At 30.0% G+C, this 72,089-nt stretch overlaps 2 long non-coding RNA genes across 6 annotated transcripts; one reads left to right on the top strand and one right to left on the bottom strand.

Annotated features, from left to right (window-relative positions):
* Positions 1-17,813: 17,813 nt before the first annotated feature.
* On the bottom strand, positions 17,814-19,719 carry LOC147816028 (uncharacterized). The gene is made up of 2 exons (XR_015431594.1): positions 18,967-19,719; positions 17,814-17,958 (listed from the first exon to the last, which is right to left on the bottom strand). It is a non-coding gene; the product is annotated as an uncharacterized LOC147816028 (long non-coding RNA).
* A 1,628-nt stretch (positions 19,720-21,347) lies between these two features.
* On the top strand, positions 21,348-71,699 carry LOC147816027 (uncharacterized). 5 transcript variants are annotated; one of them, XR_015431591.1, is made up of 13 exons: positions 21,352-21,644; positions 36,026-36,102; positions 40,961-41,146; positions 43,948-44,077; positions 45,415-45,477; positions 48,875-48,924; positions 49,062-49,203; positions 50,128-50,190; positions 51,815-51,915; positions 56,221-56,276; positions 60,125-60,184; positions 63,317-63,376; positions 71,293-71,699. It is a non-coding gene; the product is annotated as an uncharacterized LOC147816027 (long non-coding RNA). The 5 variants fall into 5 exon arrangements; XR_015431590.1 differs by lacking the exon at positions 63,317-63,376 and having other exon boundaries at positions 21,348-21,644; XR_015431593.1 differs by lacking the exon at positions 36,026-36,102 and having other exon boundaries at positions 21,350-21,644.
* The last annotated feature ends 390 nt before the right edge of the window (positions 71,700-72,089 follow it).

Raw genomic sequence — 72,089 nt, 5'->3', positions numbered from 1 at the left:
AACAAAAATGAACAATGAAAGAACAGAGATAAAGCTGTGAGCAGTAGTTGCAGAAATTTGAATATTTTATGTTTAACTAGGAGGCTCCATTTTTCAAAAAGTTATTATATTTCATTCTAATAGATTAAAATTATGAGAAAAACCATTCTAAAATCAAACCTATTATATCTTATTTTCCCTTAAAATATGATGTTATAATAATATATATAATATATTTTTTTAATAATAATTTCTTAAAATTTAATAACATCCTTTTTAAGCTAAGAATAATATTTTTATAAAAATTTCGAAGCAAAATCATAATTAAAATGCTTATAATTCAAAAAAAAAAAGTGGAAAGGAAAAAAAGTGGCTACCAATAAATCTACCTCTAGTGGACAGTGGCCACCCGATAAATTCCTCAATCTTTTTATTTTTCTTCTTTTTATAGTAATTTAAAAAAATTTCTTATCCAGGATTACGTGGATTAGACTTGAATATTGTTACTTTTCAGAAATCTTTAAATATGCTTGTTACAAAGCTTTTAAAAGTTAAAAACCTAGAATGACTTTGAAACATAACTTCATTTTCTCTTTTGTACGATTAAATTTCTTCATTTCTCTCCTTTTCCTTATTTAGATTTTTATTTTGAAAATTATTACAAAAATATTTTGAGAGATGAACTATTAATCTATAAAAACTAGATTTTTTTTAGAAAAAAGCGCTGTTTTCTCAATAGTTTTACAGTCAGTTTTATTGCTTTGCATATTAACTAACACTTAGGTACTAATTTAGGTACTAATTAAAAATATTTCAACCCACAGAACTCCTGTGATCTTTCAGCGGAACGCCATTTGAGAACCGCAGCTCAAAAACTTTTCGACCCATTTTGTTCAATTTTTGCATTTTGCCATTTAAAATTACACTTTTTAGAAATAATGTAAACATTTTTATAACAATTTAAAGTTTATTTTTACTAATATTAAATAAAATATTAATAAATAAGAAATACTTGTGAAAAATCATTTGCAGTTTATAACTATGTTTGGTTAAAAGAATTTTAGTTCTTTGTTTAAAAATATTTCGATTCGTTTAAAAAGTTCTAAAAAGCTCTTTATTCGTCAAAAGAAATTATTATGACGATAAACTCATTTTAGTCATAAAATGTAGACAGGAATCAAATTAGGATGAAGTAAGGTGTTCTGAATAAAATATAAGCGCTCTAGTCAATCGGAAAGTTGAACTTTTCATCATAACTTTCTATCCTTTAAGGCAGGGAAACAAGTTAACTAAAAGGTAGTAACAAAGATATTCTGTAAAAAATAAACCTTCAAAGAAAATTAATATTTTTGATCAAAAAGAAATTTACATAGATTAGAAAAGAAATTCAGATAGATATTGTTTTATTCTAAACAACGGTTTAAAAATTAGAGATATAAAAAACTGTTTCGAAAATCATAAACCTATACAAAATCATTTGTTTTAATGAAATAAAGTATATAAACTATATGATTGAAATTGGTTTTTAAAAATGTTTTGAAATTGAGTTTAAAATGTCTTGTTTCTAGGTCTGATCTTTGTCAGCATTTTTTGAAATAGCAAAGAATTTTCAACACATTTTAATATTCTATAGGAAACTCTAACTGTCGAAATTGTAAGTAACATTAAATTCAAATTTCATTAATCGGGGATTTTAAATTGGCGACTTTAGATTGGAACATTCCAAAAATGAAATTCTATTAAGATTATAGCAACCCTGGAAAACCAAAACGAAATTGAAATATTTTTTAACAAATAGATTAGTATTCTCTCTCTCCGTGGATAATTCTCTTTCACTTCGATGAATGATAGTAGAAAAATGTTAAATCTGCATTTATTACATAATTTTTTTTTAATCTGTCTTATATTTTCAAAAATTTGAGAAATTTGAAAGCAATGGTAAGAATTTAACAAAATAAGTTTCAATTTTCTTTGCTATATATAATTTTTTGTATCCTACTTCTTTTTCTTTCATTTATTTTATAGTTTTGCTTATATTTGTGATTTAATTGCTTTTACTTATTAGTTTTTTCTTTAACAATAGTATTTTTTAATTTATAAAAAAATTTGATGGAAGTTGAATAGTTATAGTTTATTATTGGTTTTTGAATGGTTATTATTGAATAATTATCACGTATTAAATGTTGTAAATTTATTTAATCTTTATAAGGTTATTTTAGGAAGAATAATTTATATTAAAATATTTAAATTTGTATAAATTATGAACTTGTAACTGCAGAACAAAGAATTATGTTCTCTTTTATATGAATTCAGTTAAAAATGGTATGAATTGGTGACGAATGCATAATTACCATCAATTAGTTACAAAAGTGCAAATAGTGTATATGCAGCTAGCACTGTTATTATATGAACACAAAATGTAATATATGTTGTGATTTTAATAGTTTTAAATCTGTCTAACTTCCCAATTTTAGGTTTTCTGAAAAATTTCATAGTTTTTAAAATAGCTCATTTCAATATTAGTCAATATATTTTAAAATAGATTAAAACATAATGAAATAAAATCTGGACCCGTTTACGGGTTTACAACTGTCATTCAATTCCGTATCGTTGAAATAAAGAACCCAACCCTGAATATAAGGGAATTTTTGGATCACTCATTGGAGCAGACTAACATTTTAGGAGGACCTTTTGATGGAACTAACCAGGATTTGCATTACAGCGGGAGGGAAGACACGAAAAGTGGCAAGGAGTTCTAAAATATGATCCATTTACCACTGATGATACTTTACGTCAATATCGTGATCGATGAGACAAGTGATTGTATAACGTGGGAGTTGAACATTGATAGTCCTAAACTCAGAATTGGGTCATCTGTTCAACCCCAGTTATAAAATAAAATTAAAGCAGAGTTAGGAAAATGAGAAAGTTGATGCAGGTAGTTTTATTAGTTGTTTTGATTGTTATGAAATGTTATCTCTAGTTTGAAAGTCTATCAATAGTTTTAAATGCAATTCTAATTGGTTGATAAAAATAGAAAAACTTTTGAGGGTTCCGTGGAAATGTTGAGGGGTTTCGAAATTTTTTTTTTTTTTAACCAGCATTAACTTTTAAAATCTTTATATTTAGATCCGATCAATAATCTATTATTTGTTTTGTAATAATTTGATTGATATTAGAAAATAATTGAAAGTTAAATGCCGAAGGAAAAAAATACCAAATATTTAAATAAAATATATAATTTTTCCAATAACAATATATTGAACTTAATTATGAAAAGATCATGCATTTATGAAAAAATGATGATTTTCCACGTCGTTGTACAATTCACAATATACAACTGACAAGGAATGTTGTGAATGCCCCTGCGATTATCAAAACTAATAGAATCCTTAAGAGATTTAATTTTTTTAAAACATAACTTAAAATTACTTAAAGACCAAAATGGAAAAGGATATTGGCAATTTAATAAATAAACTAGACGCGCTTTAAAATTCAGACGTAAAGAACCAGGGGTCTGTTTAGAAGAAATTTGGGTCCGTTTACGGACCCTTCACAAGATATCTTTTCATAAAAACGGACCCTTCACAAAATATTTTAACTTAAAAACGGACCCTTCACACATTTATTTATCTTCATTATTGTTTTGTTAATTGAATAAACCCTTTCTAGGAAGGGGGGGATGGGGGAGAAAGACGGATGTAAACGAACTAAATTTTGTCTTCGGCAGACGATTCTTCCATTATTCGTATGAAATGAATATTCTGCGTTCAGCAGTATAGGCTAAATACCAAATATTTGTATGTTGCATCTCTAATTTAGAAGCAGCACTTGTTGTTTATTTATTAAAATTTAATTTTTTAATTATAATTTTACAGTGTTGAGCATAATCTTGTATGTCTTTACAATTTAAAAACTCCTTGAAGATTTTTTTTTGTTGCAATAACGGACCCTGGTTGAAAGAATGTGACTTAACGTTTATTTTATATTCACAAGTTAGGAGCAATTTTTTCACAATTTAACAAAAACGGACCTTTCACAAAATGTCTGGACAGACCCCTGAGAACACTGTAGATATGTCTGTTATCAAGAATTCGAAATTCTTGGGCATACAGTGCCAAAATTATTTTCACTCCAATCTCGTCAGCTCATCTTGATACCCTGGAATCTTGTTTTAGTCACATGAATGTTAATGTTGACGACATTTGTTCCTCACGACCTCTCCCTATCTTGGAATTTTGTTCCTCTCAGCCACTGTGGTTTTTCTTGTCTTATTTTCTCTCTCTTGGCTACTCTAGTTTTTCTAGTTCTGTTTCGCATCTTTATTTTTCCATTTTTTGTTAACATATTTTACGTTTTATAGTTTAAAACTGACTTTTGTTTATTCTCATTCACGCCTGGCAAGTCTTGAAAATGGATGCCTGCTTTTGTGCGCTTGAAACATGTTGACTGTTATTTTCAACTTGTAAATTTTGGTAGAGAATGAAGTTTATAGTCAAGCAATATGGATCATGGGATTATTTATTAAAGATGTGGCTTATTTTACTAATTTTCAATTTTTGTATATGTCACGGGCAATGTAAATAATTGGTGTCCAACAATGTTAGGATTCTTATTTAAATTTTCGTTTGGTGTAGCATATTCGTGCCTGACCTCTTGGCTCATTAAAATATATTCTCAATCCAGACATTAATGCTGCTTATAATCAGTGTTGAGCGGTTTAAAAAAAAAAAAACTAGCTTTGTAAAAGGTGTTGGCCGGTTTTAAAAAATTGTTTTTATTTTAATTAATCTTTTATTTCTGTTAAGAAACAATGTTATATTTAAAGCTCCATTATCTTGAAATAATTGGCATAAAAGGCATTTTATTTATTTATTATTCTCACTTGCAATTTTTTATTATTAAATAACTAGTACTAAAGCTTACTTAGTTTCGGACTGTATAATTAGTGCAGCTCATGTCATATTCAATCGTTAAATTTTGAAATAATATTTAATTGAAAAAGTATCGTTACAAATTTGTAAATATGTATAATTTTGTAAATATTCTTTTGTTATGAGGCTGAACGTTTCAAACGGACCTTAATAAAAAGATCAATTCGAAAATTTGAAAGAATGAAGCGTGATGTCTCAGTTTGGTTTCATTTAAGCCGTCTTGGAAGTAATCTTAGTGACCATTTTGACGTCAAAATTGTTGTTCTGGAAACGTGAGTTAAGTTATAGATTTTATTTTATATCCACCGTTGAACAGCCTTACGGCTACTAATGTTAAAATACGTAGCTTTGTAATTTTGAACCCAATCCAGAAGACAAGGGAACTCCTGGATCAAGTATTAGGAGAAATTTGCCTTCGTGAAGGGCTTTTGATGGAACTAGCACGCATTTGCCTTACATGGAGAGAAAGACCACGAGAACCTCTCACGGTTAGCCTGATGGCAAGGGGACTCTGACCCGTGGTCCGTCAACCACTGACGATATTTCACGTCAGCACTGTGGTCGGTGCAAGCCGAATGCGGAATTCGTATCGACCAGCCATCGCCGGGATCGAACCCCGGTTCACCTCAATGGAAGGCGAACGCTTCATCCCCTTAACCATCTGACGGGATTATGTAAGAATCATATGGAATTGTGTAGAATGCTCCGCGGATTCGTCGCCAAACTTATAAAAATAGGATCATACCTCGCATAGTCGAGTACTATAGAGAGCAAACTCTTTATTGTGCATACTAACGAAGCATTGTACATATGACAATATTCGCACTGAATATAGAGTTGAAGTAACATAATAAATGAAATCATTATAGATTGGTAAATAAATCTTTGAATAAGCATTGAATTTTACACATGATTCAATTTATATTGAATACTAAGTTGAAATATCATCAATTATATTCGCAATTAACTTTTTGACTGAGCATTGTTAATATACGTATACTAGGAGGCTCCGCCCCCTGCTCGCTAACGCTCGCCAACCCCCGAGAATTGCTACGCAATCCTATGTGGTTCACGCCGTGAACCATGGCTCGCTGCGTTCTCTCGCCAATGAACACAATGTTCTAGCACAAAGACATAGTATATTATCATCAAAGACATAGTATATTATCATCAAAGACATAGTATATTATCATCAAAGACGTAGTATTTTATCATCAAAGACATAGTATTGTACTTAAGTAGAAGAATTCTATCAATGTTCTTATTGGCTTTTAAAAAAGTAGATTAGCTATTTAGATTGTACATGGTGAAAAAATCAAAACATTAGCTAAATGAGAAACATATTAGCGAAATAAATTATCAAATATTGCAGTTACTCACCTAAATTCAACTAAATGTGTATAATAAATTAGTTAATGCTAGAAATTCTGAAAGTTTTAGAAAAAAAATTTATTATTTAAAAATATAAACTTTAAACCCTAACTTTTCCTTGTGAGATAATAACCCTCAAAAAGTCTTTCATTTTCAAGAACACAAAAATTTGTTTTATCGCCAAATGAAATATTTTTTGGTGATCAGCATTATTGAAATAAATTTCTATATTAATTACATTTGTGATAAAGTACTTGTGGGGAGAGCAGTTAACGTCCATGTCAACCGTCATCTATGAAAAGGTACCCCAACATAGTCGAGTTAACATGTCTTATATACTAGTGAATTGTAGTTGTAATTTTGTAGTGGTAGATACGCTACATACTTAACATTTTAGAACAAAATAAGGATGTTTTACATACAATAAATTAAAATGCATGGCTATTAGCATTACCCGAGAAATACCACGTGGAATTCGCCATGCTGCATTTCTAATCGGGGAGTTTTGATTTTGGCAGTTCCCCTTGACTACTGCCAATTATTGCACTTGATCTCTGCAATCTGTCTTCCATAACATTCCTCAACACTTTCTTGGGCTCTTCGAACACGTTTCATTACGTTTAAAAGCCCTAGCAGCTTCACTAATATTCTGCATTTTAAAGCGTGAAAATTCAATGCATAAATAAACGCGAAATATAAAAAAATTCAATGCATTCAATACAAACACTTAAACGTTTTTTAGACGTTTAGGTAGCTCCCAGTAGAAAAAATATCAATTCAACAGCGGCTTTTTAAAGCATTCTCACTTCAATAAATTAATTCCTAATTGAGTTTAAATTAAATATTATCATGTTTTTAGGACATGAATCTGAATTGAACAACCTGATAATGCTCACTCTGGTTATTGTTTCCGTTTTTAAAAACGCTATATGTTGAGCCACCTCATGTGACATTTGCCATGTGACATTTTTAGCAGCAATCATTGGTCGATTTTCTAACGTTGCCATTCAGGGAGTTGTAATGAGGCTTTTTTTTGGTGCCGTGTAAGAGAAATATATATATAGATGATAAAGCTTTAAATTTATTTATGACTACTTTCGTTCAGAAAGTATTAATTTTTCTATTCTTTTTTTCCTATTTATTTTTTATGTATACTCTGAATCAGCCTTGATTACTTTAATTCGGTAACGTGTCCACCTATTAATTTCCTAAGGACTCAACACAAGTACCTTGATTACTCGATGAATGGGTAAAGGGCCAAACCACTATATACTGTTTGTGACTGCAATCGTGTTCGGATCTGCGAGTCTCCAGCTAGTTAGTTCACCGTTGAACCGTCGACGGGGGGGGGGGGGAGGGCTTTGAAACCTGCGTTTTACTGAAATTAAGTGCTCTATATAGTTAGAGTTTCTGGAGGCTTTGACAATTAAAAATTTTGAAGTTTTAAGGATTGGGTTTTCAATCTCCAATCCAACCAAACCCCTGTACTCGGTACAGTGTATTACTTTAAATAGTTTATGCTTCTTTACATTAAATTTGTATGGAGTCATAGGATGAAAAAAAAAATGTTTATTTTATACACACATGAAATGATTAAAGCTAATGAAGCTGAAGCTGGACCTTTTTATTTTTAAATCTAAACATAGGTTTTTAATCTAAGCATAGGGTCAAGGGGGAATCGCACTTTTACCAGCATTATTAGATATTAATTTGAGCCTTGAGTGGAGCTGTATAATCTATAAACATATATTTATAAAAATGAGTTAATGTTAATTTTTTTTATAATGTAATATTTTAATATAAAAGTTGTTTTTTTTTTAATTATGTATTAAAAATATAAACAGTTATGAAAATATTTTCTGAAATGTTTCTTGAAGGTTCAGTTATTTTAAATTTGGGATCTTTATCTTTAAATAAATCAAAAGAAAAACAGATTAAAAAAAAAATCCGTTTTTTTTATACCTATCTTAGCTTATATTAACCATTATTCAGCTATTCAAAGTTGAACAGTTTTTTTTATTGGTAATGCTTGTTTCGTTCATTGGTATTAGTCTTATTATTCTTTATATATTCTTTAAATTGATTTGTAATATTTGATCCTGTTTCTTTCAGACTGCAACGTGACTGGTTGGATTCATTTGGAAAACTGAACCCGGAAATGGATGCTGAACCCGGCTGAGCTGAACCCGGAAATGGATAAGTACAATTTTTTAACTTTTTTCTTTTTTGTTAAACGTTCGGCTATTATGTAATGTAAAAATATTTAAAATATTCACGAAAATTTCATTTTCCCCAAAAATATTTTTTAGTAATCATTACTGTTAATTGATGATAAACTATATTGAATCTTCGTAGAGGAGTTTTTGATGGAGCTAACCCGCATTTACGTTACATGGAGAGGAAGACCACGAGAACCTCCCATGGTTAGCCTGACGGCAAGGAGACTCTAACCTATGATCTGTCTACAGCTGAGGATATTTCACGTCAGCACTGAGGTCGGTGAAAACCGGATGCGGAATTCGTATCGATTGGGATTCGAACCCGGTTGCCGAATTAGAAGGTGAATGCTCTATCCCCTGAGCCATCACGGCACATGGATGAATGTTAGTGACAATCAGAAATTTTTACCCCTTACAATAGGTCCTTTCACTCCCTCCGCCGCATGTTTCTTTTGGATTCCTAATTTTCATCCGCTGACAAAACTGTTACGGCAATTTTTTCCTATATTTACATTATTTCGAGGATCATAGATTGAGCCGGTGAAACAAAGTAGTGGGAAATATGTAGCTTCTCAAGTTTTGCAGCGAATTAAATTTCGTTCAAGGTTTACAAGCCTATACTTCAATTGGGATAAATTAAATTGTAAGGGATGTGAAGTTATTTGTTATTGTAGGTAAGTATTATCATTGTTTGTATGAATATTTTGTTATTTATTGTTCATTAGCGGTTACAAATAAATCACTTTTCGGTTTTTCGGGGATAACTATTTATATCCTGAACATATTTACCCAAGTAATTAACTTACCATTAAGTAACGGGCAAGAGTCTACCGTACTTTTAAAGATTCGCTATTTATAATTTTGCACGTTTTCAAACAAATGCAGCTAGTAGGGCTCGTATTATTATTCATTTTTTTGTTTTGTATTTTCATGTTTTACTAGTTCTTTGAAATTAAGAAAGGTACACAAAACGCTCCTACTTTCAATAGAAAAGTACAAATTCAAGAAAAAGTACTCAACAAACTGTTGGCTGTTACCAAGGACTGTCTCGTCTTCAACTTCCTCAACTGTTTAAATTTTCCGCAACAGCTCTTTTAAAATCTCAAAGCTCTGTTTATCGGCAAATTATATTTACACAAAAGGAATCCTGGTTGACCTCTTGCTAGCCAGCTAGTCGTCAGAACTCCCGCTCTTCTGCTATTACAATTGCTGTGAGTATTGCCAGCTCCAAAATTCTAAATCCACCAATAAGAATCATAGGAGACGATTAGTCAAAGGAGGTTTATGTATGAAAGATCACTAGTAAATAAGTCAAATAGAATTGCAAAATTAAAGGAAACTCGAATAAAATTGGCATAAAACCGCAATGTGATCTACAAGGAAAAATTTGACTCAAAAAGTTCCAACTAGAGAGTTTTAAAAATATTTGCTTTGTTTTGTAACCGGAGTTGAAAAATCGACCCATTTTTAGTTTTACGACTATGCATCTTCAACATCGTTGACTGTTAATTTTGAACCAAAAACAAAAGGCGAGGACATGGATAAAACAAGTGTAGGGACAAATTAGCCTTCATAAATCTTTGATGGCACTAAACTACATTTGCATCACATGGTGAAGAAAACAACGAATGCCTCCTACGGTGAACCAGAAGACAAGAAGACTCTAAACCTTGATCCGTCTACAACTAAAGATCTACATCAGCACAGTGAGCTGGAAGCGGAATTCGAACTGACTAACCACCACTAGGATTCGAACCAGGGTCACCTCTTAGAAATTTGAATGATCTATACCCTGATCTCGGTTACTTCAGATTGAAATCAATAACACCTCTATGCCAGGTGATACAAATACCCAGGGTAGAAATCCCTATTTGAAAAGAGAATAATGAGCTAAAACGCAGCTCAAAGGATTCATAAGTAGATTCAGGCTTAATATGCACGCTATGGAGTGCATCTGGTGCTATGGAGTGCTATCATGGTTTAGTGCCCCTCCAGAAAAATGCCAGGCTACATGAAGTCAAGAAAACCCTCAAACTTATTGCGAAATTACGATTAATTGTTTAGTAGCATCCCTTATACAACCTTGATCTCTCTCCAATTGACTCTTATGTATCTCCTTCCCTGTGCACTGGGCGTTGTAGGATGATGATGTCCCACCTCGTTGGAGGTAGGGAGGCCCAGTAACACTTTCAAAGTATCAGGCAGTACAAAACTCTCTTCTGTTATTCTTTAAGCTCTAGCGTTTCCTCATATTTTTTAAATATTTTTTTTCTAATATGTAACTTATACGTTATTTGTTCTTTCCTTTCTCACCATTTTTTAATCTTCATTTTTAATGTTTTTCTTCCTTTTTACTAATAACCACCTCGTTGCCTGCAATGCTGTTGTCTGGGGAAGACACTGGAATGTGCACTGGGCGTTGTAGGATGATGATGTCCCACCTCGTTGGAGGTAGGGAGGCCCAGTAACACTTTCAAAGTATCAGGCAGTACAAAACTCTCTTCTGTTATTCTTTAAGCTCTAGCGTTTCCTCATATTTTTTAAATATTTTTTTTCTAATATGTAACTTATACGTTATTTGTTCTTTCCTTTCTCACCATTTTTTAATCTTCATTTTTAATGTTTTTCTTCCTTTTTACTAATAACCACCTCGTTGCCTGCAATGCTGTTGTCTGGGGAAGACACTGGAATGTGCACTGGGCGTTGTAGGATGATGATGTCCCACCTCGTTGGAGGTAGGGAGGCCCAGTAACACTTTCAAAGTATCAGGCAGGACAAAACTCTCTTCTGTTATTATTTAAGCTCTAACGTTTCCTCATATTTTTTAAATATTTTTTTTCTAATATGTAACTGATACGTTATTTGTTCTTTCCTTTCTCACCATTTTTTAATCTTCATTTTTAGTGTTTTTTTCCTTCCTTTTTACTAATAACCACCTCGTTGCCTGCAATGCTGTTGTCTGGGGAAGACACTGGAATGTGCACTGGGCGTTGTAGGATGATGATGTCCCACCTCGTTGGAGGTAGGGAGGCCCAGTAACACTTTCAAAGTATCAGGCAGTACAAAACTCTCTTCTGTTATTCTTTAAGCTCTAGCGTTTCCTCATATTTTTTAAATATTTTTTTTCTAATATGTAACTTATACGTTATTTGTTCTTTCCTTTCTCACCATTTTTTAATCTTCATTTTTAATGTTTTTCTTCCTTTTTACTAATAACCACCTCGTTGCCTGCAATGCTGTTGTCTGGGGAAGACACTGGAATGTGCACTGGGCGTTGTAGGATGATGATGTCCCACCTCGTTGGAGGTAGGGAGGCCCAGTAACACTTTCAAAGTATCAGGCAGTACAAAACTCTCTTCTGTTATTATTTAAGCTCTAGCGTTTCCTCATATTTTTTAAATATTTTTTTTCTAATATGTAACTTATACGTTATTTGTTCTTTCCTTTCTCACCTTTTTTTAATCTTTATTTTTAATGTTTTTCTTCCTTTTTACTAATAACCACCTCGTTGCCTGCAATGCTGTTGTCTGGGGAAGACACTGGAATGTGCACTGGCCGTTGTAGGATGATGATGTCCCACCTCGTTGGAGGTAGGGAGGCCCAGTTACACTTTCAAAGTATCAGGCAGTACAAAACTTTCTTCTGTTATTATTTAAGCTCTAACGTTTCCTCATATTTTTTAAATATTTTTTTTTCTAATATGTAACTGATACGTTATTTGTTCTTTCCTTTCTCACCTTTTTTTAATCTTTATTTTTAATGTTTTATTCCTTCCTTTTTACTAATAACCACCTCGTTGCCTGCAATGCTGTTGTCTGGGGAAGACACTGGAATGTGCACTGGGCGTTGTAGGATGATGATGTCCCACCTCGTTGGAGGTAGGGAGGCCCAGTAACACTTTCAAAGTATCAGGCAGTACAAAACTCTCTTCTGTTATTATTTAAGCTCTAGCGTTTCCTCATATTTTTTAAATATTTTTTTTCTAATATGTAACTTATACGTTATTTGTTCTTTCCTTTCTCACCTTTTTTTAATCTTTATTTTTAATGTTTTTCTTCCTTCCTTTTTACTAATAACCACCTCGTTGCCTGCAATGCTGTTGTCTGGGGAAGACACTGGAATGTGCACTGGGCGTTGTAGGATGATGATGTCCCACCTCGTTGGAGGTAGGGAGGCCCAGTAACACTTTCAAAGTATCAGGCAGTACAAAACTCTCTTCTGTTATTATTTAAGCTCTAACGTTTCCTCATATTTTTTAAATATTTTTTTTCTAATATGTAACTGATACGTTATTTGTTCTTTCCTTTCTCACATTTTTTTAATCTTTATTTTTAATGTTTTTCTTCCTTCCTTTTTACTAATAACCACCTCGTTGCCTGCAATGCTGTTGTCTGGGGAAGACACTGGAATGTGCACTGGGCGTTGTAGGATGATGATGTCCCACCTGTTGGAGGTAGGGAGGCCCAGTAACACTTTCAAAGTATCAGGCAGTACAAAACTCTCTTCTGTTATTATTTAAGCTGTAACGTTTCCTCATATTTTTTAAATTTTTTTTTTCTAGTATGTAACTGATACGTTATTTGTTCTTTCCTTTCTCACCTTTTTTTAATCTTCATTTTTAATGTTTTTTTCCTTCCTTTTTACTAATAACCACCTCGTTGCCTGCAATGCTGTTGTCTGGGGAAGACACTGGAATGTGCACTGGGCGTTGTAGGATGATGATGTCCCACCTCGTTGGAGGTAGGGAGGCCCAGTAACACTTTCAAAGTATCAGGCAGTACAAAACTCTCTTCTGTTATTATTTAAGCTCTAACGTTTCCTCATATTTTTTAAATATTTTTTTTCTAATATGTCACTGATACGTTAGTTGTTCTTTCCTTTCTCACCTTTTTTTAATCTTTATTTTTAATGTTTTTCTTCCTTCCTTTTTACTAATAACCACCTCGTTGCCTGCAATGCTGTTGTCTGGGGAAGACACTGGAATGTGCACTGGGCGTTGTAGGATGATGATGTCCCACCTCGTTGGAGGTAGGGAGGCCCAGTAACACTTTCAAAGTATCAGGCAGTACAAAACTCTCTTCTGTTATTATTTAAGCTCTAACGTTTCCTCATATTTTTTAAATATTTTTTTTCTAATATGTAACTGATACGTTATTTGTTCTTTCCTTTCTCACCATTTTTTAATCTTCATTTTTAATGTTTTTTTCCTTCCTTTTTACTAATAACCACCTCGATGCCTGCAATGCTGTTGTCTGGGGAAGACACTGGAATGTGCACTGGGCGTTGTAGGATGATGATGTCCCACCTCGTTGGAGGTAGGGAGGCCCAGTAACACTTTCAAAGTATCAGGCAGTACAAAACTCTCTTCTGTTATTATTTAAGCTCTAGCGTTTCCTCATATTTTTTAAATATTTTTTTTCTAATATGTAACTGATACGTTATTTGTTCTTTCCTTTCTCACATTTTTTTAATCTTTATTTTTAATGTTTTTCTTCCTTCCTTTTTACTAATAACCACCTCGTTGCCTGCAATGCTGTTGTCTGGGGAAGACACTGGAATGTGCACTGGGCGTTGTAGGATGATGATGTCCCACCTGTTGGAGGTAGGGAGGCCCAGTAACACTTTCAAAGTATCAGGCAGTACAAAACTCTCTTCTGTTATTATTTAAGCTGTAACGTTTCCTCATATTTTTTAAATTTTTTTTTTCTAGTATGTAACTGATACGTTATTTGTTCTTTCCTTTCTCACCTTTTTTTAATCTTCATTTTTAATGTTTTTTTTCCTTCCTTTTTACTAATAACCACCTCGTTGCCTGCAATGCTGTTGTCTGGGGAAGACACTGGAATGTGCACTGGGCGTTGTAGGATGATGATGTCCCACCTCGTTGGAGGTAGGGAGGCCCAGTAACACTTTCAAAGTATCAGGCAGTACAAAACTCTCTTCTGTTATTATTTAAGCTCTAGCGTTTCCTCATATTTTTTAAATATTTTTTTCTAATATGTAACTTATACGTTATTTGTTCTTTCCTTTCTCACCTTTTTTTAATCTTTATTTTTAATGTTTTTCTTCCTTTTTACTAATAACCACCTCGTTGCCTGCAATGCTGTTGTCTGGGGAAGACACTGGAATGTGCACTGGGCGTTGTAGGATGATGATGTCCCACCTCGTTGGAGGTAGGGAGGCCCAGTTACACTTTCAAAGTATCAGGCAGTACAAAACTTTCTTCTGTTATTATTTAAGCTCTAACTTTTCCTCATATTTTTTAAATATTTTTTTTTCTAATATGTAACTGATACGTTATTTGTTCTTTCCTTTCTCACCTTTTTTTAATCTTTATTTTTAATGTTTTATTCCTTCCTTTTTACTAATAACCACCTCGTTGCCTGCAATGCTGTTGTCTGGGGAAGACACTGGAATGTGCACTGGGCGTTGTAGGATGATGATGTCCCACCTCGTTGGAGGTAGGGAGGCCCAGTAACACTTTCAAAGTATCAGGCAGTACAAAACTCTCTTCTGTTATTATTTAAGCTCTAACGTTTCCTCATATTTTTTAAATATTTTTTTTCTAATATGTAACTGATACGTTATTTGTTCTTTCCTTTCTCACCTTTTTTTAATCTTTATTTTTAATGTTTTTCTTCCTTCCTTTTTACTAATAACCACCTCGTTGCCTGCAATGCTGTTGTCTGGGGAAGACACTGGAATGTGCACTGGGCGTTGTAGGATGATGATGTCCCACCTCGTTGGAGGTAGGGAGGCCCAGTAACACTTTCAAAGTATCAGGCAGTACAAAACTCTCTTCTGTTATTATTTAAGCTCTAGCGTTTCCTCATATTTTTTAAATATTTTTTTTCTAATATGTAACTTATACGTTATTTGTTCTTTCCTTTCTCACCTTTTTTTAATCTTTATTTTTAATGTTTTTCTTCCTTCCTTTTTACTAATAACCACCTCGTTGCCTGCAATGCTGTTGTCTGGGGAAGACACTGGAATGTGCACTGGGCGTTGTAGGATGATGATGTCCCACCTCGTTGGAGGTAGGGAGGCCCAGTAACACTTTCAAAGTATCAGGCAGTACAAAACTCTCTTCTGTTATTATTTAAGCTCTAACGTTTCCTCATATTTTTTAAATATTTTTTTTCTAATATGTAACTGATACGTTATTTGTTCTTTCCTTTCTCACATTTTTTTAATCTTTATTTTTAATGTTTTTCTTCCTTCCTTTTTACTAATAACCACCTCGTTGCCTGCAATGCTGTTGTCTGGGGAAGACACTGGAATGTGCACTGGGCGTTGTAGGATGATGATGTCCCACCTGTTGGAGGTAGGGAGGCCCAGTAACACTTTCAAAGTATCAGGCAGTACAAAACTCTCTTCTGTTATTATTTAAGCTGTAACGTTTCCTCATATTTTTTAAATTTTTTTTTTCTAGTATGTAACTGATACGTTATTTGTTCTTTCCTTTCTCACCTTTTTTTAATCTTCATTTTTAATGTTTTTTTTCCTTCCTTTTTACTAATAACCACCTCGTTGCCTGCAATGCTGTTGTCTGGGGAAGACACTGGAATGTGCACTGGGCGTTGTAGGATGATGATGTCCCACCTCGTTGGAGGTAGGGAGGCCCAGTAACACTTTCAAAGTATCAGGCAGTACAAAACTCTCTTCTGTTATTCTTTAACCCCTTGGCGACGGGTGATTCAGAAAAGCATTCGTACAAAATCAGAATCAAGTTGCAATTAAATAGAAAACGGTAACTTAAATGTAGTTGTTACTAATTTTACAGACTTACTTTGCTTTTATTTTAATTATTGTTAGTTTAATTATATATATAATCAATGATAATTCAAAGTATAACTAAATAGTTTTATTTTGAACAAAGTAATGGTGAATTAAATAAATCAAAAAATTATAACTCCGCCCACAAATAAACTGCTAAAGAAATACTTTGATTACCAGTTTTATCTTCTTACCCTGATTGATACGGTTTTTTGCTGTCACGTATTTGCGACAGTCGGCGCGAAAGGGTTAAGCTCTAGCGTTTCCTCATATTTTTTAAATATTTTTTTTCTAATATGTAACTTATACGTTATTTGTTCTTTCCTTTCTCACCATTTTTTAATCTTCATTTTTAATGTTTTTCTTCCTTTTTACTAATAACCACCTCGTTGCCTGCAATGCTGTTGTCTGGGGAAGACACTGGAATGTGCACTGGGCGTTGTAGGATGATGATGTCCCACCTCGTTGGAGGTAGGGAGGCCCAGTAACACTTTCAAAGTATCAGGCAGTACAAAACTCTCTTCTGTTATTATTTAAGCTCTAGCGTTTCCTCATATTTTTTAAATATTTTTTTCTAATATGTAACTTATACGTTATTTGTTCTTTCCTTTCTCACCTTTTTTTAATCTTTATTTTTAATGTTTTTCTTCCTTTTTACTAATAACCACCTCGTTGCCTGCAATGCTGTTGTCTGGGGAAGACACTGGAATGTGCACTGGGCGTTGTAGGATGATGATGTCCCACCTCGTTGGAGGTAGGGAGGCCCAGTAACACTTTCAAAGTATCAGGCAGTACAAAACTCTCTTCTGTTATTATTTAAGCTCTAACGTTTCCTCATATTTTTTAAATATTTTTTTTCTAATATGTTACTTATACGTTATTTGTTCTTTCCTTTCTCACCTTTTTTTAATCTTTATTTTTAATGTTTTTCTTCCTTTTTACTAATAACCACCTCGTTGCCTGCAATGCTGTTGTCTGGGGAAGACACTGGAATGTGCACTGGGCGTTGTACCTTTCACTCATAAAATATTTTTAACATCAAAACTATTAGATCTATCAAATCAATTCTATTTTTTAAATTGAGTCTAAAAAATACATAATAAATAATGTCAGACTTGTCTATACTACAATATCTCAGAATTTTATTTTCATCAAATTAATTTACATTACATGAAGGGATCATCAATTTTATTCATTTACACATTGCATTTCAGGAATATCACTTTTATGAAAATAATTTTTTTCCACTTTCTTAGTAAAATTGCTTTTAAATATAAGAGGATTTTCAATGTCATACTTACATTTTATTATTGTAAAATTTAAAACATTCATTATTGGTATAAGATAATTTAATTAAAAATTATAGGATTTATTTTGGGACAAATTTATTGTAATATACAGTATATAGATTAAAATTTATTAATAACTAAGAAAAAAACAATATTTTATTAAGAACATACTTTTTATATATCATATTATTTTGATATAGCCTTTTACGTGTTTTGTTTTGCATTTTAAATAATACAAGAATCAATTTAAAAAATAAAACATTTATTGTCAAGTGAAACATTTAGAACATTATTCATTTTTATTTCTTATTTTTTAATTTCTTCCATAAAAACAGTATTACATCTCTTTCCTTCTTTACCAGATAAACCTTACAGGATTATACGAAATATCTGAAATAAAAGAAAGAAATTACTTTCATGATAAAATTTCACCAACACATTATTAGAATAAGGAAGATTAAATGCCATTAATTTGAAATCATTTAAGTCCTTAGGTATCCCTTTTATACTTATTTTAAGTTTGACAGATATTTTGATTATAGTTCTAAGATTATTCTGTACACTAATGAAAGATGGCAGGTGTGTTTAGTTTTGTAGTTCTTATGTTTGGATTGAAATTTGTTTCAAGAAAAATAAATTGTATTTATAAACGAAGGCTCTTAAAAATGTAAGTATATTGAAAAATTAGTAAGGCACACTTACATACTTACTGTCATTATAGAAAAGCTAAGTATCAAGAGATAAATGTGAAGTATAAATAAAAAGTAAAGTATCATTAGTTAACTTTGAATAATTATAAACAAAATATTATGCAAATCATCATACACAAAAAAAAATAGAAGGGATGAATGTAGAAACAGACAAGGAGATTGGGAATTTGCATTTTTAATAATTACTTTTTATATATAATATACTACCTTTCTTGTAATACTTTTCAATAATTACTGGAAAATGGGGAAACTTTGTGAGAAACAAGGTAAATATTTACCACACATATTTTCTAACTTGTTTTAAAATGAGATTTTCAAAAATTAAAAGAATTCTTAGGGAAGAATAAAATAATTATTTCACTAATAACTATAAAATTTTCAAATAATCGGACACATGCTTTTACAATCAACAGAAACAAAGATTAAAATTTAAAAATAAAGAAATATAATCATTATTATATTTTATGTTATAATACTGAAAAAAGTTTGGCGAGTTGCTTGGCGAATATTTCAAAGTAAAGCTTTTCGCCAGTATAAATCTTTACATATATAAAAATAGAAATCATTTCTATTTAAAGTAATTAAAACTTTGATCGGAACAAATTATAATAAGTTTTAATTTTATTAGCTTAAAATAAATAAATATTTTAAAAGAAAATTTATCGCAAAAATAATGTACTATACTCACCGATACTAAAATCGTGTGCAGGTTCCTGTTATGGTAGTACATCAACTGCATTGAGATGGTCATCTCATAGTGCGAAAGTATTTTTAATGCTTTCATTTTAAAGGAAATGTTATTATTAAACTAAAAACTTGTTCCGTCTCATCTATAAAAAAAATTTCATCCGATCATCCTCTTCCTAACGTCGCCGCCATTTTTATTTACATTTGTATATGTCATCACATAAAATTGAAACGTCATAAAAAGCAAACGATCTGATTGGTTCATGAAAGAAATTACCTGAATGGTTGCAGATATTTCGTGCAACCGTAATTTCTATATCACACGAGCAATGTTTGGAGAAATTTCACTTACAGTTGCACTTACACTTGCAGTTGCACATATTTTCTCTCGTGTGATATAGCCATTAGAAAAATCACTTCTTTTTACCAATAGATCTAAATATCTAATATATATAATTCTCTTACGTGGCTCCCAAATTTTGGCTGTATTTCTTTTCCGCCGGTGGCAACGTTTGCTTTGTTTTGTTTACGTTACTATTTCTGTTACACGGCGAATCGATCCATGATTGCCGCTAAAAATGTCACATGCCAAATCTATCTGAGGTGACTCAACATATAGCGCTTTTAAAAACGGAAACTGAAATAACCAGAGAGCATCAGCTGCGGCAATCTCACACTATTAAGCTAGCCCGAAGTGAGTAGTCTTTGTCGATAGATCTCTATTTTAGTATTTTGTCGAAAGCGCTTTTTTTCGCGAATTTATATATCTCGAATTTTGATTTATATCATGAATTATACTATAGCACATTTCTAATAGGTTTAACGAATTACATGTCATTTATTTGAATTCAAATTTATTTTAATGACTTAGTATTTACTAAAAAGATGTAATTTTTTTACATGGATTTGAATGATTGTTTTGAATTCTTAGAATTTTGTGCATTTGCAATGTACCTATAAGTTAGTAGCGAGCGAAGCGATCTTGGTACGCGAAGCAAACCATATAAGATTGCGTAGCAATTTTTGGGGGTTGGCGAGCGTTAGCGAGCAGGGAGCGCAGCCCACTAGTATTATATATAATATAAGCTTATATAATATATGTTTATTCAGAAATATGTTACATGGTGTGTATCGTTTTTAAAAAAGTGCTTAAAGGTGCTTATTTTCGTTATTCTTTTTTTCAACGACCTTACAGGTGTTTTTTTTATTGGATGTTTTTAAAAAGTGTTTAATTTTCCCTTTTCGAAAATGAGATTTTTTTTTCTTTACCATGTCGATTTTCACCACGTATGCGTGCTTTCCACATTGTTCTATTCAGCGTTTTCACAATTCATTTAACCGCATTACATTTCGGCGTACCATTGGTCCATGGCTTGTAAAAGCGTCAATCCTTTTACATGTTTGATAAAATACTTGCGAGTCCGCATGTGCGTCGACTGAGCTGGGTTCGGTGAGATTCTTGCACTCTCATTTGGTTGTTTTTAAAGGATACAATAAATTTATCAATAATACTTTTCTTATATAAACATTTTATTCACTCTTTTCGTGCTATGTCAGACCAATTGTATGGTTTCGTTTGAGGTTAAAACATCTGGCCTTTTCAGTTAACTTGGTGAAATGTCAATTATCCAAAATAGCAGCCATGACAGAGCATATTAAGGTATTATAGAGCATATATAAGTATTATTTTAACTGTCACTTTTATGATATATTAATGAAAAGAAAAAGTTGCTTTAGTACTAAATATTTCTGCTTCTAAAATATGATAAAAGTGAAATGTAGTGCGTCTACCACTACAATATTACAATTCCTACTCACTAGTAAATAAGACATGTTAACTCGGTTCTACGTTGGTTCATAGATGAAGGTTGACATGATCGATAAATATATCCCCACATTGAGGACTCGGACGTGATGTGAGCATGCCTGATTGGACAGGAAATTCCCACTTCGATTTGAACACGCCTACTTCGATGGATGGTCCACAGTTGACTTGCTACTTGTGACTGTTACAATATCCACCTCGAGCTGTTGCTACTCAGTCTCGATAACACACAACGTATTCACTCTACTGCTGAAGGCAACACAGGAGCGACCATGATCGTGAACTTAATACAACTCTCGCTATCAGCCCTAAAAAGTGGGGTGATCTTAATACAGCTCTCCCGACTTCTCTCAAAACAGCAATGAATCAACCAGTGGTATCCGTTCATCGAATTCTGTCACAGCTATAATTCTGGGGGGGGGGAGTACTGTAGTGTGTCTACCGCTACAAAATTACATTTACAATTCACTAGTATGTAAGACTAGTGAATTCTTCCTTTCCAAAAATGAAGGCTGACATGGTCGATAAATATATCCCCCCCCCCCCCAAATATTTTTTTTTGGCTATGACAGTATTCGTTTGCATTCATGATACAGCAACCTCACATTATAACAATCATTTCTGCTCAAACTACGATATTGAGTATTGACTGTGTTATTTAAATTCTCTGATTTTTCATATCTGTTTTTATATTTATATTTATTCTTTAATTTCCTCTTTTCTAGTGAACTGGAGTGTGCTTTGATGTACCCGCCCTTTATTTATGTGTGAGACTTCTTGAGAATATTATTTGAATTTACTAATAAGGGTTGGGAGACTGAACTTTGTGAAAAATGCACTTCATTTTTAGTATGGTAAGTACCGATTTTCCTGTTTTGACTATATTTTCAAAATTTTCTCCAGAAAAAAAAATACCCTCAAACATAACTTTAACACTTACTTGATTCTTGTATATCCTCAACTTTCATTCTTTGGGGATCTTACCAGCATGGTGCTTAGCTTTTTCAGGAAGTGCTTAAATGTGCTTATTTTCGATTTTCCTTTCTTAAAACCCCGGGTGCTTTTTCCATTGGGTGTGCCCTTGTGGAGGACATTTTGATGGAGCTAACCAATAAGTCTTAGATAGGGTGAACAAGCCTTTAAAGTAAGAATTGTGACGTCACGAGCAAGTGGGTAACATGTTAGAAAAGAATGTCTTGCTTTTTCTTTTCTTCAGATTAATAATTTTAAGTCTCCCTTGCATGTCAGAATAGTTTGTTTAAGATCTTAATTGAAAGTGATAATTTAATTGAACTTCACTTCATTATTTAACATTCTTATGATACAGTCCTTAAAACATATTAATCGTTTTTAGGAAAATAAAGCTATTGAATATTTTTTACTGTTATCCATTTATAATTTATATCTGTTGATTGAAAATTTTATATTTTTCATAATCCACTTTAAACTGAAGAATTTTTTTTAAAAAAAAAATATGTAAATAATGCAACAAAAGATTACATTATTTTATGATTCAATTTTTACGCAGAAAATTATATTGCTTTACTTTCTTTCCACATCATTAATATGTAAAGAATTTCAATCAAAAATCAAAATTTTGAATTCAAAAATTTTTCAATCAAAAATTTTGAAATATTTGATTGACTTATAGTTTTTATGGTTTATTTATTGCAGGAGCTATTTAAACTTAAAATAAACAGCAAAAATTATTATTTTAGTTTGAATTTTTTATTTTATGAGTCAAAAAGTGCATAAAAAGTGTCAAAATTTGATGTATATGCAAAACATGGTAAGTCCAAAACAAATTGATATTTTCCAATTCCGTAAAGTGTTAGAGAATTAGAAACCACTGCTGCCTGGAATGAACCACTTATAGCTCTGTAATTCAATATTTTAAAAATTAGCAACCATTTTAATAAAGTAACGGGTAAAAATGCTACAAATCAGAAACTTTTTTTTCAAGATAACTCCTACAAAATGTGAGAAAATCAATTTAGATCCAAAAGCAAGGTTCATTCCCTAGAACCATTTAATACGAATGCACAAAAAAAATTTGAGGAAAATCTAATGAAAAGTTTTTGAGATTTTGTTTTGCGATGGTTGAAAAATCGGAAAAATGCATTTTGAGAAAAACACAAAATAACATTATACTTGAACTTTATTAATATATAATTGTAAAATATTAGATTAAACTGCCTGATTATCCAAATAATAACATTTTTATTGTCCAAAATAATAGAAATTTTGTAAAAATTTACTTTTTTTTAAAATTTTATGCAATATTTTAATTTTGAGTAAGAGATGGAAGAAATTTACAAAATTTGAGATACGTTGACTTTACAGAATGACTTCAAAGCACATCAATGTTTTTTAATATCATTTGTGCTTGAAATGATTTTCAAACACTAAATCAAGAACTGAACTATGGTGAAACATTTAAAAAGAAAATTTTTTAGTGTTTGAAAATCTGAGCGTTAAGATTTTTCCTTGATAATTGTATAAAATATTAAATTATTTCCTTCGATAATTCATAAAAATGCTTTTACATTGATTTATACATGGTTTTTTCTTTTTTAAAATTCTTTTTGAGTGCATTGAAAAATTAATAATTGTAAAAAGTTATTGAGTAACTGTATTTTACTATGAAAATAAAAACGATGAAAACACATTCAAAAAAAGTTCTAAGCCACTCTGATAAAGTGAAATGCAAAAACAAATTGAAAAACATTTCTCATTATAACTATGATTATACCTAAGGATATTCAATGTTATATGCGCGTATATTAATTTCAAGAAAAAAGAATGAAATAAAAAATTGAAATTCATGCATTGGAAATATTCATGTAAATAAAAATATTTATGCTGCAGTAATTAAAATTTTGACAGAAAATGGTTTTGTCCAACGGTGTTGTGTATAAGCATGGAAAGAATATGCATTCATGCACTGGGTTATATTATGTAGAATTTGATTATCAGAACATCAGAAACATCCAAATGCTCATTTTTTTTGTAAAACTTACAGACGTTTCAAGATTTGTTTGCAACTGTTGTGCTGAAAACTGATTTCCTTGGTAGCGACGTTTTCGTTTCCTGGCGATAGATTTTTCCATAATTGGAAAGTAATAACAAGAAATAACGGCAATAAAACAAATATAACGATAATAAAACTAAATAACACAAAAATAAAATAAAAATTAACAAGAAATTATCAAAAATAAAAGCAATTGAAAGGTAACTAATTCAAAACGCTATCGCAAGTTTAAAAATAAACAAAGATCTGATTATTGACTTTGTTGTCAGATCAAAGTTTCAAAATAGTCTCTAAATTTGTTGCCATTCCAAATACATAATAATAAAATTCATTTTAAATCAAGTCTATTCAATAATACGTCATTTACGATAATTTCAAACAGAAACTGAAACCAAAAGGGGTAAAACTTCGACTTCCGCTTGAGAGAAAACAACTTCCGGTTTCAATATTTCGTGACAGAGCTTTGCAAAAAATGCTATAACTTAAGTTCTACTGTACATAGAGGCAAAATTAAAACGGATTTAGAAAGATAAACGTTTGTTTTATATGAAATTATCAAAACCTAAAAATTGATATTTTGATTAAATTTCACGGAAAAAAGGTGATCAGATACCTTAATACCAGGGGTCTGTTTAGAAGAAATTTGGGTCCGTTAACGGACACTTCACAAAATTTCTTTTCATAAAAACGGACCCTTCACAAAATGATTTTTCATTTAATCGGACCCTTCACAAATTTGTTTATCCTCATTATTATTTTGTTAATCGCATAAACTCTTCCCAGGGCAGAAAACAAGAAAGATGGATGTAAACGAATTAAGTTTTGTCTTCGGCAGACGATTCTTCCATTATTCGTCCGAAATTAATATTCTGCGTTCAACAGTATAAGCTAAATACCAAATGTTGCATCTCTAAATTAGAAGCAGCAATTGCTGTTTATTTTTGAAAATTTATTTTTTTTATCATAATTTTACAGTGCCGAGCATAATCTTATATCTATTTACAATTTAAAAACTCCTTGAAAAAGTTTGTTGCAACAACCAGACCCTATTTGCACAAATTCATAAAAGCGGACCCTGGTTGAAGGAATGTGAGTAATTTTTTCACAATTTCACAAAAAAAGGATCTTTCACAAAATGTCTGGGCAGACCCCTGAATACATAATTTAATCTTTTCCTGCTCAAACTATAAACCATATGAAGTAAATATTTCTTAAAATTAAACCCATACAAAGATACTAAAGATTGGAAAAGTTTTTATTCACAATAATGCTGATAAACTGTACAAAAATAAAGATTTTTGTACTATACTAAAAAATGCATGGAATACTCATAAATAAAAATGAAAATATTATCTTTTTTATGAATGACAATTCACTGGTCTGGCAGCTTCTTTTCAAAATTTTATATAAAATCTTCATAATCTTTAATTTTGTCATCAGCAGACCATTGCTTAAATTCTTCTTACCTTCTTTTTTCAAGAGCAATAAATCTTTCTTCTGGTGCTTTTTTTTGGGAGCCTTAGTTCCTTGGTTAAGTAATGATGAGGTAAATTTGGGAGAATAGAGGGGAATGCATCAGAAGTTAAGTCTGTGCTCTTTCGAGGTACAACAAGTATCGAACCATCTGCTCGTACCTTTATCTTCTCTTTCAATAAAGCGTTCTTCAAAGTACTTAAAACAGATAACTGTAGAATCAGTAGCTTGAAAGTCTTTTTGATGAGAGAGATTCTCCCATTGATTCCTTCATTCTAAATCTTTTGGGAAACTAGTGATATTTCTATATGCTTCTCCTTCGTAACTAGAACGGTACCCAGGTACACAGTATGATCGTGGCATCTGCAAAGGAAATACATATAGCATGTTCCATTTATTTACAAAAAAATAAATATCTAATTTGAGATGAATTTAAAAAACAAATAAAAAATAATAAAAAAACTCAATTTTAATATACTTCTAATTGAAACGGCATCTAAAATTATAAATTAAATATCATCATTATAATTTCAGGAACAGTTTTAACAAATTTATAACATATGGGTGAACTAATGCTTGAAAAGTAAGAAATTAAAAAAAAGTATATGAAACAGATTCAAAATATCATGGCGAAATAGTCACATAATTTGTTTTAAAATAGTCTCTTTCTGTAACTAAAATGGTGAAAAAATATCTTATTGCTTTTCATTCTTATTTCATGCAAAATTATGAACAAAATTGAGTGATTCCATATCAAATCAAGCAATAATAATAAAACTAAAAAAAAATAAATTATGTGAACAATTCAGTATTTATTTATTTTTAGCATTGAACCTGCTTCTAATTTGAAATATACCAAGTTTCTGATTTCTTTTTACCAGTTTCTGAGCTATGCAATTTTGAAAATTGATAAGTTTATTAAATTTTAAGTTATAATTTGAAAAATAATTGACTTTTGGGCGTTAAATTTTGTATCCTTTTGTTTAGTTTCTAATAACGCTCAATTAAAAAAAAATTTAATTTACATTTTCAAAAACTTAATGAATTTTTTTATTTTTTAAATGTTTTATATTGCTCTTTTTTAGTAATATCTGTGTCAAATAGTTCCAGTAATAGCTTTTATAGTCAGTGATATCTTTTCTTAGTGAGATTTTTTATTACAAGTATACATATAAATTTTAAAGAATTTTTACTTATGTAATGTAAAAACAACAATAACAAAATTACTGCTATTTAATTAAAATTAAGGCTTAATGTCTGTTAATTTTTTACACAGACAATTACTTCTATGGATATTAGTGTAGTAGATAATATCACTTGATAGCATGTAAGGCATAAAATAATTGAAGAAAAAAATTTTACAAGTTGACTAGGTTTAAAAAAATGTACGACTTCATACGCATAATGTTTTGAAATAAACTAAAGATGCAAAGTAATATTAAACCTATATTTAAAAATTTAGCAATAAATATATAAAGTCATAGCACATCATAAAATAATATGCTATGTTTAATCTATTGAAATTAGTTTTTATTATTTTCATTAAAAAAATTATTTTATTGTTTTCACTGTCATTTATAGTACAATCATCTGTGTTAGTCTTCATAAAATGTATATATAGATTTCAAAAATATTTGCTAGTAAAGCAAAATTAAAACTATATGTAATTCTAATTTTGCTTTATTGCGTATTTAAATTATTTGAAGTACTAGAAACAGTTACTTTATTGTTTTTTAATGTTATTGAAAAAATGTCAGGTAATTTCAGGGATGAGATTTTTCCGCTTTTTGGCGGATTTCCGCTTTTTTCACTTTTATCTCTTAAATTTCAGCTTTTTTATCGAAAATTCAGATTTTCTAAAAATTTCATTTTTATTTACAAGTATTCCGCTTTTTCAGAAAATTCACCTATTTTCAAAGAGAAGCAGAAAATTCAAACTACAATCCTTTCTCATTTTTACTTATTTTACCTATTTTCTCCCTTTTACAAGCAGCAGATAAGATTTTCCGAATTTTTTACCCGCCCTCCAGATAGATCCGATTTTCATAGTTCAAACGACGCTGCTTCTGACAAGCCTTTTAGAGGTCCCCAAGCCTGGAATCTGTTAATATCTCGATTCTTATTCACACGATTTTAATATCAAACATAGCTTTTCATATTTGCGTGTTGCGATTCTTATTCACGCGATTTGAATATTGTACGTTGCGATTCTTATTTACGAGATTTAAAAATCCGATATTGTGATTCGTATTTACGTATTTTTAAAAACCTATGTAGCGATTCGTATTCACGCAAGTTTAAAATTCAATGTGTTGATTTGCTCATGCGGTTTATAATATCAAACATTGATTTTCGTATTTATACGCGATTTTAAAGTAAGGCATTGGGATTCGCATTCACGCATTCTAAAAGTTATGCATCATAATTCTTATTTATGCAATCTAAAAATTACTCATCATGATTCGTATTTACGCTATCTAAAAATTATGAATCGTGATTTGTATTTACGCATTTTAAAAATTCTATATCCCAGTTTGTATTTTCTCATTTTCAAAATCGTATATCTAGTTTCATATTCATGTGATTTCAAAATCCATAATTGTTATTCATATTCACGCAATTTTAAGATCAACTATCGCGATTCTTGTAAGAAGTAAATTTTTTTTTAATTAGTTACTATAAAGGTGACTGTTTTTCTAACGACGATTATTAGTATATGTAAGTGTTACAACATCCGAGAAACTGGAAGGGAATATTTTCAAAACTTACATTCTGTGCTTGGAAAGAAAAAAAATAGGATTTGTCACAAGATGTTTGAAGATGGACTAACGACTAAATATAGCAAACATAAAAGATATAGCAAACAAAAGCAATCACTTAAAAAGGGATTAATTTAAAAAAAAAATTTGGGGGAAAAAGAGTTAATTAACTCATCATCAAAATTTTATTTATAATTGCTGTTATTTATGCTATAAAATGCAAAATTCTTATCAAATAAAAAACAATTATCTAAACAGTTGCTGATTGTCATGTAATTTTTCAAACTAAAATAGCAATTTTTGTATGTTAAGGAGTTACTATATATTTCTACGTCACTGTTATTGATATGTTTCAGAGGGATGTAGTTAGATTAGACTATAATATGAACATAATGACTCGGTCCATTGTTAAAGTTTTTTTTCCCAATATAATTTGAAAAGTAATATTACTGATATATTTGCTATAAATCACATAACAGTATTTATTAAAAGAAATAAAATATTAATTCATATTCTCAGTAGTTTTAATTTGCTAAACCAGGTAGTTTTTCAAGTAGTAATTGTCTCTTATGTGAACTGAGGAAAAATATAATTTCCAGCTTTATTTTTTTAATTGGTAATTTTTCCCCCACTAAATGTTAAGTATCAATGGAATCGTTTTTATAATAATAGATTAGTACACAATTGTATGTTAATACATTATTTATTACCTTAAACTGTCTGGAATTTATTATTAAAGGGTTGCGCTTGCGTAAAATTTAATATCGTGGAAATTCAGCTTTTTTGCGTTTTGGCTAATCTCATCCCTGTAATTTAAAAAAAGCAAAACAGTAATATAAGATTTATGAGATTTCAGATGCTTCAATGCTGATACGATTTCAAAATGCTTCAAACCAAAACTAATATGCAAATCAAAATAAAGTTGCTTAAAATTTTAAATGTAGATAAAATCCGGTTTTAAGTTAGTAAAATCAGAAAATTTATTAATTTTGGAAAACTGGAAATTGACTAATTAAAAAAAAATTAAGCAGCAATTGATAGATACTTGCTTTATATTTTACATATTCCGTAATAAGAAAATACTAAAAAATTAAATAAGACCTGATGTTTATATAATGTTTTAAACTAAACCAAATGGAAAATCAGAACTAAAACTACAGTATAATTTTAAGAACATAAATTAAAATTTTGTATATATGAGTAATCTGTGTTTCAAGAATTTAAAATTAGAAAAATTGTACTAATAATTCAAAATTGAAAACAAAAAAATAAGAACAATTGTTTTTATATGCATGTGTAAATAATTAAATTTATAGGTACCAGGCCTTAGTAAATATTGATGCATCTAGCATTGCCTACTATATTACATACCTGGTAACAAATAAAAATATTTAATCTTAAAAAGACTTCATCTTTGCTTAATGTACTTAATCGAATTAAAGCTGCAAAGAATTTTTAAAAATTTGAATTAAACAAGACACTATAGCAATTATTCACTACTGAAAATTTAAGTTAAAAATTCAAACATTTAATATTTTATACATATAATTTATATAAATCAATTGAGAAATACTTATGTAAATATTATTGATATTTATTCATTACTATGTTAAATGTCAAATAATTATAAAAAATCAACTTAATACTAAAACTTCAAACCAAAATAAAGATGCTATGTAATTTTAAAAACGCATATTAAGTCTTAAAGGAAGGTATAAAATCAGTCTTCTCAAAATTTAAATCTGAAAACTAATTATTCCACTCTAAAATTAAAAGAATAAGAAAATTTATAAAAAAAATTATTTTAGCATATATGTAAATGGATAAGTATTATTGCTTGATCTTCAATATTACATGCCAGATTACTAAAAAGTATGACATAAAATCTCATGTTTATGTTTCAAAGCAGAACTATTTTTTATTAAAATAACTATTTGTCATTGATACGTAGATAAATAAGATATTCAACAGAAATGCACTGTAAATTTTGTTTGTACTTAATATATTACAAACAATAAAATATACAATATGAAAAAGATTGTACAAATAAGAATTACAGGTTTTTCACATCAAAGAAGAGAAAAATGCAATATAGCGTCGAAAAATCCAATATTTGCACGATGTAAAGCTAAAAAATAGATTTAATGTAATCTAAAATAATATAAGTAATCTCAATTACTATGTAATCTATAAAATATCTATCTAATAAATCATATTAGTAACTTTTATACAAAATAAACAGATGGAGTTAGCATTTTAATAACTTAAAAAGGAATGAACAATTTATTTAGAAGAAAATCTAGTACGTAACAATTTTTTCGATAAGTTACTCATTGTTACAGGGTGTGATTACAATCGATACGCTTTTAATTTAAAAATTAAATTTGATTAAAACAGCACAATATATCTAATACATTAGAAGAAGCATTTAAATGTATTTAAATAAGATAAAGTGAACTTACTTCTCAAAAGGTTTGCTTTTCAAAGATGAACACTTTTCAAATAGGTCGCTTCCAATCGGTTTAAATGGCTACCTCAGTCCGCTGTCTTTCTTTTCGACCTTCGTCAACTTAAAATCTAACACCCAGAGAGTAACATCACAACTAGAGAGTCGAAACAATATTTCTGCTGGAACACCCTATCTTTTGCTATCCTTTATCTATCCTTAGTTTTGAGCTAAACCGCAGTTGCGTTACATGGAGAGGAAGACAGCGAGTACCTCCCACGGTTAGCTTGACGGCAAGGGGACTCTAACCCAGGATCTGTCAACCACTGAGGATATGTCATGTCACCACTGCGGTTGGTGCAAGCCAGATGCTGAATTCGTATCGCCTGTGTTCGCATTATTGGAAGACGAACGCCCTGTCTCCTGAGCAATCACGACTCGTGATTTTCTCATTTTATTTTACTTTGAACCCATCGTTGAACAGCCGTAGCCTTGTAATTTTGAACCCAATCCAGAAGACAAGTGAACTCCTGGATCGGTACCACCACAGGTATTGATTTGTTATGGGAACATGAAAAACTATAAGACTCGACATATTTAACGTGCATCAGTCACCATTCACTACCATTTTCATTAATTTATTCTTCGGCTGGCGAGGATCGAACCCGCGACCTCTTGGACATCGGTCCAGCACCCTACCGACCAAGCTATCCCGGTGTTTACACTGGCCAGGATAGCCTGGTACTCCCCGTATAGTAAATGGTTACTGCTATGCGTTAAATCTGCCGGGTCACAGAGACCTCTATGCTTCCATAACAAATCATACCTCTAGGGGTACTGATCCAGAAGTTTCTTTGTCTTCTGGATTGGGCTTAAAATTATAAGGCTACTGAGTTGAACATTAGTAGTCGCAAAACCAAAATTGGTCAGGCTGTTCAACGACTGTTTTATAATTATAATATAACATTTAATGTTTACGCAATTCGTTCGACTATGATCCATTTCAACTTACCATCGATCTGCCAATCATTTCACACGTTTGATTAAATATTTGCTTGTCCGCATATGCGTATGCTGAGCTGAATTCGGTGGGAAAATTTCTGGTACTCTCATGTATAGCAGCCTTTTGCAAGAGATTCTCAATTTCAGAATTTTCAGGCTTCATTTTCCGCCCTCTGAAATTAAATCGAAAAATTCTCTTATTTTTGAAGATCACTGGGTAGCCAATTTTTTTCCTAATAGTAAAGAAATTTTTTTTTTCTTTTGTTAATTTCATCGTTAGTGAAGTGCTGTCGTCTTCGTCACTGGCAAGCTAAATGGCCTTCTCGCTCTCATTATATATAGATCAGTACCATAATCCTTGAATTTGACATGGGGATCATTCACTAATTACGTATTTTGATGTTTATCCCCAGAGCAATCAAGAATTACAAAGCTTTATTGCCTCTAAATTTCCGTCTCTCATTTATTCCTTAATTTAATAAAGACAAAAATTGATTGAGATTTTTACTTGCAATATTTTTATCTGAGGGTCCATCCACCTGTAATTTACTAAATTTTTTTAAAAAAATTTCTTGTATTTAACTAATTTTTTTTATTACTTTTTGTTGTTGTATTAATACTTTTAAAATTTTCAATGCTCTTAATTTGTTTTATGAAAAAACTCAATAATACTTAAAGGCAAGATTTAAGGGGCTTTCACTATTTTAAATGCAGCAAAAAATCTTATGTTATTCCAAAAAACTCTAAATTCATTTCTTCATGATTTGATTTAAAAACAATTGAGATAAAAAAAAATCAATCATCTGAAGTTTGTTAAATATTATGAATTTAGGGACCATATAATAATTTTCTCCTAACAAAAATGTTTTGTTTCAAAACTCGTTTATTTACATTCCAAAATTTTTTTTTTAATCATTACATGAGAGAAATGCTGAAACCAAGTAACAAATTTTAATAAAAATTATTAGGGGTTATTCACTAATCTACATTTGGTATACCAATTTATTTAAATTTTCTTAATCTGTTTAATTCTTTACATAACTCTATAAATTCGATATGATCAATAACATAATCTTGTTAATGTTTTGTTGAATATGCTTTTATGAATAACTTTTATTTAAATCTAAAAAATACACTTGTGAACTTTTATAAATAATAGTTAAATTAATTATAATTTTTTATAAACTTCTTTACCTTATTAAATAAAGTAATTACTATTGATTTAAGAAATATAATGGGTCACTCAATATTAAATATGCTTAAAATTGGGTATTAGTTTTTTTTATGTTTTCAAATGTAATCAAGAAAAGAATTCTTTGTTAGAAACTAACTATTTAATCATGATCACGTGAAGTTCTTGAAAATTATTTTGCATTTTGTCAATGCATATAAGAGGAACTTCCAACAATAGGAAGAGAATACTTTTATTAGTGCCCATATCCTAATTATGATATTTTTTAAAGTTCTCACAAATATTTTTTGAGCACTTAAAAGGTGCTTATTTTTTGATAAATTTGGCTGCGCACTCTGGTTTTAGCACATTAAAATCGATGATTAGATCAAAAGTTATTAAGGGTGGACTCTTTTTAATTTTTCGCACTCTGTATGCCATGTACACCTAATTTTATACAATTTTTTTTATTAAAACAATAAAAACTTTTTATGAAAGTTTTCTTCAAAATTAAGAGGTCATTAATGCTAATTTCACTCTTTGCGTATTTCGTCAGATCTCGAAAATATTTTAAATCCAACAAAAATTTTACCCACATTAAAAAAAAGGGTTAGATTCAAAACACATTTTCGCTGACCAAGAAAACACAAGACCACAAACGTAGGCGCAATGTGAGAAATCGTTAGACCACACGACAAAAATTTCTGTCTAAAACAAGTTTTAACATATTTATGATCTAGAAAGAAAGGTTTGAGTTTAACCTCCTTATAATTTTTCTCTTCAAATAAAATTTCTGGCCGCAGCTGTCAACTGGTAGGCTCCTTAAGGATCAAGTACAGGGCTGCTGTTATTATCTAACTTCCTTATTTTGAAACAAAACTATTTGTTAAATATGAATAAAAATATGTCTTAGCCCATTAACCGACGAAACAACCACGTGTTTTAATTTTTCTCAGAACATTAACATCTAGTGAGAAATTGTCAGCTTGTGAAAAAATATTTTTTATTGCTAACGCCAAAAAGGTTGCGTCCAAAAACATCCTGAATCCAACTTCTGAAAAATTGATTATTTTGGTTAACTAGTAGTTTTTATTTGAAGTAACATTTGAAATTATACTTTATCCTAGCAGTTCACAATTTTTTTTTTCCGTTTGTGGAACCCTTAATAATCAAACTTCCTTCTGTGGAACCCCGATTTCATAAATTAAGTTCATTAGGTGAATATACAAACTAATTATTAAAAATTACTAATATGAAAGACTACTAATTATGAAAAACTACTATAAGACAGTTATAAATTTATTAACCAATAAAGGGATATTTCATTTTCGAACTGTTTAATAGTAAGAATGAAATTTTTTCGTATCTTAAATTAGGTTTGATATCCGACTGTTGAATTAGTAAGCGGAATTTAATCTAGACATAGATTTGTTTTCAGTCATAATCTAAAAATGAATGAAATAGGCCGTTGAAATGGAAACTAAAAAGAACTTATGTTGAAATTAGTTGTTAGGGAAGTACATTTCTTTATTAACGAATTCAGTTTTGATTTGAAGATCGCAATGGGAAATATTAATGCAAAGTTGTGTAAGTCCATCAATAAGTTGTTTGTATTTAATTTTTCATAAGTATGTGCCTTTTCTTTTGTCAATTTACATTTAATAATTCAGTAAAGACATCCGAAATATTAAGTAAATAATGATTTAATTAATGTACCTAAATATAATTGTAGGTTTCAAAAATGTTACAAAGTTCAAAGTCTCGGTACCCCTTTAAATCTTCCACGGAACCATAGGGTTCCGCGAAACACCATTTGGGAACAGCAACTTTGGCCCATAGAAGAAAATCGTGATCATTCCAAGAATTGTCCTCGCTCAGTATACAGACATAAGCTAGGTCGTAACAAGTTGTAGCTAATTGTTAATGTACATGGTGCGTAGCGTTTTAAAATGTGATTAAAGGTACTTATTTTCGTTTGTTAAAAAACAAGCTCTTGAAGGTGCTTTTTTAATGGGTGTTTTTGAAAAGTGTTAAATTTTCCCTTTTCGAAAATGATTTTTTTTCCTTTACCCTGTCGAGTTTCGCCACGTATTACGGAAAAACGTGGTTTTCACATTGTTCTATTCAACGTTTTCATAATTCATTTAACAACAATACATTACCATTGGTCCATGGCGTATAAAAGCGTCGATCCTTTAACATGTTTGATGAAATACTTGCGAGTTCGCATGTGCGTCGACTGAGCTGGGTTCAGTGAGATTTTTGCTCTCTCATGTGCAACTCTGCTGCAATTTGAAATTCTCAATTTCAGGCTTCATATTCCACCCTCTGAAATCGAACCGAAAAATCTCTTGATCTTTTTATGGTGGCTAATGAAATCAAGAAAAGAGTTCTCTATCAGAAACCAATTATCAAAGACTTTTCATGATCATGATAAAATAACTAGTTTGCATTTTGTTAATGTTTTTAGTGCTTAAAAAGAATTTAAAAGGTGCTTATTTTTTTTGTTGAAAGATTTTACTACGCACCCTGATCTAATCAGGGCTGATTGTGCGCCGGAAAAGTTCCGGATTTTTCGCTAACAGTGATCCGGAAGTTTTCGGAGATCTAAGGTCCAGACTTTTCAAAAAATTATTGATCACAGAATTTCTGGAAAGCAAATTTTCAAAGGTGGAACTTAAAAACACAGTTTATTTGTTTGTAAGGGAGAGGCAGATACTTTATAAGCTTATATTCATGATTAATATTTATTTTTTTATCAGTAAATAGTTATTATAATTATAAACTCAAGAAAGAAAGACATATTTGTAAATTTTAATGACTTTTCCAGGTCATCATAGGTATGTTAGCTACGTGTAAATGGTATAGGTATGTGTAACTCAAGAAAATTTTTGGAATTTTGACTTGGGCTCACAATCACCCCTGTCTAATAAACAAAAGAACAATTCACACATAGACAACTGGAAATTGACATAAAAAGAAAATTTATACAAACCTGTTAGTCAGCTTGTCTTTACCTGTTTAATAGTTAATCGCATGCATGGATTGTGAGGGAAAGACAAAGCAATGCTTAAGTTTAATGATTTTTAATTCATTTTTATTGTTCAGTGTATATCTTAAAGAAATAATCAAAGAAGCCTTGCAAAAACACAGTAAAAACTTATGCCATATAAAAAAGTAGTAAAAACTTATATCTTCTATATTACTCACATGTTTCTTTTGCACCATGCGAATATTCGTTATTTTAATTAAAAGTATTGTGAACGTATTAATACATTTTTACTTAATTTTGTGATTTGAAATGCTTATTAAAACTTTGCTTATGCTTTTTGTTATCTTTTCAATTTACGCAGGACAATTTGTGGTCCTTAATTTTTGGACAGGGATGTTAGGGTGTAAATGCTGTCTAATGTGGAGTAACATAATTCTGGTAAGAAATTGTTTCTCTTGTTTCATAAATTAAGATGTCCAAGTAACTTTTATTTATCAATCATGGTTCTAAAAATATTTTAGTTTTGTTCTACTTGCAATGGAAATATTTTCTTATGATTTTTTAAAAGATTTTGATACCACTTGTCAACTTTTGATACGTGTTTCTTTTGCTAGCTTTCTTTTCTTCTCAAAACTGCAAACTGTAACATCAACATTTTCTCTGAAACTACTCCAATAAACTTCAATTTTGTTGAAAAATTTTTTTTTATATTCAATAAAAAATTTCTGGAGTGATATAACCTATAGAAAATTGCTGAAGATAATCGAATTAATATTTTGAAAAATACCCTCGCGTGAGCGTTAATTTAATGAAAAGCGTATACTAATTATTAAAAAACGGCGATCATTAATCTAGTGAGGGATCTTAAGTGTAAAAATGTGCCTCTTTATTTTAATTTTTAAAATCAACTGAAATAAAATTTGCACTAAAAAAAATCAATCAAGTTTAACCATTTGACTCAGATAGAACATCGGTTTCCCTTTTATACATTTTTTTCTGGCAATCTAATTACAAGTAAAAATATATTTTGGTATTTTTTAATTATAACATCAGTCTAATGGTTACTGAAAAAAATCTCTTACTTTATCGGAATTATATTTGTGCTAAGAAATACAATCTAATAAAGTAGTTTAAAATTTTTTATCCTTGATATTCAAAAATTTATCAAAAATTGATTTTAAAATTATATTTCAATGATGAATAACTGTTTCTCTTCGATCTAAATAACTGCGAAGAAATGAAAATTTGAAAAATTGCTTGGACATTAGCCATCCGACATTTCATGCTGTATTTCATAATCATAAATTGTTGAAACGCTAAATATGATATTTTCACTCATTTTGATCTAAATTAATACAAAATTTTATGAAAAATGTGTTAAATAAAAACTCTTAAAATTGCTAAATTTTAAAGAAAGTAGTAATATGAAACACGAAACTAAGAAATAATTTATTTTTTATACATAAACAATACAGATTTTAATTTTGTTACTAAACATTTAGTTGAATTATGATAGAAATTAAAATGTAAAATAAGTGTATAAATCATTTCCAATGAGCAAAAATATTTTACTTTTCAAAACCGATTTTTTTTTTAAATTTTAGCAATTATTTTGCGTGTGCAAATAACAAAGTTGAAATATTTTGCACCGATGACTTTTTTAATTTTCATCAATTCTTCGATGCATAATCTGAAGTTGAAAATGGTTAAAGGATTTTAAGATCTTCATCAATGAATAATGAACGGTATTTACTTTTAGCAATGTTTATTACGAATTAGCAATCGGTAGGTGACGCATATTCATAAACTGAAATAATTAATAATGATTTTATAATAAACGCTAAAAAATTTAGCACCACAGACGCTAAATATATTTATGACCAAAAACAAGTTCAGCTGAATTCTGACCATGAAATTGAACTTAGACAAAAATTGGCCCATTGTACGAAATAATTAATGAAACTTTTGTTACCTGCCCCACCTATAAAAAGTTATTAAAAAAATATTAACTCAACTGAAAGGCCTGGATAGCTTTGTTGGTAGGGCACTGGACGCATATCCAAGAGGTCAAGAGTTCGGTCCCCACCGACCGAAGACTCCCCGTGACTGATGCCCGTTGTAGTAAACAGTGACTGATGCCCGTTAAATCTGTTGAGTCTCAAAGTCCTCCATGCTCCCATAACAAATCATATCTCTGGGGGTACTGATCCAGGAGTTTCCTTGTCTTCTGGATTGGTTCAAAATTTCAAGGATACTGAGTTGAACATTAGTAGTCGTAAACCCCAAAACTGGGTGGACTGTTCCTCGATAGTTATAAAATAAAATAACTCAATTAAAGAGAGCGGCGAAAACAGTTTCTTAATAAATTTTTTGTTAACTAAAAATCCAAGACTTTTCAGGGGAAATTTCAAATTTAACAGCGCAGAGTTAGCCCATAACAGTAAGCCTATATTTGGCATCAAAAACTTTCATTTCAAAAACGTTAGTTTTTGTAAAAATAAAAATAAAAAATTTAAGAAAAATATTTTAAAAAATTGCTCCAAAATCTTTTATTAGCCGCCTCGCCAATAAAAAGTAATGGCCGAAACGTTACTCAAGCATCAGTTTTAATTTGGCCCCAGTTTTGCAGTACATTTGAAAAAACAACGTAGAAAGTGGCTTCGCAACTATTTTTCTTTCTATGCTATAAACGCTAAAATAGAATTTTCGAAAATTGATAAAAACAAAATTTATTTTTGAAAATATTTCGTTGCAATATGTAGCGTATCATGCGAAGATGCCAAATGTAACTCAACTTTGATTTTTTTTTTCTTTTGCACTTCAGAGTTGGGCTAAAATTTGCCTCAATAAGAACATACACCCAGGGTTTAACATTGGGATGTCTGGATTTTTAAGTATTGGTCCTAGAAGGACTTCCATTATTGGAACAAGATTCCTTTCTATCTAGGACCAATATTAAAAAGTATGGACACCCCAATATTTAACCAACATTATAAGCCTATAAGGGACCTAGATAGAAATGCTTGAACACTTCAATCTCAGTTCAATATTGGAAGCTATTCTAAGCAGGGTATCTGCGCACCTGCAAAATCTTGAAAGTCATGGATTTCAGTATTGAACAAAATTGGTCCTGAAATGTCGTGATTTTAATTATTTTTTTAAAAAAATAATGGATTTTGGTCTCCGAAAAATCTAATTTTTAAAATGGAATCTACACCCTTCCCCCTCCAATTTCATGAAGTTCCGAATATCTAAATTTGTAACAAAATCCCCATTCATAGTTATATTTTATTAAAATATGAAATGTTTTTATCCTGTTCTTTAAAAATTATGGTGTTCTGTCAAAAAATGAAAGAAAAAACATCATTTCCAGAGCGAATTATCTTTTAAATTTGTGTGATTTCAGAATTTTTGTTATTTTTCATTTTATCAATTTAAAATTCTAACTGAAACAATCTTTAGTTGTTGCTCTTTGTGGTATTCTCTCTATTTAGCTCTTTATTCAAATTAAGTAATGTTTTTAAAAAGGAGTCATCTCGATTTACTTTTTAAAAATATTAAGAAATCTAAGATGAAAAATCATCTGCTGGAGGGTCTCTACTACTGGGGACATAACTGTAGAAAGTTTTCCTTAAACGTAATTAAATTTAATTATCATTTTAATTTATGATTTGTTAAACACGAAATCAAGAAGAAAAACTAATTTTATATTAACCTGTGAAATAAACATTAAGAAATTAAACTAAATTTAATTAGGAATAATAAAAGATTGATTTAGCATATCTTTTAAGTTTGACTCATTTATTGAAGTAATATAGTCTATTAAATGTAACAAAAAAAAAAACAATTTTAAATGACTTTTTACTTTACAAATAAAAATTGTACTAAAACATAAATAGAAGAACATTTTTTGAACCTGCAGTAACTGCTATTTTTATTCTCCAACCTAGTTTGTAGTTTGCACAGTCTCAGCTCATTGGTTTGACAAACTGCTGTACTCATTGACTTCTGGAAAAATAGACAGCATCTATTCTTTGGCTCCATGGTCAACCTATCAAACAGTGTTTTGCTACTGTGAGGGAGATTTGTCTTTAGTCTATTTACGAATTAAAAAGTACCAAAATAATGAGTGCCAGTTAATAAGAGTAGATCATCATGGAATAAAATTTTTAATAACTAACCATCACATTACTGTCTAACACAACATATGTTAGGCATTGTTATTAAAGATTTAAATGTTGACAACATTAGTTCTTTTATAATGCAATTTTTTCTTTCTTCATTTTCCTGAGTTTTATGCATTTTGTTTCTTTTTCAAAGTTTTTAATGTAAATGCAATTTTTCGGTTGTAGTTTTTGTCATTATATATGCACATACATAAATGCTTGCTGGTCCTTAAAAATATATAAATATTAGGTGTATGAAAAGCATAGAATTTTTTTTTGTGTGTGTGTGGATGGGTGTTTATGGAAATTTAGTATAAATATGGCAACATTGAGAAGCAAAATGGAGCAATGAAGACATTTATTTACATGACGCATAATTTGAAGAAGAAAAGAAATATTCAAGAATTTGTTTCATTTATGAGCATGGTAGCCAGGTTAAGATATTCCATGTACATTGAAGCATAATAATATTTATAACTTTAACATAAAATTACTTTTATAAACTTTTTGAAATGGAAAAAAACTTTGAAAAACCTTATTTAATAATTGTATATTTTGTTCTCACTGCCCCATATCTCTTGTGAAGCATAACGATATTTTCGAATTTTATTATTACCATACCTGCCAATTGTTTGCTTTACTCCTGTATTTTACGACTATCACCTGTCAACCCATATATTCTAAAATTTACCCAATAAAATATCCGCTGATGACAAAAATACTTCTCTTATTCCTCAACAGATAGTGCTATTGCTAGCACTGCAGTACGTTGAGTGTTAATAGTTTAAGTATTCCTTGTAGTTAGGCTAATTGTTGGACGTTTTCGTGGTTTTCCCCGCCATGTTTAACAATGGTTATAAGATAATTTATGAATAATGGTTTAAAAAATTATCTTTAGATTAAGATTTATGTACATATTATTTTGCTAAATGTAAGTTCTTATATTATTTTCAATTTTGAATCTCTCTTTTTGACTTACATGATTATGCATGGTGCATCAAAACTTTACTCGTAGCCTTATAAATGTCGATAGTAAAATCTCTGTTATTTTATTTGTTCAGTGTTGTCAGGTATGTATTAGATTCATATGATTCATCATTGTTTTGAAAGTATATGCATTTATTTTGCAGCTGCTGTCAGTTCCTTGGCTTAGTTTGGCTCTCACTGTGAAGAGCTTCTCCCAAATATTTTAGTCCTTCTGCAGAGGAGTCTTCTTGATTGTGATGATGAAGTGAGAGACAGAGCAACCTACTATTTTAATATCTTAAATCAGAAGCAGAAGCAAAAAGGAATTTACTCCGAGATCATATTGAATGGTACATCTCTTTTTGTTTATTAAATTTATAAATAAAGCTTTGAAATTTATATTTACAATAGTTTAGTGAAAGTAGGTATGAAGTGATACTTTTAGAAAAGCTTAATTTTTTAGTGTAAAATCAACTACTGCAGATATGGTTTCCAAATAGAAAATACATACAGTTTCCTAATTATCGCGGGTTTCCACTTCACAGGAGAAATACAGGAAATTTTGATTTTTTTTCTCTACAATTTTGGAAAATACAGGGAAGTTAGTTTCGTTTCGTCTCTGAAAAAATGGTGACCACTCAATGCATAATCTATGATACTCCAACTATACTAAACTGTTTCAATTACCATAGCATTATTTAAATATGTTCATTTGTTCCTTTTTTTTCTCCAAGTTTTTCCAGCAATTAAAACTATCGTAGTTAGTCTAATGTAGCTCACACAAGACCATAGTAATTGCGCTTCCTTTAAATATATTGTCTGTAATGCACATGGTGCGTTTAAACAGATTAACTTGAATGCCCACAGATGGCGCTCGAACTGAACGAACATTAATGTTTTTTTCTTTTCTGTTTTAGTTTGATTTCTATGAAGGATGATCGTTTTTATGTTATGTCCGTCCTCTCATTAAATTTGTTTAATTATTAGAATTCGTTTTCTTTTGAACACAAGCGACGCAGTAGCGAAGTCTGGTAAAAAGATAAAACCAGGTAAGAGAGAAAATTAGAATAATTTCTACTATACCTTTTCCATGCGTAGCGTTTTTTAAAAGTTCTTAATGGTGCTTATTTATGATTTTCGTTTTTTTAAAAGCAATTGAAACTGCTTTTTTCATGAGATAATTTTAAAAAGTGCTTAACTTTCCCTTCTCGAAGATTTTTTTTTCTTTACCATGTTGCTTTTCGCTGCGTATTATGTAAAAGCGTGGTTTTCACATTGTTCTATTCAACGTTTTCACAATTCATTCAGCCGCAATTCGTTTCGGCATGCTATTTGTCCGTAGCGTATAATAGCACCCATCATGGTTGACATATTTGATGAAATACTTGTGGGTCGGCATGTGCGTCTACTTAACTGAATTAATTGAGATGCTCTCATGTGCTACTCCTGCTGCATTTTCTCAAGATATTCTCAATTTCAGGTGTCATTTTCCACCCTCTGACGAACTGAAAAATCTCTCAATCTTTTTATGGTGGCTAATATAATCAAGAAAAGAGTTCTTTATCTGAAACTAGTTATTATGATCATGTAAAGTCTTTGAAAATTCTTTTGCATATAGTGCTTAAAAATATTTTTTGAGTGCGTAAAAAAAGTACTTTAAAGATGCTTATTTTTTGTTGGGAGATTTGGCTACGCATCCTGCAATATGCACAGGGAATTTTTTTTCTTAGATTTGAGTGGAAACCCTAGTAAAGTTTTGAAATTTTTATTAGCAATAGTTTAGAGAAAAAAGATTTGAATATACAGTGTTATATTTTGAAAAAGAATTATTTTTTCAGTTTAAAGATGGTTTCCGAAAATGGTCTCTAATGTGAACAGTTACCTACTTATGCTTTATATTGTTTCAAGCTGATATTACGTAAATGCTGCTTTTTCACTAGCACATGAAGTACACATCTGTACAGTTTTTATTAAAAACAAGTTGATCTTAAATACAAAAGTATGGTTGAAAGCAATAGATAGGGTAAAAGTTAACTGTCGGTTCTATCCTGTTAAATAGGTCACATTAAGGTTTCAGTTCATTTAAACTAACAATGTGTGGATTTATAGTTTAATGGTGAGGCTATCCTCTTTCAGCAGTTGTGTGTGTGGGGGGAAAGGGGTCAATTTTCAGATGGGCATTTGATTTTTATCTCTAGATTTCTGTTCTGAGATCCATTTGGTATATTTTATTCAGTTTATATAATATTTTAATTTAAATTATTTAAAAATAAATTTAAAATTCCAAAAGCAAAAAAAAACTAAGTATTTAATTTGTCAAAATATATGGATTATTTTTCTTTTAAATTGTCGTTTAAAATTTTTTGATAAAATAACTGAATTTTTTTTCAATTTTATAATAAATAATTTAAACTTTTACTAAATTTAATTATGAAAATGTAGACAAAAGTATGTTGGACTAGTTTTAAAAAAAAGGGAAGCTATTTATTACATAACTAGAAAATCATTCTATTAAAAATACAAAATTTATTTCGAATGCATTCTGATTATTTGAAATTCAATGGATTATATTTAAGTAATAAATAGTCCCTTTTATCTTTTTTAAACAAGCGTGATAATATAGTTTTGTTTAGATTTTCATAATTAAGTTTAATGAGAACTTAAATTTATTATAAATTTAAAAAAATTTAGTTATTAAAACATATTTATTACAACTTTTTAAAAAAAATATAATCCTTAGGTTTTTAATTAAAAATATTGAACATCGATTCATTTTTTTTGTTCTTATAAATTTTAAGTTTTGAAAAAAAATTATTTAAATTCAAAAATAACTTATAAATTGAATAAAATATTATAAAAAAATATCCACTTGCGAAATGATAGTTGATAAATTCTTTCTCCTCAGCTGGGATACAAACCCCCGACCTCTCTTGTATAACTTGAACAGACTAGCATTTACACTACAAACCATAATGAGCTGGAAAGTTTGTTAGTTTAAGATTAGCTGAAACTATGATGAGGCATATTTTAACCTAGGGGCAGAGCTGGCAGCTAATTTTTACCCTGTCTAAGGTTTTCAACTATGCTCTTTAAATGTTCCACATGATTACAATAGCTCCCTTTCATTTCTCATCAACGCATTTTTTTTAAGGTTTGTCAATTTCTATTGTTGGTTTGGAAAAACCTTTGCATCAATACACATTTAGAACCTTCAGAATTCCCCTTCGATATGAAAAGTGTGCCCGTGGCTACTCAACCTTTGATAGAAGATAAGAAAGCTGGTAAATTTCTTTTAAATGGAATTTAAGTGTATTTATTATGTGTATGCAGGGTATCTGAGCACCTGGAAAGTCATGAGAAATCATGGAAACTCATGAAGTTCGTTATTGAACAAAATTTGTCATGAAATGTCATGATTTTATCTATTTTTTTAAAGAAAATCATGTAAAGTCATGGTTTTTGGTCACCGAAAAAATCTAATTTTTGAAATGGAATTTACCCCTACCCTTCTCCGATTTTATGGTGTTGTGAATATCTGAATTTGTAACAAAATCCTTACGAACTGTCATATTTTATTAAATTATAAAATGTTTTTATCATGTTCTTTGAAAATTATGGCATTTGAAAAAAAGAAAAAAAAACAGATGATTGTGCTCTGGAAAAATCCATATTTTCGGATTTTTCGGTAAACGCGATCTGGAAGTTGACGGAAATCCAAGGTTCAAAATTCAAAAATTTCAAGAAATTGTTGATCACATTTATGCATAAAAAAAATTATGTTTTATTTAGAAGTATTAGAACTCGAATTTATACTTGGCATCACTTTCATTTGTAAGTATTCTTTCGGGTAGAATAATAAATGTGATTATAGATAAAAGTAAACTTACGCATAATTATTCATTTAAATTATGCTGCATATAATTTATTTAGAATTTCATTTTTTGAAAATAACAATGATTTAAATGTATAAAGACGTTAATTTTTTGAAATATGTAATTAATGATTTAATTAGAGAAATGTTCAGGATTTTTGAGTTGGGTTCACAATCACCCCTTAAAAAATGAAGGAAAAAACATAATTTCTTGAGCGAATTATCTTTTTAACTTATGTGATTTCAGAATTCTTGTTATTACTATTTTTTCATGATATCAATTAAAAATTCTAACTGAAGCAATCCAGTCATTGACGAATTTTTTTTTATTGAGATGAGAGCAGAAAAATTATGAGTCTTTTCTTTCCGATGAACAAGAAAAGTATCTTTAGAATATAATTCTGCAGAAAAAAAAGAAAAAAAAATATTTGCTTTTTATATTTTTTTCAGCTATTTTATTGTTTCAACTCTTTCAATTATCTGTTTTATTAAATTTAAAATCTATAAATATGAAGATGCAGAGCATAACAGTTTTGGCTATACCTATAATTTCAAATAATGTTATTGTAATGCTTTTTTAAATTTATTGCTGCGTTTTTTTTTTTCGGAGAAAATAGTAACTTGGTTAAATCATGAGAAACTCTTCCAATTAGTCATGGACAGCCATGAATTTGAAAATCTAAAATGTTGCAGATATCCTGTGTATGTAAGTATGATTATTTGATATTGTTGATTTGTTATTTTCAGATGTTCCCATCATTGGGAAGTGCAAAGATAAAGTTGCTGCTTCACGTCAAGATATATTTGCAGGTAACGTATTTATCCTTTTCTTTGTTTAGTTTAACACTATTTTTTGAAGCTCTTGCTCCAAGAAAAATAAAGCCACAGTATAAGTGCCTTAAATTTTATACTGCATGTGAAACATTCTCCGGTTAATCCGACATTTGTGCCCTTCTCCTTTATTGAATTATTATTTCCACTGCAAGTGATGCTGAAAAAGTTAGTTAATTTGTTTTTCAATAACAATTAATAATTCTGCATTCAGCTTGATGCTTATTTTCGCAGCCTACTGCTTCGTAGGAAATAGCTGTCTAGTTTGTTTTCCAGATAAAAATTGTGTTTTTCTAGAGCGTCTGGAGTGCATGGTTTCTAAGCTCAAATTGAAGCATATGCCAGTGCACCGGTATAGCAGCTATCATCTTTGATGCGTCGGAGCTCTGATTAAGCGGCCAACATGAAAAGACGCACGCCATGTAATGTTATAAGGGTTTAACTTTTATTTTTTCTGTTTTTATTGTACTTTTTAACGGAATATTTCTGGTAACCAATTGATTTATTATGATTTTGTTTAATGTATATTGATATATAAACCTGTCATAATGGGTATATATGTTATGGACAACTTAAAACTTGAGTGTCTAATAATATCGTAATAAAAAATGAGATTTTTGAAATCTCGTTGAAAAGTTGTAATAACTGCTTAAGAGTCATTAAGATTTACGATAACATCAGAAAAAACTCGTGAAGAAGCTATTATTTAAAATCTCGTGGAAAAGCGTAGAAATGACTATTTGAAAAAAAATCCGTCATTTTAACGATAAAGCTTACAAAAAAAAGTGTAGTGAAATAAGATTATTTGAATGCGTGATTCAACTTCAGGATTAATAATATTATCACATTAAAAATTTCAAGATTTTTAAAACTTTGCGAAAATACGTTGTTATAACTGCCGAATAAGCCAGAGATAATCGATGAAATCGACAGAAGTAAATCGCGTCAAAAAATGATTAATCAAATATGCGATAGATAACTGACTAGACAAAAAATCGTATTAAACGTTTCGGGATTTTAAAAAATTTAAAGACATAGGTAGAGTTGTAACTGACGAAAGAAGGATCGAAACGTCACTTGGATTTACGATGTAAAATTTTTTTTTTCAAAAAGCTAGTTTAGAAATGATTACTAAAATTTAAAGTTCGTGTATCGTACTATCGTGTTAAAAATATTGGGTTTCTTTTAGCCACGCAGAATTCCATACAATGACCATACAAAAGAGATCTAGAAATAAAATAGATTTACTATAGAATCTGTCAAAGTTGAGCACGTCAAAAAGTGATAACTCAAAAAGAGAAATATAAAATTCTCAATATTTTTTTAAAAACATTTTGGAAGAAATTTTTTTTTTTACATACCTGCCATGTCTCCTGTATTTCATTACTGTTTCCTGTATACCCGTATATTCTCAAATTTCTCCTTATTTGTTGAAGAAATTTTTTGTTGAAAAATTGGCGATAAAATATCGGCTGGTGGAAAAAACTAATCTCATTCCTCAACAGATAGTGCTATTTCCAGTACTGCAGTATGTTGAGTGTTAATAGTTTAAGTAGTTATAAATAATGGTTTAAAAAATCTTCTTTAGTATAATATTTATATACATATTTTTTACTTTACTAAATGTAAGTGTTTATATTCAGGGTTCTGTTTAGAAGAAATTTGGGTCCTTTAACGGACCCTTCACAAAATATATTTTCATAAAAACGAACCCTTCACAAAATATCTTTTCATAAAAACGGACCCTTCGCAAAATGATTTTTCTTTTAATCGGACCCTTCACAAATTTGTTTATCTTCATTATTATTTTGTTAATCAAATAAACCCTTTACTGGGCAGAAAACAAGAAAGATGGATGTAAACAAATTAAGTTTTGTCTTCGACAGACGATTCTTCCATTATTCGTCCGAAATTAATATTCTGCGTTCAGCAGTATAGGCTAAATACCAAATATTTGTATGTTGCATCTCTAATTTAGAAGCAGCAATTGTTATTTATTTTTTAAAATTTAACTTTTTTAATTATAATTTTACAGTGTTGAGCATAATCTTGTACGTCTTTATAATTTGAAAACTCCTTGAAAAAGATTTTTTTTTTTGCAATAACGGACCCTATTTGCACAAATTCATAAAAGTTGACCCTGCTTGAAAGAATGTGAGTAATTTTTTCACAATTTCACGAAAAACGGACCTTTCGCAAAATGTCTGGACTGACCCCTGTTTATATTGTAAAATAAATTGTTCCTGCGTCTAATTATGCAGTGATTTCTGTCACAAAAAAAAAAAATTTTTCTTGTTTTTTATTTCAAAAATTATCTCAAATATTTATTTGTCCCCTTTGTTACAATTTTTCTTTTAATTTTTTTTTATTCATTGCGTAAAAAACCTTTTAACTTAATAACTGGTTTCTACAATAAAGTTTGTTATTACAATCATTTTATGTTATATATTTGAAAAAAAAGTTTTCAAATTTTAAAGTTTCTCATATAACAGAGAGGACAAAACTTAATGTCCCCTCAATTACACAAAATTGAGAGGTTGACCATTAAAAATTAACTCTCGGAATGTAAACAAGTGCTAATGAATCCTGATTCAACTAGTTTAAACCAGTTCCTCCACTATTAAAGCCCACTTTTTATACAAAGCTGTGCCATTTTTATTTGTTAGTGTGTTTAGTTTACAGTTAAAAAGTTTTTTAAGTGAGTAATCAATAGGGAAAAACAGCCGCGGAAAGAATCAGAGAATATGGAACTAGATTTTCAGTTTCCCTGAAATACAAATTCAGTGTGAAATAAAATTGTTGAGAATTTCATTATTCAAAATTAAGTAGAATTCTAATTTTTGGGGGTCACTGTATTTGCTATTTAGTTCATTTTGAGCAAAAACTACAAAACTAACACTTTAAAACATTTTTTATTCACTAAAAGTAATATATTCTACGAGGTAAACATATTATTTTCTTCACATCTATTTAAGATGATATATTTAAAAAAAATAACATTTTAAATAAAATACTTTATTATATTGACACTTTTCTTGTACTCACCTGCACTTTATGAGAAAAGAAAACACACTGACCTGGAAGTTTTAGGATTCCTACTGGAAAACCTAGAAAAATCAGGGAAATTTTAAACCTGATTTGAGTGGCCACCCTAATAAAAAATTTTAGCACATTATCAAAAAGTTCAAGTTCTGTTTTTACTTATTTCAAAATAATTTAACAAAAAAAACTTTATTTATTTTTTAAATATATTTCGATAAATTTTATTCTTTGCACTATATGCCATAAACTGAATTGGTATTTTTAAAACATTATTTTTTTAAAAACACAGTTCTATCCTATTTTTTTAACTGTGTATGTTTTTTTCCCTTAACAGGTTGATGCTATGAAAAAAAACAGAAAGAGGAACAAGAAATGGAATTAGAGGTTTGTTGCTAAAAATTTAAACTGATTTTGTTAAATATTTAGTCTTTTAAAGATTAATTAAATGATATTATTTCAATATATTGATAATAAATTTAAAGTATGTTATTGTTTGAACAATTAAATTTATGCTTATTTAGATACAAAAAAAGGAACTGAATGAAAAGCTGGTAGATTTGAATGTGTTAAGGAAAGAAAAGTCCCAAATGGAAAGCAAACTCAATTCAAGCAAAACTCAACTTGATGTATTGACTTCTTTTTTTACAAAGTAGCACCCTTCAGGTAAGCCGAGTAAATAATTTTATGTTACTTAATATTGTTTATTAAATTTTAGCTTATTTTTAAAAACACGTGTAATTATAAAATACAAATAATCCACTATAATGTGATAACAATAGTAAATTAAAAATAATGCATGAAATCACAGATGCATCATTCTCACTTAATCTAACACATATATTTTCTCCATTTCATTTTGCTTATTTGGTTCGAAGATTGAATTTGAGGCACTGAAATTTATCCCCTGTAAAAAAACAGAAATCTTTTTTGCTTGTCTCTACTTATTTATTTTTTTAAATGAATTTAAAGCTCATTTTACAATTTGCTTTTTATGGAGCGAAAAAAAAGATGTAAACACAGCCTTATTTCATCCTTTTTCTATTTAATTTTTAAAAAAAAATAAATTTCAAGCTTATGTAAGCAATTAAATTTTTTGTATATTTGCTAAAGTGATAAATCACGAAAATTGTACTTATCATATTCCTACGTTATGCTTTTCAATTATATCCTCTGCTGCATTATTATGTTCTTGTAAATTGAGCTTTGAGTTACTTGTTAAATAAAACTTGGGAGTTTAAAATATTTACAACTTAATTCGTCTTAGTAGATTTTTTGTTGAAAACATTTAAAGTTGCCTTGTTTGTGTATTTTAAAATTGATCAAATACAAGACCAAATACAAAAGCTATCAAGGATATGGATAAGCAATTTAATTTTTGTCTGTCTGTTGAAGTGATAATTCACTAAAATTGTAGTTATTATACTCCTTGGCTACACTTTTCAATTATATCCTTTTGCTGCATTAGTAAGTTTTTGAAAATTAACTACTTAGTGATAAACTTGATATCTTAAAATACTTAATTTGATTGTAGATTTTTTTGTGGAGGGCAATTACTTAATTTTCCTTGTTTATTTTATTTTCTTCTAGATTAAAATTAAAATTGACCAAATTCTACACCTAATGATGACATAGCCTGTATTTCACCAACATGTAAGTATGCATTTAGTTTTGTATCGCTTAGAAACATTTATTTTGTTTATCTTTTATTCACATAAAGGTCCATGTAAGTCTTAATTATTGTAATCTGTTAACATATATAAAAGAAATTCTAATTGCAACTTATTTCATATATTAAATACATTGCTTACATTTCTGTTCTAATTTTATATATAATTTTCAAAAATAATTATCAAACATCTAAGTGTTAAAGACAATTCCTTTTTTTTACAAGATTGCAAATTTCTGGCATGTTGGGAGTATATGTCGTTTGCGGAAAAAGAAACCTAAGATAAAAGCTTTTGAAATTTAAAAAGCATAAAAAAATATCAAGTCTCCAAAATTTTCCATTCAAACCGTTACAGAGTGGGACACTGCTAACTTATTGATTCCAATGCATATGATGTCAGTGAATCTTAAAATTTCTAGCTTTATGGTATATTTAAAACAAACATTTTCATCATGTTTTATTTTTTAAAATACTCTTGAAAAAAATATGCTGATTTTTTTTAAAATTTTTTTCATGTTTTTTTCTGGTTATAAGTATTGTTTTCTTTAAAAGAAAACTTTAATATGTAAGAAAAATATTATGAAAGAAATGAGTATCTATTAATGTCCATCTTCACTACTGGTGTATAAATAGAGCCCCTGATTTTTGTAAAATTTTAGGGGTTCAAAAATTCGATATATACAATTTGATATATGGTATTTTAATTATTCTACTCTTGTGTGTTTCTTTAAAAGACAACACTTAGAGCGTCCCTTTTATTAATAAGTACTAGTCTCATGACTTAGACCTAGTCATATTTAGTTAGTTTTGATGATTGTTACATTTGTGTTTGGTGCAGCATGACCAATTCTAATTCTTCTGTCATTAAGTTTTACATATATTGTAATCCATAAAAAAATAGTTGGTATTATCGCCTATATGGGCTTTTATTTTATTTTAACAATTTTTTAATTTTTATTTTCTCCTTTATTGAATGCATTGTATCATATTTCATACATTCAATGCTTTGTGTTACTTTCATAAGTAAGGGGAAAATTTTCTTGTGGAGTATGATTAAAAATATACACTAAGTGCAAGTGCAGAAAAAAAAACTCCATACTTTTTAACTATTAAAATTCTTTTATGAGTCTGGACTTTTCAACTTTATTCGATGTTCAATCTTTTTTTCATATTCAAAAGGTAGTTTTCAAGTGTTTACTGTAATCAACTTGAAGAAAATAGTGAATGGACTATGAAGTATTCGATATAATCACTTTACTATTCCACAAATGTGCAAGAAGTGCCTGACTGCATCAGAGATGTATACAAAATGTGTTTTGTTTCAAAAAGTTAGTTTTCAGTTCATACATCATTTAATCCCTCTTCTAGAAACAAAAATGGTTTATATTTCTCAGAAAATATTTGTTTATACAATGATATTTATTAAATTTTTATTATTGTTGTTTTTTGTTACTGAATTGGCAGATGTTAAATTAGTTGGATTATACAAAGTCTTTTTTTTTAGAGTATAGAAGTTTTGCCATCAGCGATTTACCTAAGTGTTTTTAATTTTGCGTTAAAAAGCAAGTTGTTTTGTGTACTTATATTGCAACTTATAATGTCTTTCAGTACTTGGAACATTGAGTAACACATTAAAGTACTTAGTTAAAGATTGTGATCCAAATAGTGGAGAACAAGATGATGAAGAAGGCTATGAAGATGAATATATAGTGAGTATTCTTATTTATCTTAAAATGATGGCTCAAGGAATGACTCTATAACAATTGTGTATATTCCTTTTTGCTGCAATGATGGTGTGTGTATGAATTTTCTATGGAGTGTCTGAACAGTATATATATCTATGCACATAAGCTAAAAATGAACAGAAAATATGGAAAATATTAAAGATTAATGAAAAGTAAAGAAGAAAAAATAATGGAATAAACTTAAATTTTTTTTCTTTTAATCTAAACTTTAAAGGAATGAATTAGTTACGAGTCTTTTTAATATTGAATGAGCTATTTGTTTCGAATCTCACGCCTAATTTGACTGATTTTTTAAAGAAAAAATAATGAATTAAGATATCGCTTCATCAGCTCACACGATTATATCCGCAAAAATAGCAGATAGCACTCCTTTTTGAGGATATAATTGTGTGAGCTGATGAAGAGACTCTATACTTTTTGTTTTCCGGCTTTTAAATAGTATATATATTTAAATATTTTATTGTAATAATTTCTCCTCTTCTCTTTTCATCCATCTTTAATATTTTCCCTGTTTTCTCTATATTTTCAACTTATTTTATGAGTTCTGTATAATTGCATCTTATGCGCAGCAAATAAAACTTATTAGTTTTCTTAATTTCCTTCGTTTTTTTTTTCTTTCTTTTTATCATTTTGTCTTTATTGGGCTATTTATACATATGTATAGATGTTTAAAAGATAAAAATGCGAAGAAAAATATGTTTTAAGAAAGAAAACATTATTAAATAAATTTTAAAAAGAAATTAAAAGCCAGAAAATAAAATAACGAAAAGATATAATTTTGTCATCAGCTCACATGATTATATCCGTAAATGACAGTATTTTATTGTATTAATATAGCCAAAGCAAAACAAAACTTTTTTGTCTTGTTATTGTAATTCATGTCCAAGCAGAATTTATCGTCAGTTGAAATTTTGACAATTGATTAAACTAGATGAGGTGCGGGGGTGATTGTCATCTAGATATACTCCAGATTTCAGGGTTTTTCGTATCATCCCTCTAGGTCTAAACACTAGGAGCAGGACATGTGATTTTTTCAGGGAATTTTCGCATATCTGAAACCCATTGATTTTGAGAAACTTGTATTGGCCATAAGTTTTCCTGGTGGGAGTGCTAGTTTTGTTATATGTTTTGTTGAAGCAGCGTCTGCTCTAACAATTTTGTGAAGTGAACCTATGTTCTGAGGCGAAATTTCTTTCTAGATTAAAAGTTTGTGAAAGCTTGTTTTAGCCATGTTTTTTCCTGGTTGGGATATGACATCCGTCGTTGAACAGCCAATCCAATTTTAAGTTTAAGACTACTAATGTTCAACTCTGTAGCCTTGTAATTTTGAACCAATTCAGAAGAAAGGGACACTCTTGGACCAGTACCCCCAGAGGTTTTGAATTGTTATGGGAACATGGAGGATTTTGTGACTTGACAGATTTAACGTGCGTCAGTCACCATTTACTACATGGGGAGTTTTCGGCCGGTGGGGATTGAACCCACGACCTTTTGGACATGGACCCAGTGCCCTACCAACCAGGGTATCCCGGCTAGGTGGGATATTGAAATTTTTTGTTGTGCCAACAATTTTCTACAATTTTGGGAAACATTTTATAGTTTTTATGTAGTAAACTAGCTAAAACTTATTTTGGCCATAATTTTTTTTTATTTTTGGTTGGGCTAACAAGACTGTTAGGATAACTATTTCCTACAATGGATGGATATTTGAAAGCATTATTCCAAAATTTTAAAGCAAAAGTTATCTTACTCTTATTTTTTCTATAACCTAATTTTGGTTGATGGGATAATGAAAATTTTCGTTGGGATAACAATTTTGTTCAATGAGGTAATTTCTGGAGGTGAAATTAAAACTTGCGTTATCTAGGTGAAAATTAAGGTAAATTTTGCGTTGATTGTTCTTGCAGTGGACTGATCGTAAGGACTTGGTTCCCAGTAGAACACAGATGTCAAGCATCACTGGCTGCGGTCAGTAAGTGGGTGGTTGACCACTTTAATCAGTCTGCGTAGGGACCGAGAGTGTGCGGTATTGGTACTCGTTAAACTGTTTTAACGTAAAGTGCTCGACTTTGCGTGCAGGTCGTTGGGCAACCGAAGCGGGGGCGCCATCTCCTCTGCAGAGGATCAAAATTGTGATAGCTTGTCTTCGGATCATCCTCGGAAATGTTTCCCAGACCGTCGCCTATAGCCCATTGGCAGCTCTAGTGTGACGTAAATGAACTAAATTCTGCGTCTTACAAAAAAAAACAAATTATGGCAATCAACGCTTATAAAAAATTGTAACGATGAAGAGAGAAAAAACTATCATAGTTTTCCCTAAATATTAAGTAAATTAAATTAATAGAAATTATTAAATGACTGGAAAAAAGTAAGAGGAATATACAAATACTTTACTTAATTTTCGTCTATCTTTATTAAGCATTTTTGAGCAAATTATCAACGTCTCATGTTAGCTTACATAACATACTAAAAAACAGTACGATTAAAAAAAAAGTTTACATTTATTGAAGTAGATAGAAACAAAAAATTACAAGTAAAGAATTAAAAAAACAGAAAAAAACGATTCTGAAAATCTCAGTTTTTCATATTACCACAATTTCAGGAAAAACTAGCCATAAGAGATTAAAATTCTAGTAGAAACAGTTAAAAAAACAGTGTCATTATATAAACAAACATAATAAAAAAATTAAGGAAAAAGAAAAAATGGAAAAAAATAATTCTTAATTCTTAAAACAAAACTTAAAAGTAAAAAATTTTAGAAAAAAGCGATGATAGAAAAAGTTTATCAAAAATAAGACCTAAAAAATGCGCCTGAATAAAATCGCCGTTGAAAGTAGTAATTTAGAATTTAATTCTAATAAAAAAAAATTATAATTCTCTAAAGAAACCTTAATCACTGTAAATCTCTCTTTTTCGTATTGCCGCAAGTGGGGAGGATTAAAAAAAATAGTTTTATTCGTCATTAAATTTTTTTTATGTAATCTTGCAACGTTTGCGAATGAAGTTGATAGAGCGTTGAACTAGGGCTCGAAATACCGCCCGTCCTCGGCGGTCAAAAATTCCCAGCGGACAACGAATTACTCGAATCCGACGTCCGCGTGGACGGCCATTTTTCCGTTAATGTTCGTGACACATTTTCAAATTTTATTATCTTGGAAGAGTCTAGCGCCTCACTTCTAAAATGACCCTCTAATCTAGAAATCCCGTTAATTCCTTCGTCAGACCAAATGCACATGCTCACGTAATCGGTAAAGAAGAGAAAAGTTGCTTGTGATTGTGCATTTGTACTTCTAACGATGAGCTTACAAAAAAACACAATACGTACTGGTCTTAAGCAAAAAGCGTTAAACGCAATCATGAATATCTATCTAAATGGAAAACCGATTTCAGATTTCTGTGCAGAAACCCCTGTAAATCATTGGAGAGTAATAAATAAGAGAAAATTATATTTTTATTTATTTAGAAGCTACGGGTTAGTTTCAAAGGAGGACGGGTACGTTGTTGGACAAGCCGTCCTCGGGGACGGGTAAAATTTCTGAGCTTTTTCGAGCCCTGAACCCATGTCCAAGTGATCGTGAATTCGATTCCTAACCACCAAAAGCTCTCCGTGCAATAAATGGTGACTAGTGCACGTTAAATTTGACGGGTCACAGAATCCTCCATGTTTCCTTAACAAATCATACTTCTAGAGGAACTGAATTGGAAATATAGTTCTCTGGTTCAGGTCAAAATTATGATCAGTAGATGTATGAATGGATCCACCCTTCGAGCGGGCTTCGATGTGTGTGTCTGAAGTCGCATTCTTGATCACAGATGGCTCCCTGTGCTTTAAAATTCGTTTAGTTTCACCCAGCAGGCTTTCTGGTATACGCACTTTGCATTAGATACAAAACCAACAAGATAGCTTGGAATGAAAATTTCGGTGAAAATAGCATCTCTCTTGCGTTATTACGAGAAGTCGAAATCATTGATTTTGGAGCACATGGCGCAATTTTGGCGAAAAAAAGCTCCAGGGGCAGGCATTCGTTCCATCGCCATATTTTATATATTCAATTTCCCTATGGCTGGTGGCGACTGATCCTTATGTTTAGAGGGCTAACTTTGAGAGGTATGGGGAAAAAATTGAACGCATATAGCAGTTTTGTAATGAAATTTTTCTTCGAACAAATAAATAATAGTGACTACATATTCATATGTGTTGCAAATTTATTATTATTTTAAAAGGCTGATATTTTATTCATATCTTATTGATTACTTTGCATTTTATAGGACATGATGCTGTCTTTATAATGGAGAGTAATATTTTGGGATTCGTCATAGATCTGGTAAGAATTATACTCTAGAACAGGGGTGGCGAACCTTTTTGCACTAACGTGCCATTTTTTCTAAAAAATTATTTAATGTGATCATAGACGTGCCATCAAATAATTTTGACTTCGTGATTATTGGGAAAGTAATAATACTGAATACTATCAACTCAAAACTCTTTATATACTATGGAAAAAAAGGCATTTTGCAATGTCTCAGTTATACGCATAATTCAACTTAAAGTAACATCAGTGTGACTTCTGTTGTTGCAAATCAGATGACAAATAACTTATATTAGATCGCATGTTAGTTTAAACAGGACTGTTAAATTGTTTTGCTAGTTATTTATTGTTAGCTTTTTTTTATGGTTATTAAATGTTTTTTTTTGGCATTAATTGTTAATTTTTTTGTCAATAATTTTTTTTAAATTTTAATTTATATGTTAATATGCTTCATAGTAAACTTTGTGATGGGTGGCTTGCCCAAAATATTGTATCGCGTGTCATAAATGTCACGCGTGCCATTGGTTCGCCATCCCTGCTCTAGAACTTCAATATATTTTCGGACCGTTCAATTATAACGAAAGCATCTAAAGTCAGAAAGGGATTTGCTCACTTTTTCGGGCAGAGTTTGAGAAAGATTATGAGCGATGTCTTATAAAGAAAATTGAAATTATTTCATGCTCAAATTTACTAATATATCATAACTTACATATGTTATGAATATTTCAAATGCATCTTGTATTTATATAATGTGTAAATTTGGTTTAAAGGTGCGACAAGTAAGCCCCCTGACAGTTCCTACACTCTTCAGATTTCTAACTCTGTCCCTAATTATGAGCATTGTTAACATGCGGCACTAAAATCCCATTATTTTTATAGTTTGTACTCCAGGAGTTGGCACTTGGTTCCGCCTTCTTCGCGTGGTATCCGGCGATACTAATTCGCTTTTTTTTTGGGAGAGGGTTGCTATTTGGCGATAATATGACAAAAATATTTCTTTCGCAATCTTTATGTGCATTTTTTTCACATTAATATTTCATAAATTTGATGATATTTCTCTCTTTCGAGTGAATAGTTTGACCTTTTTGATATAATAGCAGAGTACAATAATAACGTATAATAGCAGAGGATAAAGCGAATTAGGTGACTGAAAAAGAATTCGATGTTTGCGTTTGGGCACGCTTTAAGGGTCGTTTCAATTTCAAGCGCGGTAATGTTTCTCCTCTTACTCCCACGCGAAAATTAACTCTCCATCCGATGAGGTAGAACTAAGTGCCATCTCCTGGTGAACGAACTGTAGTTCGGATCACAAGTTTACGACCATCGACTTTCGTTGTAGTGAAAATTTTCGTCTGGATGACAATTTTTTTAATGGGTGAGTTTTGGAGGTAAAATAGAAACTTACTGCTTCTTGGTATAAAAATTAAGGTAAACTTAGCTTTGATTGTTTTCGGAATCCTTCTGTGGTCTGATCGTAAAGACACGGGTCCCAGTAGAACACCGAAGTCAAGCATCTCTGGCTGCGGTCACTAAGCAGGTAGGTGACCACTTTGATCAGCCTGCGTAGGGACTGAGGGGGCACGCTACCGGTTCTCGTTAAACTGTTCTACCGAAGAGTGCACGACTTCATGTGCACGTCGTTGAGCTACCAAATCAGGGGAGTCACCCTTTCTGCAGAGGATCAAAATTGCGATGGCATGTCTTCGGATCATTCTCAGGGATGTTTCCCAGACCGTCGCCAATAGCCCATTATGCAGCTCTAGTGCAGCGTTAAATAAGTACCTACCTTGTTTTTGGATTATTCCTATAATTTTCTATAATGGGAAAACATTTGAGCGCGAAATTCAAGATTGAAGTTTCTGAATAATAAATTGGCTGAAATTTGTTTTAGTTAAAACTAATTTTGCAGATGTTTTTGTAATTGTTGTTTTTATAATTTTGTCGCTAACAAATCTTTACGTTAATGTTATGATTTCGATGAAGGGACAAATGCGTAGAGGTGAAATTTCAACGCGTAGTTTATTGATCAGGAATCAGTTAAAGCATGTTTTGACCATAACTTTTTTATTTGATAATTTTGCAAAATTCAAGATTTAGTTTCTATGCTATAAAATAGCTAAAGTTTTCCTTACTTTTGTTGGATGAGATTACGTTACTTTTTGGTGCTAACGTGTGTTAACGAATTTGTACAATGCGCTGACATTTGGAGGCAAAATTCTAGCTTGCGATTTTTAGAACATAAGTTAGCTATAACTTGTTTTGCTTAGCTGACAAACTTAGGTTATCGTAGACTTGTCATAAAAGTGCTCATGTAATCTAATTCTTACAGTATTTGTTTTCAAACATATAAATTATACCAGTAGACGAATATTTATTATGCAAATCAACGGTACTAAATTTATTAATCATTTTTTTAATTTAAAATCCTTTTGAAATAATAATTACTTCATATGAAATCTAATTGTTTCCCATACATTTTACAAAATAGATTGTTTTTATGATGAGATTAAGTTACTAAATAGAATTGATCGGTATTTTGTAAGACCGATAGTTTTATTAAGAATTTCAACTTCATGCTACATAAATTTTTATCTTTTTACAAATATAACGAAAACTTCTAAATTTATTTTTTCTGACAAAGAGAGAGGAAGATAACGAGCAATGCTTATGGAAGATATAAAATTTCCCCTCATTTTTACAGACTAACGACTTACTGCAATGAGCTAATGTTATACACTTGCCGCCGGGCTGACCATTGGAGGTTTTCGTGGTTTTCTTCTCCATGTAACGCAAATGTTGGCTAATTCCATCAAAATTTTCTTCACTAAGACTAATTTGTCCCAATGCTTGATCGGATATTGTAGCTGAGACTGGTAGTGAATTCAATGTTCAACGCCGGGCTTTAATATAAATTGAGCTAATGTTTAAAGGTAAAATATTAACTAATGCTTTATAGGTCAAAGGTTATCTAAAACTTATTTTGACAAGAACCATTTTGTCACTTATCGTGGGCTGACGTTTGACGATAAAATACAAATTTGTTATTTTATGTTTAAGTGGTATAGGTTCTTGTCTAGTTTATAGGTTTTGTGATTTTTTTTGGCGAAAAAGAATAGCTAAAGCACTGTTCCCTATTATATATTATACCACTAAACCAAATATTCGATTTGTACATTGGACACCGAAAACTATCCTAACAATTTTATCCTTCTTAGAAAAATATATATATAGTTGATTCTGTATATTGCGTGATTGCCATTATTTAAAAATTGATTGTGATTTAAATGCCTTACGAAGGCGTTGCTCGTTTCCCGCATGCTACTTGTCATAAAAAAGAAAGTGAATCACAAATCTACATCCCTCTTATGTCATAAAGTTTGAAAGGTCCCTATGAAGCCGGGGATGAGTCAGGGGATAGAGCGTTCGCCTTTCAGTGAGATGAACCGGGGTTCGATCCCGGCGATGACTGGTCGATACGAATTCCGCATCCCGCTTGCACCAACCACTGTGCTGACGTGATATATCCTCAGTGGTAGACAGATCGTGGGTTAGATTCCCCTTGCCGTCTGGCTAACCGTGGGAGGTTCTCGTGTTCTTCCTCTCCATATAACGCAAATGGAGGTTTGTTCCATCAGAGTCTTCCAACAAGGCAAATTTCTCCCAATACTTGATATAGGAGTTTCCTTGTCTTCTGGATTGGGTTCGAAATTACGAGGCTATGGAATTGAATATTTGTATTCGTAAACCCAAAAATTGAGTCGGCTGTTCAACGACGGTTATAAAATAAAATATAAAATAGAAAGATTTCTATAGTGTTGCATAAATATTTATATAATTTTAACCAATGTGTCCTGTTTTTTCAGGTTTTGGACACTCTATGGTATACAAATCCATCCAAGAGTCGATGTCTTAGATTATTAAAAGTAAGTTCATGCAAAATATAATCTTCATGTTCTTATTAACCGGCATTTACATAAGTTTTCAAAAAAATAAATAAAAAGAATACGCTATAAAGATATATATTAATAGCGAACATAATTTCGTATACATAAAAGAAATTACATTTAAGACTTGCCACATATCTGGAAAGACAACATATATTGACGACATAAAAAAACTGTTTTTTTAGTCAAGAAAATGTATGAGGCTTTCTAATTATGTTAAATTATGATATAAGCTGATAGGATATAATTTTGCGGAGGGGAGGATATAATTATGATATAATTATGATAAATTATGATATAAATTATGATATAATTATGATATAAGCAGATTAAAATAATTATTTTTTCTGCTGAAAGCATTTAATATCTTGACGTAGACTTAAGAAAAATAGGTTAAAAAACTTTAATCAATGAATTATAAATAACAATTGTAACTTTAGCGTCGTGATAGGGAAATAAGGTTTTCTAATAATGATAATAAAACCATTTCGTGATTCATCCCCTGTAGTATTAAATAATTTAAGTTTTATTGAAATGTCTCGATAAAAAATGGTTCATTCTCGAATTAAAATAAAGCTGTTTCTAAATAAATTGCAATGTAGCGAATAATAAAATTAATTGAACTTAATACTATCATAATTGTCCTAAAATGCGATAAAAAATAAAGATAAAATCTTGTTTATAAATAAGCAGAAGTCATTTTGTCGTATCTTCGAATATGGGTTAATTTTGCGTGAAAAATAATCAATGAATTTCGGATGCAAATGTCTTACTACATTGTCTAAATAATAAATGATGCGTAATCAAAGTATGAAGTTAAGCGTACAATTAAATAAAGAATAAAATTTAATATTAAGAGCTAAATAAAAATTGCATACAATAAATGCATAAAACATAAAGTAAAGCGAAAATATAATGTGTAAAATATTTAATGAAGTAAAAAGAAAGCTTAATATGAAGTAATACTTAATACATTGAGTAGCAATTGTAACAGAGAATAAAGAATAGTAAAGTTTGAAGTATCAGGGAAATTTAAAGCGTAATATATGAAGTATTAGATAAAGTGTTACGTAAAGAGTGAGATATAAAGTGAAGCAAAAAATAAATTTAAAAAAGAGTCACGCGTAAGTAACTAATATGAAAGTAAAAAGGGGATGGTAAAAATCTGAAAGAATAAAAAGGGAAATATAGAAAAAAAAGTAAAGCATAGTAGAAAGTATATCGTAAAGTAATGTGTAAAACATAAAGAAACTCGTAAAACGAATAAAGTGTAAACTCAAGTAAAGCGCGTAATATATAGTAAAAGTGTAAAATAACGCGTTAAATATAAAATAAAATAGAGAATAATATAAAGCAGAAGATATTAAAAAAACTGCAATGTGTAAAAAATTAAATAAAGTAAATATTGAACTATTAAGCAAAGCGTAAGGTAGAAAGTATATTATATTTTTGAAATATAATAAAAAGGAAAGTGTAAAGTAAAGAAGACACTAAAATATAATATAGTAAAAAGTACAGCTTAGTTTAAAACAAAGTATTAAGTAAAACAAAATGTGGTATATAAATTAAATCATAAAATGTAAAGTAAAGAAAACAGCTAGTAAAGTAAAGCGTAAAGTAAAAAGCGGAAAGTATAATTTGAAAATTGTGTACACTAAAATGTAAGCGTAGAGTTAAATGTAAAGTAAGATGCGTGTCAGGTAGAAAGTATAGAAGAGTGTCAGGTAGAAAGTTAACGATAGAGTATAAATTATAGTGTAAATTAAAGTATAATGAAAGACTAAGTTTTGTCTAGTCTAGTCTAATTTTGACTGAAACTAATGTAAGACCAAGATTAAACCAAGTTTAAAATTACGTGTAAAATATAAAGTTAAAGAGTAAAATATAAAGAGAAAAGTAAAGTAAACTAAAGCAGAAGGTCAAATAAAACGTGAAGTATAATTTACAGCTTAAGATATAAAGTGAAGCGTAAAATTAAGTGAAGTGTAAAATGTAAAGTAAAACGAGAAATATAAACTATAATGTAAAGTATAAAGTCAAGTGCAAAATTTAGCTTAAAGTCTGAAGAGTAATGTGAAACATATGAAAATATAAAACCGTATATAAAAGTTCAGTAATAAGTAAAGAGATTGAAGAAAATATTAAGTAAACTGAATGAGTTAAAATAAATTAAAATGTTATTGAATTGTCTTAAACCTGTAATGTTTGGCTTCATGGAAATTTTTTGTAAGTATGTGAAGGAATCGGTCATTTTTTTTCTCATCGTAGAGAGTCGATGTTATTGGAATAATAAAGAAGTCATTGAAATATGAGAGAATAATTCACTGCAGCATTCTCGTTTTTTATATTTTAATAAAGATCAAACTGAGAAAACAAACGATAATGTATTGTTTAGTTTAATGAATAATTGAGTAGATAAAAATTAGAATTTCTAAAGCTGAAATGTTCTTTCCTTTGTATGTTTGACACCTTTTTCAAATAATAAGGTTAAGAAATAGTGCGGAAACTACTTAAAAATTATCAAGGGGGGAAATATAGAAAGAAATTATTACAATATTAACTTTTTTACATAAAAATTTTTGACTTGATATTTTTCATTGTTAGTGTCACTGAAAATAAGCAAATCACATCCTATGCTTAAGTGAGAAAGAAACAAAGCACTATCTTGCTCTAATTTTAGCTCTTCCTAAAGTAATCAAATTTTAGAATTCAAAAAAACGAGGTAACTATTCAAAAAATACAATTAGTAGATATTTCAATTCGTTTTATAAAAGTTTATAAATAGTATTCATTATTTCTGTTTTTCTGTTAAAATTCCGAAACACATAATTAATGTTAAATTTCCGAAACACATAACAGCAATTATTGTCCAATTTTTTTCTTTTTTCAAACTTCTTTTTATAATTTGAAGATATTTCAACTGATATTTTTTAGGAAAAATTTAGAAGATAGTGATTTAAATGACGTAAGCATGACTCATAAACTTGTCTGATAAAATTAGTAAATCACAAACCCACCATCCCCTTTATGTCCTTACGAAGCAATAAAAATATTCCTATAATGTTGCATAAGTGTTTATGTAATAATAATCAATATGTGATATTTTTTCAGCTTTTGAAAACTTCATGAAAGACAAATTCAACCAAGACTTGACGTCTTAGCTTTTTAAAGGTAAGCAATATAAGAGATGAACTTAATAATTTTCACGTTCATACTATCCAGCATTGATATAAATTTTCAAGCAAACAAAAAGAGAATGCAATAAAAAGAAAGTAGAAAATATAAGCTCACCGGACAAAAAATTAGTCACCCAAGTGCCAATCACCGCCATGAATCTTTAGGTTTCGTTAGACGACGCAGTGGTCAAATAATGTGCTCAACTGCTTCAACGCGATTAAAGTCAAGTAGCTATCAGCGAGATATTTTTTCTGAAGCTGAAATTATGTGTAAATATAGGTAAGTGTAAGGATGTAATAGAGTGGCAAAACGGAACAATTGTGTTTGGCCATGCCCATGGTCATAAAGTGAATTAAGTGGCTGGATTTTTTGGTTTTTCAATTCTGTTTCAATTCAGTGTGGTTTCTAATGTGTCTACAAGCAGTGGCGTAATACATGCGGTCACGAAAAAGATCCTGCATGAAAGGGATCAGAGACGTGTTTCGTGACTTCTCAATCAAAATCACTTCCAAACCCAACAGAAATTGCTTCAGTAAGTAAATGAAGGTCCATTCCAAACTGTCAGTCCAAGTGTGAGAAAATATTGCGACGGGAGCTGCATGCTTAGAACATTTGGAGTCGAACCTCTTGTAAAAGGCCATTGTTCGCAAAGGCACTTGCTGACTGGCCGAATGAATTGTAGTATGACGAATCACGTTTTTGCCTTTATTCAAAATACTTAACGTGTCTTAACGATCAGTCCATCGCGTCCCGTAGTGGACTGATCGTTAAGACAAGGTTCCCAGCAGATCACCGAAGTCAAGCATCACTGGCTACGGTCAGTGTGCGGGTGGGTGACCACTTGGATCAGTCTGCGTAGGGACCGAGGGTGTACGGTATTGGTCCTCGTTAAACTGTGCTACCGTAAAGAACTCGACTTCGCGCGCAGGTCGTCGGGCTACTGAAGCGGGGGTGCCATCCCCTCCGCAGTGGATCAAAATTGTGATGGCATGTCTTCGGATCATCCTCCGGGATGTTTCCCAGATCGTCGCCAATAGCCCATTGTGCAGCTCTAGTGCGACGTAAATTAACAACAACAACAACATCAAAATACGCATGTCATCGAGTGCAACAGAGAGCGGATGAAGCATTATATCCTGACTGTGCACAAGGTCAGTTTCAAGCAGAAGGTGAGTCTGTCATGTTTTGGGGGAGTTTTTCTTATTATGGATGGGGCTCCCTCACTAAGGAGGCCTCTAACACGAGCCAGCATGTTTGAGTATTCTGGATAATCAGATGATGCCTTTCAGTCAACATCTTTATGAAAAGAGTGTGCCGACATCCCTATTTTTCAAGATGACAACAGCAAAGTTCATAGGGCTGGAAGAATATGTGACTGATTTTATGAACGAACACTCAGACACTCAAATGCATCTCGTATGGCATGCAAAGTTACCCCAGTTCAACCCCATTGAAAATTTGTGGGACATGTTGGAACAACAGGTAAAACGCCGAAATCAGCATCCTCGCAATTTGATTACTTGGCAATTAGGCTCGCAATTTGGTTTGGTGTTACATGCTATAAAATGATGTTTTTCATGATTTCACTAAGGTTGACTAATTTTTTGTCCGGTGTGATTAGCTTCGTATACTGAAAAGAAATTGCACTAAGAATTAAAACATTTTCAACAATAAGACAGCAAGTTCTTCGGAATTAAAACAAAAAACAGTAGTTTCGTCCAGAAAATATTTGAGGCCTTCTAAACGTGATAAGGCCATTTTTGAAAACATGGACTCCCTTTGTGGAAAAAAAATCACGATATAAGTAAATAAAAACAATTAATTTGTCTGATGAAAGCATTTAAAATCTTAACGAAAGTTGAGTAATATATAAAAGCAGCACGCAAAATACAATAAATGGTAAAATTAAACTTAACATTTTATGCGAAAGAAAAATAAATGCATGAAGAAAGCGAAAAAATAACTCAAAAGAAAAATAAGGCAGATAATGTATTAATTAAGTTAAAAAAAAAACAAATATAGCGGGAAAAATAATGCATAAAAATATAAAGTAGATATTGTGCTAATTAAGTAAAAAAAAACAAATATAGCGGGAAATATAATGCATAAAAAAATTAACGTGAAAATAAAACGCTTAAGAAAAGGAGAAGCGTAAATATAGGGCGTAATAAAAATAAAAACGTAAAATGTACGGTAAAGGATAGCGATATAAATAAAAGCAATGCGTAAAATTAAATATAAGAAAAGGAAACAAAAGTATAACATAAAGAAAAAAAAACGTAAATTATAATAAGGAGTAAATTTAGTATTAAATAATCGTAGAAACGAGTAAATATGGCGCATGAAAAAACGAAGAAATAAAATCAGCGCATAAAAATGTCAGCCATGTACAAGAAGAAAAAACGCTTCGAGTATAGTATAAAAGCTATGTCCAAAATACAATAAAATGTAAAATTAAGCATAACTTTTTATGCGCAAGAAAAATAAATGCGTGAAGTCAGGCGAAAAAATAAAATATAAAGTAAATATTGTGTTAATTAAATAAAGAGGAACAAATATAGCGGGAAAAATAATGCATAAAAAAGTAAACGTGAAAATAAAACGCTTTAGAAAAGGAGAAGCGTAAATATAGGGCGTAAAAACGTAAAATGTACGGCAAAGGATAGCGATATAAATAAAAGCAATGCGTAAAATTAATTATAAGAAAAGGAAACAAAAGTATAACATAAAAAAAAAAAACGTAAATTATAATAAGGAGTAAATTTAGTATTAAATAAACGTAGAAACGAGTAAATGTGGCGCTTAAAAACACGAAGAAATAAAATCAGCGCATAAAAATGTCAGCCATGTACAAGAAGAACAAACGCTTCGAGTATAGTATAAAAGCTACGCCCAAAATACAATAAATGCGTGAAGACAGGCGAAAAAATAACTCATAAAAAAATAAAATATAAAGTAGATATTGTGTTAATTAAATAAATAAAAAAAAACAAATAAAGCGGAAAAAATAATGCATAAAAATGTAAACGTGAAAATAAAACGCTTAAGAAAAGGAGAAGCGTAAATATAGGGCGTAAAAAAATAAAAACGTAAAATGTACGGTAAAGGATAGCGATATAAATAAAAGCAATGCGCAAAATAAAATATAAGAAAAGGAAACAAAAGTATAACATAAAGAGAAAAAAAACGTAAATTATAATAAGGAGTAAATTTAGTATTAAATAAACGTAGAAACGAGTAAATGTGGCGCATAAAAAAACGAAGAAATAAAATCAGCGCATAAAAATGTCAGCCATGTACAAGAAGAAAAAACGCTTCGAGTATAGTATAAAAGCTATGTCCAAAATACAATAAAATGTAAAATTAAGCATAACTTTTTATGCGCAAGAAAAATAAATGCGTGAAGTTAGGCGAAAAAATAACTCATAAAAAATAAAATATAAAGTAAATATTGTGTTAATTAAATAAAAAGGAACAAATATAGCGGGAAAAATAATGCATAAAAAAGTAAACGTGAAAATAAAACGCTTTAGAAAAGGAGAAGCGTAAATATAGGGCGTAAAAACGTAAAATGTACGGTAAAGGATAGCGATATAAATAAAAGCAATGCGTAAAATTAAATATAAGAAAAGGAAACAAAAGTATAACATAAAGAAAAAAAACGCAAATTATAATGAGTAAATTTAGTATTAAATAAACGTAGAAACGAGTAAATGTGGCGCATAAAAAAACGAAGAAATAAAATCAGCGCATAAAAATGTCAGCCATGTACAAGAAGAAAAAACGCTTCGAGTATAGTATAAAAGCTATGTCCAAAATACAATAAAATGTAAAATTAAGCATAACTTTTTATGCGCAAGAAAAATAAATGCGTGAAGTTAGGCGAAAAAATAACTCATAAAAAAATAAAATATAAAGTAAATATTGTGTTAATTAAATAAAAAGGAACAAATATAGCGGGGAAAATAATGCATAAAAAAGTAAACGTGAAAATAAAACGCTTTAGAAAAGGAGAAGCGTAAATATAGGGCGTAAAAACGTAAAATGTACGGTAAAGGATAGCGATATAAATAAAAGCAATGCGTAAAATTAATTATAAGAAAAGGAAACAAAAGTATAACATAAAGAAAAAAAAACGTAAATTATAATAAGGAGAAAATTTAGTATTAAATAAACGTAGAAACGAGTAAATGTGGCGCATAAAAAAACGAAGAAATTTAATAAAAGTATAAATGTGGCGCATTAAAGTAAAAGCCATCCAGAAGTTATAGCAATGCGTAAAAGTAAAGTATCAAAAAACAAACCGCTTTAAGTAAAGAAAAAAAAAACAATGTGTAAAGTACAATAAATTTTAAAAGTTAAACTTAACTTTTTGTGTATAAAATAAAATAAATGCGTGAGGAAAGGCGAAAAAATAACGCTTAAGAAAAATTATATATGAAGTAGATAGTGTGTTAATTAAGTAAAAAACAAATTTTACGAGTAAAAATAGTGCATAAAAAAGTAACGTTTAAGAAGATCAGAAGCGTAAATGTTAGCTTCTAAAGACCCGTAAAATGTACAGTAAAGTATAGCGTAAATGAATAAAAGTACTGCGCAAGAAAAGTAATCAAAAGCAATGCATTTAGAAAAGAAAGCGTAAATTTATTATTAGAATAAACGCCGAAACGAATAAATGTAGGCCCTAAAGTAACACATAAGAAAAGTAAAAGTCATGTAGAAGCAAAAAAAAACATACGTTTTAAGTAATGTATCAAAGCGACGTGCAAAATACAATTAATTGTAAAAGCTAAACAAAACGTTTTATGCGCAAGAAAAATAAATACGTAAGGAAAGACCAAAAATTAACGCATAAGAAAATTAAAAATAGCTCATAAGAAAAGAAAATATAAAGCAGATAGTGTGTAAATTAAGTAAAAAAAAAAACAAATTTAACGTATAAACATAATTCATAGAAAGTAAGCGTGAAAAATTAGCGCTTAAGAAAAGGAGAAACTTAAATCTAGTGCATAAAGGAGAAAAAAAAACATAAAATGTACAGTAAAGGATTGCGTAAACTAGTAAAGCAATGTTTCAAAGTATTGCATAAGAAAATGAAACAAAAGTAATTCACGAAGTAAAAAAACTTAAAATATAATAATGCGTAAATTTTATAATAGAATAAACGTAGAAACGAATAAATGCAGTGCTCAAAAGTAACACGTAATAAAAGCAAATAAGTTAAAAACAATTCGTACAAAAGTAAAAATCATGTATAATGCTCGCAGAGTTTAGTGCGTTGTGGAAAATGCCCAGCAAGCATAATGAAAAAGTCATCTTTTAACTAATCATAAATTTTATTAAGCAAGAAAAACCATAACTTAACTTAAACATCATAAAGGAGAAACAATCCTCTCCATAACATGAGGTAACGAATTCAATAACATACAGTCATGAAAATTAAAAGAAACAAAACTCCAAATCCAATCTTGATTTGTTATATATATATATACAAAGTAACACTTGCATAATGAGGGTACTTACACACTCAAAATTAATACTATGCAAATTCTGTCTTTAAACTATTTTTAAATGTTCGAACTCCCTCCTTCAGAGGTTTTTCGAACTCGTGATCTCTGACTCTTACTCGAACCTTGTTCATTGAAATCCATAGTCTTACATATAAGAAGAAGAAAAAACGTTTTAAGTTAATTATAAAAGCAACGTGCTAACTACACTAAAGTGTAAAAGTTAAACATAACTTTTTGGGTGTGAAAAATAAATGCGTGAGGAAAGGCGAAAAAATAAAACATAAGAAAAATAAAATATAATGTTGATAGTGTTTAAAAATTAAATTAAAAAAAATGGACAAAAAGTAACACTTAGGACGAGAAGTGTAAATATGCGTCATAAAGGAAAAAAATTCTAGTAAAATGTAGAGTAAAGGATAGCGCAAATAATTAAAAGCAACACGTAAAAGTAATGAGAAAAGAAAACAATAATAATGCATAAAGAAAAAAACGCGTAAAATGAATTAACTCTTAAATTTAAAAGTAACTTAGAAGAAAAGTAAATGTTACGAATTTAATAAAAAATTAATTCGTATTAAATCATAACGCGTAAAAGTACGAGACACGTAAGGAAAGTAAATGCGTAACTATAAAGAAGAGTAACGCGCAAAATATAAAGTGTGGAGAAAAGAATGAAAAGGAGCAACGCTTAAAATTAAGGCATAATAAAGTAAAGAAAGTCAAGGCGTAAATGCAACTCTAAATAAAAAGAAACACATAAGATAAAATGCATACATAGATCTTGTAAAATAAGGCATAAAAATTAACGCTTGAAGAAGTATACGCGTATAAATAACACATAAAAAAAGTAAATTTAAACTTAAGAAAAGTCATGTGAAAGTATTTAATGTCTAAATGTAACGCATAAAGAAAAGTAATTCATAAAATTAAATAACACTTAAAGTAATGCGGAAGGAAAGTAAAAAATAATGCAGAAAAAACGTAACGCATGAAAAAAAAAGAATTCACAAAATTTTATAACATGCAACAAAGTTAAGTAATAACGTTTAAAAGTCGCGTAACAATGAAATGTATAATGTGTAAAAATAACTCATTCGCATAGAGAAAAGCAACGCGTAAAAAATCGTATATGAGAAATCGCATAAAAGTAATTCATAAAGAAACATATCTCGTAAATTATAATGCATATTATAAGAAAAAAGTACCAAATAAAGAAAAATAATCCGTAAAATTAGATAACGCGTGAAAGCAAAGCGTAAAGAAATGAAAAGCTTAAAGAAATTGGAAAACTGAAAAGTTACGCATAAAAAATAAACAAGAAAAAAACTCATCGAAAAGTAAGAGTGTAAATGTAACGTATAAAATAAAAGAGAGGAAAAAATGTACAGTAAATGGTGATTAAAATAAGAAAAGTTAAGATAAGTAAGGAGTAAAAATTATAAGAGAAAGTAAAGTATTAAGAGAATTAGAGCCTAAAATATAAGGGGGACTGGAAAGTAACGTAGTTTTGGTGCATTTGATATTTATAATCAAGATTTTCTTTTTAATCAATAAAGTATTCACCCTCGTTAGCAACAAGCTTTCAATGTCGGATCGAAATGAAACGGATTGCTTTTTAAGACTAACGAATATTTAATGCCCCGAAACACTACTTTCCGGTCCGCCTAATATAAGGAATGTAACGAGTAAAAGTGACGTCTGAAAAATGAAAACGCATTGAAGTCAAGCATAAATGAAAGTGAAGCGTGAAACGAAGCAAATCTCGAAATTAAAAGTAATGTGCAAGAACAATAAAATAAGGAAACTCGTTAAAGTTACAAATATCAAAAGGAAAAAAAATAACGCATTATATAATTAAAAGTAACTCATTAGAAAAACAAAAGTAACTCTTAAGGTAAGTAAGGTGAACGAAAAAGTAATACATAAAAGTCAATAGCGCATGAAAGTAAGTGTAGTGCGTTATAGTAATGCATAAGAAAATCATACTCTAATAGTAACACAGAAGAAAAATTAAAAAAGTAAACGCGAAAAATATAAAACTTAAAAGTAGAGATTAACTAGGTACCGCTAAATGAAAAGTAACAAGTAAAATATAGAGCAAAGGATTAAATGTTAGGTTTAAAAACATGAAAATGCAACGCATAAGGAAAAAATATATCTAATTAAATTTGGTGAATAATTAGTTAAACAAACAAAAATCGTTAGATCTTTGAACAAGCGTAATAATGCTCTTCACTACATTCAGTCGGACAAAAAATAATAATAATAAAGTACGAATTTACATCTCTTTAATAAGAATTGTTTTAGTTTTAAAAAAAAAACATTTCGAACTGATAGTTTAACAGTAAAATTTGTAAGAGCATGTTATAAAGAGGTTAAATAGTGCACTTTTCATTACAGGATCTTAAAAGATATCGATTTGTAGAAGTGATTGTTAAAATCGATAAGTCGCAGAACTATTTGGAAGATTATAGTACATTATGATTCAGCTTATACCATCCTCGTCGTGTTCGTTACAGTCTCCATCGTACTTTAAATTGGCTCCTATGCAAGTATTCCTATTTATGCAAGAACAATTTAAGATCTTCGAGAAACTGAAAGGATTTCCAAGTGTTACGATGGCGAACAATTCAAGTCACTGGACAGATTTGAGCGAGTAAGTTTCGTTGAAAGAAGACTATTTTTGATGAAGTAATCGCATATCTTTCGTGTATACATAAAAAGGACTGAAATATGTTAAGTCTGCTAAGTTATCTTATTTAAATGTAAATTTATTTTTCAAATATTTTACAGCTGATTCTTGCAAATGTAATTAAAATGTATGGCGTCTGTGTATCTTTCTTTACCCCCAAAAGCATGAAATAAGGTTCTAAAAATAAGAGTAAAACGCAAATGTTATATTCTTGAAACTAAAATACAATTGAAAATTCATATCGTAAACTTTTAACTGAATCTTAACTTTTTCGAAATCTCAGTTAATTGCTTTATAAAGTAAAATTTACATAATTTTTGTAAGATAGAATTCAATTGAATTACACTTTCTCATTTTGTTGCTTTATTACAAGTAAACATGCTTAGTTAGATAAGAGATGAAAATATTTACCCCGTCCTGCCCCAATTCAGGGTATACGGGTAACTACTAATTAAAACCAAGTAAAGAACATAAAGTGCATAAAATACAAAAGTCATATGACAAC

This window comes from Parasteatoda tepidariorum, chromosome 2 (genome assembly GCF_982258835.1).
Source record: "Parasteatoda tepidariorum strain Cologne lab strain chromosome 2, Ptep-v5.0, whole genome shotgun sequence".
In the NCBI taxonomy this organism is placed as follows: Eukaryota; Metazoa; Arthropoda; class Arachnida; order Araneae; family Theridiidae; genus Parasteatoda; species Parasteatoda tepidariorum.
The sequence above is the reverse complement of the archived record's forward strand: the minus strand, read 5'-3'. Positions and strand labels throughout refer to the sequence as shown.